General features: G+C 46.8%; 1 protein-coding gene and 1 long non-coding RNA gene across 2 annotated transcripts; one reads left to right on the top strand and one right to left on the bottom strand.

The window, feature by feature from the left end:
* The first annotated feature begins 30,346 nt into the window (after positions 1-30,346).
* Positions 30,347-37,015, top strand: LOC115547923 (uncharacterized). Its single transcript, XR_003977445.1, has 3 exons — positions 30,347-30,891; positions 31,314-32,517; positions 36,396-37,015. It is a non-coding gene; the product is annotated as an uncharacterized LOC115547923 (long non-coding RNA).
* A 21,007-nt stretch (positions 37,016-58,022) lies between these two features.
* Positions 58,023-61,372, bottom strand: LOC115546728 (uncharacterized). The gene is made up of 9 exons (XM_030360434.1): positions 60,566-61,372; positions 59,841-60,472; positions 59,687-59,758; positions 59,421-59,555; positions 59,190-59,252; positions 58,924-59,043; positions 58,689-58,763; positions 58,327-58,467; positions 58,023-58,028 (listed from the first exon to the last, which is right to left on the bottom strand). Exons 2-9 carry the CDS (start codon positions 60,042-60,044, stop codon positions 58,023-58,025), a joined length of 816 nt encoding a protein of 271 aa, XP_030216294.1. The 5' UTR covers positions 60,045-60,472; positions 60,566-61,372.
* Between the last annotated feature and the right edge of the window lie 10,717 nt (positions 61,373-72,089).

The following is a 72,089-nucleotide window of genomic DNA, read 5'->3' on the forward strand; positions in this document are numbered from 1 at the left end:
TAATTAAATGTTGTGTGGGTGTGGTTGGTTGCTGGGGTAAAGATTTTACCAATTTTCTTCGATTTAGAATTGCTTTTAAGTTACAATTTAGCATGTCAGCAAATTTTTCCGCTCTTTGGCAGTGCAGTTGTCTAATTATGCAATTTTTTTGAGCAAAATCTAGGTTTATATTGTACTTTCATTCAGGCAATTAGAGCAACACAAAATAACGGTTTCTACAATAATTTTATTTAAAATAACTAATTTTGATTTAATAATAAGTAGGGCTGTCCCCTGAAAGTCGATGATTCGAATCATCAGTCGGGAAACCCTGCAGTCGACTCAGAGAATCTGAGTCGACTGCAGGGTTTCCCGCATCTGAGAGTATAGTAAAAAAAATAGGAATAATTGGAAAAGTTGAATGAATATGAAAAAGCTGACGTGGTGAGCTGATGTCGTCAAACATATGAACATTTTGATATTTGAATGGTTTCTGTAGCTTAAAATATGAAGGAGAAGAATGTTAAAAAACGGGTGAAAAGTGAATGAATTAGTTACGATGTCTTATACAGTGGAAGGTCCGCCGGCCGGTTTCAATGGGGCAAATGGTGGAATATGCCGGTTTGAAACTAAAACGGCGATACAGAAAAAAGTTTAATAGCTACCGAAATTTCGTGAACATGCCTAGATAGATATGAATCTCTAGATTCGGTAGTTTCAAATAAGTATCCACTTAAAGTCTTTAAGTTCAATGAGTGTATATCCAGTATAAAAAGCTAATCGTCTGCACCATTTACGCTCTGTTCCTTAAATAAATCAGGCACTTCAGAGCAAGCCAGGAAGCAAGGTCAGTGAGCTTTCTGTGCTCACCTTCAGGAGAGAATGTATGCAGGGCCTGGCTAACATGGTAAAGAAAGTGCAGGAGAAAAGCCCCCTGAAATTCCCAGTGGTCAGGAACATCGCCTGCTTGGATCCCACAAAGATGAACACAGATCCAGAGTGGTGCATCAGAAAGATGAAAAATATAGTCCAAACATTCCTGCAGGACAAGCAGTTGGCTGGAGGCATTTCAGCTGGTACGAAAAATATGATCTATGAACAATAGAAGTTGATACGTAACTGTATTTCCTATAATATTGTCCCAGGCTTTTATTTACCTAAACGACTGAGGGAAGCAGTCCTTTATTCAAAGCAGGTTCAAAGAGACATGCCTTTATTTATAATTCCCTGTGTTTGATAAGTAGATTTGCTTATATTTTAGTACCACACGAGGCTAACAGGCATCAGGAGTTACCAGTATCCACTGTTGTTTTTCGCCCCCACTTGGCCTGTACTTAGGACCAGCCTTTATTTGTTTTTGTCGACCACGTCACCGGCCATTATTTGAGGAAATATGATATTCTAAATTACCAAGGCTGTATGTTCATTGTCTCAATGTGCATGACCTTTTAATTTGCATGTATTGTTTCGTAAACATTGTGAAACTGAAATAACTCTTTCTGAAGAAATCTACAATACACTATTTACCTTTTTATGTGCACAGATGCTGTGAGAAATGTATTTGTCAAATAAATGATGAAGCAGTTTACCGGAATGAAATTTAATGACCTATGAATAATAACTTTTTTTACTTCTCTCTTTTCCTTGTCAATTCTGTAGGTGATGTGATCGTCCAACAGTTTGAGAGCTTTCTTTCTGTTGAGGGTAGAGATGAGAGATTCCTCTCCTTTCAGCCACTGAAGCAGCGAGTTGATGTGTTCCTGCACTCAGTAGTTAAGTCCTACCCGGAGCTTTTAATTTTCTCTCAGAGCCTGCTACTTTTGTTCCATGGACAAGCCACGGTAGAGAGAGGATTCTCAATAAACAAGCATGTTGAAACCTGCAACATCCAAGAAGAGTCGATGGAAGCTCTGCGCTTGATCTGTGACAAGGTCAGTGTCTGTGGGGGGGTTCTGCAGGTACCTATCACAAAGGAACTCCTGGCTTCTGCAGCCTCCGCAAGGTCCAAATATAGGAATCACCTGGAACAAGAACGGAAGAAGAGAGAGACTGCCACGCAGGGACTCAAGAGGAAAGCAGTCGTGGATGAGCTGGAAGAGCTGAAAAATAAAAAGAAAGTCCTAACAGAGGTTTGCGAATCCCTGCAAAAGGATGCGGATCAGCTGGCAGAGCAGGCAGAGGGAAAGTCTGGATCGCTAATGGCTCAGCTGATAACAAAGTCAAACACCCTCAGGAGAAGGCACAAGGAAAAACGCACTGAGCTGGTTGAAACTGAAAAGTTGTTGGGAAACAAAGCAACTGAATTGAGGCACATGCCTTGAATCCTATTTTTAAGGAGTGAGCACTCCCACAGCTCAGTTCAATGTTTAATGTTCAATTCAATGTTCAATTTTCAATGTTCAGTTCAATGTTTACACTTCTGAGTTCTATAAATAAATGGTGCCTTTTGGCTTAGTACCTCCAATTTATTCTTTTGAGCTTTATTCCCTCCCGTCCTATCTGAATTCTGTTGTGTTGATACAGTGCTACATAGAAGTTCTGGCAATCTCAAACTCAATTGTGTTTCTGATGTAACAGGTTACAGCTCCTAGTGGCGCTGGGGTCTTGAAAAATATTAGAAGGGTCTTGAAAAAGGTCTTGAAAAGTATTGAATTTAATCTCAGGATTGCTGCATAAACCCTGATTACAGACAGCGGTTCAGAAACTGGAAGAGAGGTGAACGGCAAACTTATGCTGAACTTGGTAGGGATCTTGTTGCGTTTTTTACGCGCTGGCTTCACTCAGTCAATGTGACTACTTTTGAGGGATTGTGCGAATTAATCACACTGGAACAATTTAAGAATATCATCCCTGAGCGGCTGACTACGTTTATCAATGAGCACACCGTTTCAACAGTTTCTGAGGCTGCAGTGCTCGCTGATGAGTTTGAATTAACGCATAAAAGTAGAGTCAGTGACTATTTTCGTAACAGTACTCGAGAAGAACCTCGGTCACACTGGTCTAGTGGTAATGCAAATGCTCGGTATGAGGGTAAACAAGATCCAAAACGATTTAATGTCAATCAATGCAGATATTGCATGGAGATGGGACACTGGAAACAGGATTGTCCCGCATTAAGAGATAAAAATGAGGGAAAGTCGACATTTCTACTGGCCGCGCTTGAAGCGAGACGTGGCAGGGTGCATAAAGACGTGTCATACGTGTCAGGTAACTGGAAAGCCGAACAAGTCCATTAAACCCGCTCCGTTGCATCCAATTCCAGCAGTGGGCCAGCCTTTCGAGCGTGTAGGGAAAAACGGTCTGTCTAGTTACTGGACCAGATAAAATGAGACGGAGAGGTAATAAAGTCTGTCAGCACGAGGACCTTGGATTTATTAAGTAAAGTGGCAACGGTTATACAGAGTCATAAGCGTGAGAAATCGAATATGTCTAAGTCCCTAATCAGCGCTGATGGTTCGTCCGGAGCTTCGCCTCCGTGGAAGGTCTGCTTCAGAAGAAGGTGAAGAGTCCCTGTGTGATACAGTCTTATACTGTATCTTCCTCCTGATGAGGTGTGTGCGTTTGAGGTGTGTGTGGTTCTGTGTGTTTTTGCTTGGCCTTTGCTCCCAGGCCCTGCTGTGTATGCCTCCTAACGGGGGAGAGCTCCTCGTGTCTTGGGTGTGATAAATTAAACCGGGGGGTGCCCCCCCCGAAATGTGGCTTCTCAGGCCCTGGTGTGGTCTGGGGTATCTCTTGGTTCCTCCTGACAGGGAAGAGCTCTCAAAATGTCTCCTGTGTGGTAAATTAAGCCGGGGGGTGCCCCCCCCGAAATGTGGCTTCTCAGGCCCTGGTGTGGTCTGGGGTATCTCTTGGTTCCTCCTAACAGGGAAGAGCTCTCAAAATGTCTCCTGTGTGGTAAATTAAACCGGGGGGTGCCCCCCGAACTGTCTCGTGTGTGATAATTTAATGTGGCTCTCCCGTTCTTGAGGATGACTGGTGCATTGTCTGAGTGTCCACCATCTGCCAGCCTGGGAAATGGGGCCTTCGGCTCCGGCCTTGACCTGACTATATTCTCATGTATGTGTTATGTGTTAAAAGTTGACTATATTGTAAGGTGACTGCCATGTGATGTGCTCATTAAGCTAGGGTAGGAGTTAGCTATATTTATAATGTACATGTGATGTACTCAGCAGGTTATTTTGCCCAACATATCCCCCTCAAGTCGTCGCAAGACGACTTTTACTCATTAGGGGTACGAGGGATAGGACTCCAGCGCGGGACTACCATCATAACACCATTAGAAATAACAAAAAGAAGGCAAAATGATTATAAAAACAAACAACCATGAACATGGGACTAAAACAACTCGCTGGACCGGGTGTATGGGGAACCACGTGGGAGAAACGCCACCCATGCGTCAGACATGGGCATGCCATACACACCCCACCTAGGGGGTGGCATCCACCCCGGCCCTACATTGCGAGCAGACAATACCAACAATACTAGCAGCAGATAATACACAAAACATACCACAAACATATAATAATACAAAAACAAATACCAAAAACAACAACCAACAACAAAGCTGGGCACATAACAAAACCAACCGTAAACAATAACGATATAAACAAAATGCAACAATCACACAAACACTACACAATAACAATCACAGGGAAAAAAATGTAACCATGAAACGTGACCCTAAATAATAATAATAATATCAGAAAGACATGAGGTACACAACGAATGGCAATCCCCCTCAACCCATACCTAGATGACCACACACTAAGGATGTGAGGAGGAGTTAACTGGTCGTGTAACAATAAGCAATCACACGCATGGGGTATCCAGGGTAGGCCCGGGGCACGGGAACAACTAAAACCATGGAATAGTCCTGAGCGTCATCACGGGCAGGTGGTCGCAAGGCGCCACCTGAGCATTAGACCCTTTTATTCCACTGCGCTCAGGACCTCATCTGATAAACGGGCAATCAAGGCCCCTGGAATCTCGCCCGTGTGTATCCCCGAGCTCCATCTAGTGGGACAGCGATATAAACAACAACATTTACGTTCCCGGCGTCGGTTGCGTAGACGCGGGCATAGATATGGGAGCGGCTAAAAACAGTGAAGCGTACAGAAGCGAATACAGCCAGGGGCGCCCTCAAGCCTTAAGGGAACGGGCCGCAGCCCCTGGTACCGGAACGCAGATCCCTGGTCTGGGTGTCGTGGGTGCTTCAGGTGGGAGGGGGTGATGCCGTTGGCGGAGACGGGAATGGGGCAGCCCACCTGGAGAGGTTACTAGCACGTCACAGGCGGGGGGGGGGGGGGGGGGGGCGTCGTGGTGGGGTATCAGCATACGGTGGTGGAAACAGGACGCCGGGGCCGTGCACCCGGAGAGGCCACTAGCACTCACGGGTAGATGTCCGGCTCGGCGGGAACCCAGTCGATGGCGGGGGTTGGGAGTGTGTAGGGGAGCTCGTACTCAAAGTCAAAGGTTGCAGGGCGAGGGAGGCCATACTCACAGTCAAAATCTACAGGCGCTATCTGGTCGTCCAGGGGAAACTGGCCCGGGAAATCCAGCAGGGGCATGAGGGGGGCTGCATCAGAGTAGGGAGGGGGCTGTTGCTTCTCCTTTTCGAGGGCTGTGGTGATGAGGCGCGAGCAGAGGGTGCGGGCGCAGGGGATGCAGCAACACCCACAGCAGACCACAATCCCGACAAAGCAAGCCAGGGATGACAGGACGGCCATGAGAAGGCCCTTCCACTTGCCGAACACGTCAGCCATCCATTTCTCCATGGGGTTGTCGACCCCAGAGTCCTCTGCCATCTGGACGGAAAGAGCTCGAAGGCCGGCCAGGGCCCTTGTCACTGACCCGTCAGGGGCCGTGTTGTTGGGAATGAAGGTGCAGCACTGAGCCCCAAACATCGAACAGACCCCCCCTTTCTCGGCTAACAACATGTCCAGGGCTAGACGGTTTTGATACGCCATTAGAGAGGTGGCGGCCAGTTGTGAGGCCAGTCCTTCTACCGCGTCGCGAGTCAGGTTGGATAGGCGCTGGACGTTGTAGTGAATGTAATTAATGCGATCTACGTTTTTGTTGGGGGTGATTGGAAATATGGCAGAGAGAAGGGGTATGTTCTCGAAACCCGCGGCTATCTGGTCTGCTAACTTAAACTGGTTCGGAACGCCCCGGGGAATGCCTATGCTATCCATGTACGTGGGGGTGTTCTTGGTTAGGTCAAAGTGGTCGGTGAGAGCGGAGTCGCGGCGGTGTCGAGAGGTAGTTTGGTTATCGGGCCTGGGCGAACCCCGGGTAAAGAGCGTGACGGGCATAAGTAGGCGCACTATAATGCAGATTCCGGACCATTGTGCCGGGAGTGTAAGTCTAAGGGTGAATTTGTCACAGGACCAGAATAGGTCTTGGCGTCCTAGGCCCGGTTCGGTCATGTTGGGCCAAAGCGTAACGTTCGTGATGGAGTGGCACCACGATGGTGGTACCACCCCAACATTTACCGCTCCGACCCTGGTGATGCAAGAGTGGGTGTACTCCCCAGGGGAGTACACCGGGGGAATCGAGTCGTTAAGGCCGGGTGGAAACAGAGAGCTAAGGAGGCCGCAGCCGGCCGGTTTGGGGGTAACAAACAGAGCTAACATGCAGTGAGAACCGATGGGGTCGCTGGTAAAATCGAACAGTACTGGGGTCGAGATTAGATGGGGGCGAGCTGACGCACAGGCTACGCAGTCGGACAGCCCCTGGAATCGGATTGTAGCAGTAATCCAGCTAAGCCATGCATTATCGTCAGCGTAGCCGGTCGCGAGCGCGATAGAATCGTGGGTGGGGAGTCGCCCCACGGAATCTAAATCAAAAATCGTGACCGGGCCGTCGCGAGTCATTATGGGTCGGACGGGGGGTTTAGGAGTTGTCCCGACGGCCCTGGAGGCTGATGCGGTGGGTGTGGCGGGGGCCACTCTGAAATTTATTTTCAACAAGGCCCGCGTGTCCGGGCCGGAATGGGATACCCCGAACACGAGATAGGCAGAGTCAGTGTCCACACCGCACACCCGAGTCGACCCGAATTTGGGTTTACCCCATCCTTGGTACGGGTTGCTGGTAATGTTTTTGAGGGTTAGGGTGATTCTGCCGTTGCCTCCCGAGAGGAAGCCATTCGCCTGTAGTGCGGCCGTCGCGCCAGGCCTGTGGAGAGTCTTAGAGCGGTTAGTCACATAGTACCCCTGGTGCTTCCCTGTCATCCATAGTACACTCCCCCACCTACTACACCAGCCCTGGCGTATGCTGCTGTCCGTGGACAGCATTACCCCGTTGCCCTGGACTCCCGATAAGGAACCCTTGGGTGCATCGCAGATGTATGCATCGTACTCTTTCCAGGCCGCGGGTCCGCCTCTGCAGGAAACGACGTCGCATAGGAGGAAGGTATAGGCGGCGCTGGAACCGTAAGTATAGTTTAAGGATAGCCCACCGTGTCGGCTGAGGCAGGGGTCGTTGGGGGACTTGGCGGCATGCAGGGGTGTCTGTCTCTTGTGGCGGTGTGGACCCTGGGTTGGGGGTCCTGATGAGGGTTGTATCGTCGTAGACGGGGGCTTGATGGTGGGGGACCTCCCCGGGATGGCCGTATGGAAGTCCACTCCCCACAGGATGAAGAAACCCATCATGGCCCCGGTTATTCCTACCATGCCGATGATGCAACGTCTATTGGTCCGGGCCTCCTGCGGCGTCAGTGGTGGCCTCATGGTGCAGCCGGGCGAGGTCGCGTTGAACGGTAGCCAGGGTGCGGTCATGTGGGTTGTCGGCCTTGCGGGTGGTAGACAGATGGTGCCAGCGGGCGCCGCTCCTTCCTGAAAGGGAGACAGAGAAGGGGGTGGCCAGAAGTACCTTATAGGGGCCTTCCCACCGTGGCTGAAGGCACTGTCTCTTGTGGACCCTGACCCAGACCCAATCCCCGGGATTAACGAGGACGGGGTTGGGATCTGCGGGGGTCGGGAGGGAGGTGACCTGTGTGTACAAAGCTCGGGAGGCGAGAGTCAGGGCCTGTACATATTCTAAAAGGGCTTCGTCATAATGGTCTAGTACCGGGCCCCTGGGGGGAGAATGTGGCCCGGGCATGGGCCTACCTGTCACTAACTCGAAGGGGCTAAGCCCGGACCGGGAGCTAGGATGGGAGCGCACACTGAACAACGCCAATGGGGGAGCCTCTATCCAGTTCATCTTTTTCTTAGAGGCGTAGCCCGCTAGCTCTTCCTGCAGCAATTGTTGCTGCTGGGGACCCGTGTCCCCAGGATGAACTGCCTTCGCGATCACGCTTTTGAGAGTCCGGTTTGCCCTTTCCACCAGTCCCTGGCTCTGAGGATGGTAGACGGAGCCAAACCGGTGTGCTATTCCTAACGCGGCCTCTACCTCTTGCAATTTGGCGTTAGAGAAATGGGACCCGTTGTCAGAGCAGAGTAGCTTGGGGTAGCCCCAACGGGGAATGATGTCATTTAGCAAAATCTTGACCACGGACGCGCTGTCTTCACGTTTGGTGGGGAAGGCCTCTACCCATTTGGTAAATCTATCGACGATCACCAGGAGGTAGCGTTTCCCCTGGGCGCGGTTGTCCAGCCCCATGTCGGTATAGTCTATGTAGAGTTCTTGGAATGGTAGTTGGGGAACCGGGAAGACTCCTCTAGGGGGTTTGTGGGTTGGGCGTGGGTTGTGTATTTGACAAGCGTGACAGTCTTTGATCACTTCCTGGATGCTGGCTCTCATTTCGGGGTGCCACCAGTCTCGCCGGATTGTCTCCATTGTCGCGGTGATGCCCTGGTGGGTGCGGGAGTGGTGTGACCGAGCCATGAGAGAGAGAGCTCGGGAGCTGAGGGCCGGTTTGCCATCTGAGTAGCGATAGATTTCGGATTCGTCCTGAGTGCATCCTCGTGCGATCCAACAGCTCTTCTCATAAGGACCGGCGTGTTCTTGCATCTCGCCAAGGTATATCAGGAAGTCGCTCATGCTCCTCGGGTATGGCTCCCCGTCTAGGGGGTCCAGCAGGGAAAGAACTAGCGGCGGTGTGTAGCCCCCCGCCTTCTTGGCGGCGGCATCGGCGGCGTTGTTACCGCGGGTGATCAGGGAGTCTCCTTTTGTGTGGCCCTGGCACTTGATGATGGCCACAGATTCTGGTAGCTGGATGGCGAGGAGTAGGCGGACGACGAGGTCCCTGTGCTTCAGGGGCGCCCCTGTAGAGGTCAGCATACCCCGCCTTTCTGCTTGGGTAGCGTTCAGATGGCAGAGCTCGTACACGTAGTTGCTGTCGGTGTAAATGTCGAGGCGTAGGCCCTTCGCGGCTTCGAGGGCTACGACCATGGCCGTGAGTTCAGCCCTTTGGGCCGAGGGATACTCCGGGAGTATCCCCGAGTGTCTGGTGTGACAGACCCCTGTCGGCCCCTGTTCCACCACCGCCCAAGAGGCGATGTTGGTCCCCAGGGCATCCTTGTAGCAGCAGCCGTCGGTGTACCACACTGTTTTGGGTGTTTCTAGGGGTGACCCTTGGAGGTCTGGTCGTGCTCGGAGTTCCGACAGGATGCGAGGCGTGCAGTTGTGGGGGGTGCCGTCCGTGTTTGCGGGATACTCTCCGGTCATATTCACTCCTTTCGTTGAGTAGCTCACCGAGGGATCTGTCAGGGCCTCGGTCAACCGGATCTGGGTGATGGCGGCCGACAGGGTGGAGAGTGAGCTCTCCACCGCAGCCTTAACTCCGTGGGTGGTGTGCACCACCGTGGGGTTGTTCATGGTGAGGAACTGTGTCTTTCGTAGGGCGATGGCGATGGCCATGAGATGTCTGGCGCAGTGAGGGAGTCCTAGGGCCGGAGTGGGTAGGGCCGAGCTGTGGTAGAGGAGGATCCTTCGGGTGCCGGCCTTTGCCTGCCAGAGGGTGGCCGCTACATTTCCGTTCCTCTGTGTGACGTCCAGATGGAAGGGGGTCGTATAGTCGGGGGCTTGGAGGGCGGCGGCTGAGTGGAGGGCCTGCTTCAGCTGATGGAAGGCGGTGTCTTTTCCTGGGTCCCATTCCAGCGGGGCCCGTAGGTGTCGGGCCCCGGCTGTGGTGACCATCTGGCGGAGTTCGGACGTTCGCTCTGTGAAGTCCGGGAGGTACTGGCGGCTGTAATTGCACAGGCCCAGGAAGGCCAACATTTGCTGAACCGTGGCGGGTTTTGGGTAATTCAGGATGGTTTCTCGGGTGTCCTGGGTCATGTCTCTGGTATCTCCTCCGACCAACCTCCCCAGGAATTTCACCTTGGGCCGGACAGCCTGTAGTTTGGGGCGCTTGACCTTGTACCCTGCTTTCCCTAGGGTCTCGAGCAGGGTCTTGGTAGCGTCCACACAGGCTTGTCTGGTAGGCGCAGCGAGCAGGATGTCGTCTACATATTGGACCATAACCACTCCGTCGGGAAGTACGGTGTCCTTGAGGTCCTTCCGCACACAGTCATTGAATATGGTGGGGGTCGATCGGTACCCCTGCGGCATTCGGGTGTAGGTGAGTTTTTCTCCCCTCCAGGTGAAAGAGAAGATGTCTTGTGAGTCTTTGTTCAGGGGGATGCAGAAGAAGGCGTTGGCCAGGTCTATTGCAGAGAACCAGAGGTGGTCGGGGCTAACTACGTGGAGCGCCACATGCGGGTTTGGCACCCTCTCGGGGGGTCCTTCCGTGGCGTCGTTTACTAGACGGAGATCATGGGCCATCCTCCACGTGAGTCCGTCCGCCTTTTTCACTGGGAGAATCGGGGTGTTCCAAAGGGACTGAGAGGGTCGGAGCACTCCTGCCTCTTTGAGGCCCTGAATGGTGGCCGTGATCCCTGCTTCTGCCTCGGGTCTGACCTTGTACTGGGGCTGGTGAATCGGGGATTGATCGGGTTTGATAGGTATTTGGATGTTGTGCTGGGGGGTAAACCCCATGTCGTAGGCGCCGGTGGCCCAGAGCTTCTGAGGGAGGTTGTCTAGCATGATTTTTACGTCGGGGTCTTCGGCTTCCAGGGGGCTGGGGGTGTCGACATCCTCGGGGGTGAGCGGTCGTTCGCGCTCCACTCGTTCTGCCACCCCCCAGGAGGCCGTCTGGGGGAAGGAGACTCGGATCAAGCCTCTGTCAGGGGCTAGGTGTATGTGTGGGTTATCGGTGGGGACCCACTCTCGTACTTGAGTCGCCTGGCAGACCATGGGCCCCAGCTTCATGGCCGTGTGGTGCTTGGCTACTGCCAGGGTCACGTGTGGTCGGGACTCGGGTTTGAGACGGTACCAGTATTCTTGATCCGGGGTGAGAAGGGTGGGGGCCGCCACCCCCTCAGGTCCGATGTACATTGCTTCATAGAGGCACTTCTGGCCGGTTCCCTCCATTGTGCGTCTCCATTGTTCGTCGTAGCTCTCGTCTGGGTCACGAAGGACATTGAGGGTCGTGTGGAGGGGGTCGTGCGGTGGGTAGAAGTCCCCCTGTTGATGGATCCAGGGGGCCCACTCTCGATACGTTTCTTCTAGGGGCTTAAGTCCGTCCGGGGTAGTCATGTTCCGGATCCAATATACATCTGACGGGGGGCTCAGGGGCGGGGGTTCATGCACCAGCATCATCTGGAGGGGTTGGTCGGCTTCCGTCGTCATTGTAGTTCCTTCGGGGGAACAGCTGATGAGGCAGTTGATCTTGCTCAGGATGTCTCTACCCATGAGGTTGGTGGGACACTTGGGGGCATATAGGAGGGAGTGGTAGAAGGTTTGCCCCAGGATGGTGAGCGGCAAGGGGGTGGTGAAGGGGTTGGTCTTTTCTATTCCCGAGAACCCCATGGTAGTCAGGGTTCGAGTGGAGAGGGGCGGGATTTCATGGTTCAGGTCCCCGATGGTGGATACTGTGGCTCCTGTGTCGACCATGAAACGAATCGGTGTCTGGTTTACGAGTCCGTCCACCATTGGGGCTCCCGTTCCCAGGTTCACCACCTGAGTCCCTCTCGAGGCTCTCGGGTCTCGTCAATATTGGCCGTTGTATCCCGGGTCCTCCCAGAGAGGGTACATCGGGGTTCCGGGGTTTGAGGCATGCGTCGATCCATTTCCAGGGTTGCCGTAGGGCGGACCGGGTTGCGGTTGACGATCATGTTGGTCGTGTTGCATCCCTGGCTGTCCCTGCTGGGGGCACTCCTTCGCCCAGTGTCCCATGAGCCCACAAATGAAGCAGAGGTAGGACCGAGGGTTTGTATTTGGGGTCCGGCCCCTTCCTTTCCATCTGAGTCCGCCTCTATATCTGGACTGTTGGTTCTGGTACATCCCGGGTCCCGTCTGCGTTGCTGGGTTCGAGGGTGGGTGTGTGGGATATGGGGACGATGGGTACGGGTACGGGTACGGGTACGGCGGGGGTTGGGGCACCCACGCTTGAGTGGGAGGGGCTTGCATCTGGGTCTGAGGGGGTCCGCTGGGCTGTACCAAGGGGTTGGGGGTAGGCGGCGGGGGTTGGGGCACCCACGCTTGAGCGGGAGGGGCTTGCATCTGGGTCTGAGGGGGTCCGCTGGGCTGTACCAAGGGGTTGGGGGTAGGCGGCGGGGCCGGAGGTGTGGCCACTTCGAGGGGCATGATCTCGGAGGCGTGGTCTTTGTTGGGCTCCTTCTTGTCCCGGTTGTGTTCCTGGGTTGCTTTCTTCACGTCCATGCGCAAGAGTCATTTCTTCAGGTCGCGGTCTTCTTTGACGTCCTCGTCCTCCCGGTCTTGCTCCAGGTTCACGTGGTGTGTAACGGCCTCCTCCCAGTCCATGGTGTTCATTCTTCCGAGTCCAATCACTGTTTTGAGGCCTTCGCGGGTCTTGGTGCAGAGACCCGTCTCAACCGCGATCCGGAACATGGCTTCGGTGGCGTCTGAGGCTCCTGGTCGGGTTCCAAATCCGTCTTTCCATCGTTCAGTGGCTCTTGTAAGGTATTCGCCCGCTGATTCACTGGGTTTTCTTTTCAGGCCGGTCATGCATGCTGCTGAGTTCTGAGGGGGGTAGAGGCCCCTCAGGGCCTCCCACCATATGGGGCGGAAGGGGTCGAAGGAGGAGTCGTCCGGCTCTCTGGTGGTTCTGGCCGCGGTTTCCACGTCGTTGACGGCTCGGGGTCCTTCTCCTCTCATGAGGACCGCTCGGATGTCCCCCATGGTGAGCCGGTCAGCTGTGGTCAGTCGCTCGAGGTTTCTGATCCACTTGCCTGCCCCCTGTTTAATTGGGGGAAGGTCTTCCACTACTCCCTTGAGGTCGCGGTGGGTCCAGGGAACGTACATTGCTCGTCCTGCAGGGGTGTCCATTAGCGGGTACATCAATTCTGGGCCCTCATCCAGGTCGCGGTTCGTCCGGCGGCTGAGGGCTTGGCTCCGTTGTATCGGGGGGCCAGCTTGTGGAGTGCTGGTGATGGCCGTGGTCGTGATCGGGGTTTCGGTACTTCGGGCTTGTGATCTGCCCGGGCCAATTGTCCCGCGGATTGCGCCTCTTCCCCACCTCTGGTCTCTGCCTTCGTCCCTTTCCCGCAGCCGTCGAGACAGAAGCTGGACTTCTGTGTCGATGCTGTGGGTCATTCTTTCCATCGCTTCTTGTTTCCATTTTATTCCCGGTGGGTCCCATTCCAAGGTGTCTGCGTCATCATCATCTGTTTCCTCGTGTCTTGCGTGTCTCCCTTGGGGAATTCCGGAGTGTCTTCTCATTTCTTCTGTTGCTCCTGCCACTTCTGCTTCTTCTTCTTTAGACGATAGGTTGATCAGGAAGGAGGCCAGGTCCAATACGCTGGCGCCAGGGGCGCAGATCCGTGTCCGTATCCTTTCTGCTGTCGGCTGGGCTCGCTCTGGTGGTGGTAGCCTGGTTTCGGGGGCCTGGGCTTGGCTGTAGCTTGAGGAGGGGGGTGTCCAGTTCTCGGCGCCGGGTGGTTCTTGCCCCAATGGCCCGGCTCTTCCTGGTATCATCGGGCATGGGGAGGAAGCTGTCGTCGGCTTCAGGCTTTTCTCGCTTTGTGGGTGGTTTCTCTTTGTGAAGTAGACCCCTTCTTTGGCTCGTTCCGGTTCCAGGGGGGGGGGGGTTTTGCCAGGTCACCGTGACCGGGGACTGAGGTGTGGCGTGGGTTATTTCGATAACTGGGTACATGAGATGGGGGGGCGCAGGGACCTGGGGAGGACCCATCTCGGTGCCACTTACTCCATCTGCGGGTACCTGGGTGGGCAGGGGCGGGAAATCGGTCGGGGCATAGGGGAGGGAGTGGTTGTACGGAGGTGGGCGGGCCTGCACATCGGCCTTCGGTAGGGAGGGATAAAGCGGAGCTGTCAGGCTTGGTTGGGGAGGGGTTAGATAGACTGGGGCTATCAGGTTCGGTTGGGGAGGGGTTAGATAGACTGGGGCTATCAGGTTCGGTTGGGGAGGGGTTACTTGGTCCGCTAGGAAGGGATTCCTGGCGGAGGGGGCTGGTTTTAGGGTGTGGGGCGGGAGGCAAGAGGCCAATGCATTTAATACTAAGATTCTCTTTTGTTTTATCCGGTCTTGGGCTCCGAGTGCATCTGTTCGTCCCGCCTTGGTTCCAGCGTTGTCGCGGCGGACCTTTGCCTGCTCATACTGGCTGCCAATGTGCGCGTGTATGGCGGCCCGGCCGGTCTGGTCGAGGGGTCCCATTCGGATCACGCCCTCTTTCTGCCAGGTTTTAATGTAGGCATCACATCGTTCCTCCCATTTCTTCCGGTCTTGGCCTTTCAATATTTTTCCCGGTTCAGCGTTGAGGCACAACCAGCCCAGCGCTCTGGTTCGTTGCTCGTCCGACATGGTGGGCGTGTTCGCCGTTTCTTCTTACAGCAGCCTGGTGTGGGGGTGGTCGGGGTCGTGGACGCCTTTGCACTGAAGGCCGGGTGCGGGGAGGTTTGTCTTTTTATCTTTATTAGTAACTGGGATAATTCTTCTAGCAGGGGGTGATCGAGAGTCGGGGTTGGATTGGTATTGATGCTGTCCAGTAGGGGGCGGTATAGTTGGGGAAGGGCAGGGTTGGAGTGGTCCAGTAGGGGGCGCTGTAGTTGGGGAAGGGTAAGGTTGGAGTGGTCCAGTAGGGGGCGCTGTAGTTGGGGAAGGGTAAGGTTGGAGTGGTCCAGCAGGGGGCGCTGTAGTTGGGGAAGGGTAAGGTTGGAGTGGTCCAGCAGGGGGCGCTGTAGTTGGGGAAGGGTAAGGTTGGAGTGGTCCAGTAGGGGGCGCTGTAGTTGGGGAAGGGTAAGGTTGGAGTGGTCCAGTAGGGGGCGCTGTAGTTGGGGAAGGGTAAGGTTGGAGTGGTCCAGTAGGGGGCGCTGTAGTTGGGGAAGGGTAAGGTTGGAGTGGTCCAGTAGGAGGCGCTGTAGTTGGGGAAGGGTAAGGTTGGAGTGGTCCAGTAGGGGGCGCTGTAGTTGGGGAAGGGTAAGGTTGGAGTGGTCCAGTAGGAGGCGCTGTAGTTGGGGAAGGGTAAGGTTGGAGTGGTCCAGTAGGGGGCGCTGTAATTGGGGAAGGGTAAGGTTGGAGTGGTCGAGTAGGGGGCGCTGTAGTTGGGGAAGGGTAAGGTTGGAGTGGTCCAGTAGGGGGCGCTGTAGTTGGGGAAGGGTAAGGTTGGAGTGGCCCAACTTTTGGCGGAGGGGGAGGTGTGGCTTGGGACTGAGTGAGAGAACTCAGAAAATGGCGGCCGTGATGCTATAACTCTGTGTGGCCTGTCTAACACACGAGAGCGGATGAGAGACTAGGGGGTAACTTTTGTCACTCTTGGAGGAGGAGAACGAGAAAAAGGAGGAAAAAACAGGGGGGAGGGAAGCAAAAAACAACAACAGGGCCTAAAGACGTTATTCAATACATCCAGATATTCTTCATAGCCAATAATCGTTATCTATCTTTATTGATTAATCTGCTTCAACAGACTAAACCGTCAACCAACGCGGAAAAGAGATGTTGTTTAGTATCGTAGTTTATCAATGCGACAGGTCCGGCAGTAATTCAAAGAAACACGGAGAAAAAAGAGATATAATTTATCCTTGTCACTTGTCTAGGTCTAGTTTTAACGGTTCAAACAGTAAATTGAAGCGACACAGTAAAAAAGGTTATTTATCATTGTCAATTTATCTATTTCCACAGGTTACGCCATAGAGCAACGTAATACGTCAGAGAGACATTATTCATTATTATTAATCTATCTATTCTTACTTTTACCCGTTTTATCGGGCAAAGATAGAGCGGACCACGCATACACACTCACTGATTCACTCACAGATTCCCTCTTTCTCGCAGACGCACACAGAAACATATCGACAGACTTCTCATTCTGTGTCCCGCACCCACAATCATCAGACACGGCAAAATAGCGTTGAGCATAGCAAAGCAAGCAAGCGTTACACACATAGCCGGGTTATCATTAATTGATTTATTTCCATATTTTAGCCGGCCCACAAATACGCTCGCTCTCTTTCTTTCTCTCTCTCTGGGCCTCTTACACACACACACACACACACACACACACACACACACACACACAGCCACTCCGTCTCTCTCTTACTCGCGCATACACACACTGTTTCTCTTTGCAAAGGGACTTTAACCCTGATAAAGGACTCCAACCTTCTCACCACATAGAATTATTTAATACACAAACGCCGGTGGGGATACTAAACCCTCTTTAACACGCCGGTGGGGATACTAAACCCTCTTCAAAACGCCGGTGGGGATACTAAACCCTCTTTAACACGCCGGTGGGGATACTAAACCCTCTTCAAAACGCCGGTGGGGATACTAAACCCTCTTTAACACGCCGGTGGGGATCACAACTCTCTTAAAATGCCGGTGGGGATACTAAACCCTCTTTAACACGCCGGTGGGGATACTAAACCCTCTTCAAAACGCCGGTGGGGATACTAAACCCTCTTTAACACGCCGGTGGGGATCACACACACCCATTACTTGGCCATCGGTAGTCTTGTATCACTATGCCCGATTCTTATAGGCCCTATGGTCTCGAGGGTATTCTTTCACCATGCAACGAGCCGATATTCGATGTGTCACGCATTCAGGGTCAATCGGGTTTTTATGGGGAAATGCTGGGGTGCAGTTCTATTCGTCCCCACGAGATATCCCGTAGCGAACCGTTCTCACAGTCTCACCTCCTAATGTGGTTCCTATATAACTATGCAGAGTTTGGATTTTATCAACAGGTTCTGCCTACCTTTTGTTGGGCGCGCGCGAGGTGAGACTGCAGGAATCGGTCCGGTGCTCCGGGGTCCCGAGGTCGTGCCGCTCTCCGTCTCTCGTTTCCCAGTTGCGGTCCAATTTAGAAAAAATCACGTCGTGGGTCACCAAATTGTAGGGAAAAACGGTCTGTCTAGTTACTGGACCAGATAAAATGAGACGGAGAGGTAATAAAGTCTGTCAGCACGAGGACCTTGGATTTATTAAGTAAAGTGGCAACGGTTATACAGAGTCATAAGCGTGAGAAATCGAATATGTCTAAGTCCCTAATCAGCGCTGATGGTTCGTCCGGAGCTTCGCCTCCGTGGAAGGTCTGCTTCAGAAGAAGGTGAAGAGTCCCTGTGTGATACAGTCTTATACTGTATCTTCCTCCTGATGAGGTGTGTGCGTTTGAGGTGTGTGTGGTTCTGTGTGTTTTTGCTTGGCCTTTGCTCCCAGGCCCTGCTGTGTATGCCTCCTAACGGGGGAGAGCTCCTCGTGTCTTGGGTGTGATAAATTAAACCGGGGGGTGCCCCCCCCGAAATGTGGCTTCTCAGGCCCTGGTGTGGTCTGGGGTATCTCTTGGTTCCTCCTGACAGGGAAGAGCTCTCAAAATGTCTCCTGTGTGGTAAATTAAGCCGGGGGGTGCCCCCCCCGAAATGTGGCTTCTCAGGCCCTGGTGTGGTCTGGGGTATCTCTTGGTTCCTCCTAACAGGGAAGAGCTCTCAAAATGTCTCCTGTGTGGTAAATTAAACCGGGGGGTGCCCCCCGAACTGTCTCGTGTGTGATAATTTAATGTGGCTCTCCCGTTCTTGAGGATGACTGGTGCATTGTCTGAGTGTCCACCATCTGCCAGCCTGGGAAATGGGGCCTTCGGCTCCGGCCTTGACCTGACTATATTCTCATGTATGTGTTATGTGTTAAAAGTTGACTATATTGTAAGGTGACTGCCATGTGATGTGCTCATTAAGCTAGGGTAGGAGTTAGCTATATTTATAATGTACATGTGATGTACTCAGCAGGTTATTTTGCCCAACAAGCGCTTGTTGATCGATTGTGTGGGTCCCTTGCCGGCATCCAAGTCTGGTGCGGTTCACATGTTGACAGTGATGTGTCAGACCACGAGATATCCCGCTGCATACCAGTTGAGAAGCATCAACACGAAGTCAATTGTAAAAGCTCTCTCGCAATTTATTTCAGTGTTTGGTATCCCTAAAGTTATACAATCGGATAGAGGTAGCGACTTTACGTCCAAGATGTTTGCAGAAGTTTTAAAACATCTTCGAATAAAACACAGTTTGAGCAGTGCGTACCACCCTCAGAGCCAGGGAGCTCTTGAGCGGTTTCATCTCACACTAAAATCGTTGTTGCATGGGTACTGTTCGGAGCTCCAGCGCGACTGGGAGGATGGCCTTCCATGGTTACTGTTGGCTGCTCGGGAAGTGTTGCAAGACAGTCTTGGGTTTAGTCCAAACGAATTGGTATTCGCGCATAAAGTACGTGGGCCGCTCTCAGTGTTAAAAGATGGCTTGCAGGAGTCTGAGCCTCCGGTCAATCTTATTGATTATATAGATGGCTTTCGTCGCAGATTGTTTTTAGCGTGGCAGTGTGCTGCGAAAAATCTGTGTAAATCACAAGCGCGGATGAAGAAAGTGTTTGACCGAAAAGCGGAGCCTAGGCTCTTTAGTCCAGGCGACCAGGTTTTAGCCCTGTTGCCAATACCTGGCTCACCGTTTCGTGCGCGATTTACCGGTCCGCATGTAGTTGTTCGTCAAGTGGCAGAGCTTGATTATTTAATTGCTACACCAAACCGGAGAAAATCAACTCAGCTCTGACATGTCAATTTATTAAAACGGTATTACACTCAGTCACCCAGGGTGGAGGTGTCTGTTGAAAAGGTTAATGCTGTTGTTCTAGCTGTTGCCGGTGGCGTGGTTTCAGACTCTCCTCCGGTGGCAGAGGAGGTGGAGGATGAAGGCGGCCCCGATGACAGTATTTTGTTACCACGGTTAAAAAAAATTCTGAGATGCTTCAAAATCTGGATGGCCTGGTAGGTCATATGCCTGATAGCCAGAGGGAGGTATTAAAGTCTTTGATTTTTTCCTTTTCTTCTTTGTTCTCCGATACTCCGACATGTACGGATCTGATTGAGCACGACATTGAGGTGGGAGACGCTGTGCCCATTAAACAACGGTTTTATCGTGTTCCATTAGTCAGGGCAAAAATCTTGGAGGGGGAGGTCCAGTATTTGCTGGAAAATGGCCTGGCTAAACCTTCTTATTCTAGCTGGGGTTCACCATGCCTGTTGGTGGCTAAACCAGACTCAACCTTCAGATTTTGCACCGATTACCGCAAGGTAAATCAAGTGACTAAGGCCGACTCTTTCCTCTGCCTCGAATAGAGGATTGTGTGGACCGCGTGGGGTCTGCTAGATCTTCTAAAAGGTTACTATCAAATACCGTTAACACCGCGTGCGCAGGAGATAGCGGCCTTCGTTACACCATCAGGTCTCTACTCCTATAACGTCATGTCATTTGGTTTAAGAAATGCCCCTTCAAGTTTTCAGAGGCTTATGAATCAGGTTATCTCTGGCCTTGAGGGTTGTGCTGTATACCTAGACAACGTGGTTATTTATAGTGATACGTGGGAGTCTCATTTGTTGCGTCTGTCTGCTTTGTTCGCAAGGTTTGTCAAAGCTAATTTGACAGTAAATTTGGCAAAGTGCGAGTTTGCAAGGGCCACTGTGGTCTATTTGGGGAAGGTAGTAGGGCAGGGAGAAGTGCGGTGTTGGGAAAAATAACCTGCTGAGTACATCACATGTACATTACAAATATAGCTAACTCCTACCCTGGCCTGATGAGCACATCACATGGCAGTCACATTACAATATAGTCAACTTTTAACACATAACACAAACATGATAATATAGTCAGGTCAAGGCCAGAGCCAGGGCCCCATTTCCCAAGCAGGCAAATGGTAGACACTCCGACAATGCACCAGTCATCCTCAAGAACGGGAGAGCCACATTAAATTATCACACAGGAGACATTATGACTCTGTATAACCGTTGCCACTTATCTTAATAAATCCAAGGTCCTCGTGCCGACAGACTTTATTACCTCTCCGTCTCATTTTATCTGGTCCAGTAACTAGACAGACCGTTTTTCCCCTCAGCGGCCAGTACGAGACAAAGTGACAGCCATTGATGGGTTTCCTCGTCCTTCAACAAAAAAGGAATTGATGAGATTCCTGGGCATGATTGGCTATTATCTGAGTTTTTGTGTAAACTTTTCAGTGGTGGCGTCCCTCACCAACTTGTTGAAAGGCAAGACTCAATTCAATTGGACACCTGAGTGTCAACAGGCATTCGACAATGCTAAACTGTTACTGAGCACTGCACCTGTCCTGGCGGCTCCTCGGCTTGACCGTCCCTTTAAAATCCAGGTGGACGCAAGCCAGGTGGGGGCGGGCGCTGTGCTGTTGCAGGTCGATGACCAAGGATTTGACCGTCCAGTTTGTTACTTTTCCAAAAAGTTCAACAAACACCAGTTCAATTACTCAACCATTGAGAAAGAAGCATTGGCATTGGTGTGGGCGCTTCTACATTTTGATGTGTATGTGGGGGGGTGGTGCCCAACCAGGGGTCGTCTTCTCTGATCACAATCCCTTGACTTTTTTACATTCATTGCAGAACCCAAATAAACGCTTGATGGGTTGGGCTTTGTTTTTACAACCGTATCATTTGCAAATTTACCATATTCGAGGTGTGGAGAATGTAATGGCCGATGCGCTGTCTCGTGCGCTGTAAAGTTGTTTTGCCTGTCATTTCTCTTTTTCCCAATAGCTGTCCTCATCTTGAACTGGACAGGAGGTGGAGAGTGGTGATGGTGTGCAGAGACCCAGTGTGAGGTTGTATGGGGTTGCAGAGTGTAGCCTATTTGACAGATCGGTTGAGGATGGTGAATAAAGTGTTATTGTCCCATTTGATGTTTTTGGGGGGTTTTATTTGAATGGTTTTGGGTGTATACTAAAATGACAGAATCCCATCTCGGTGGGCTTCTGTTTTAAGGGGGGGGATATGATACAATGTCTTGCTTTTTAAAAAATGTATGATGACTATATGCTCTGTAAGGTGACCTTGGGTGTCTTGAAAGGCGCCTCTAAATTAAATGTATTATTATTATTATTATTATTATATGTGACGGCCCAGTTAACCCCGCCCACGGGCAGATTGGATTATTGGTGTTCTCCTTGTCTCTGCTCAGGTGCGTGTGATTGGCTGTGTTTAGTAGAATACTCCTATACTGATCCACACCACATCTTGAGTTCTTCCATTACACTGACTTACACCACACCTTATATATAAGGTTAATGATCTGGCAGCCGTTGGCAGCCGTTGTTGTCTAGTTGTTTAATAAATGTCCTTATTATGATTGAAATTTGCGTGGTCTCCCCTTCTATGTGGCGTACCTAGAGCCAGTACGTTACAGCCTGTTTACAATTCCCAAATCAGTGGTGTTCCGTAAATTTCATATTCAAACCACACTGGGTGAGTCAATAGAACTCCCTCAAGATCACTTGGCCAAGTACATTTGGTATCAATGATAATGTGTCATTCAATTTGATATCTCATTCAACTTAAATTGGAGTGGATAAAAGTGTGATTAATCGCGAGTTGACTGACCAAACAATGCGATTAAAACTTGTAATCTTTGTCCAGCCGTAATAAACACATTATTGATGGAGATGGTTTCCCCTATTTTGTCCTTTAATCGTATTCCTTTGCAAAGATTGACAATGAATGGTTTAACAAATACCTTCATGAATGACGTGTGTGTGTGTGTTACAGTTGTGTTGTGACGCTATAATCAACGTAGCAGACTAGTTGACGACTACTGCCGCACAGCCTGGTGTGAGGTTTGTCCCATTTCGCTTTCCGTACATCCAGCTGTTTTCGATTTGCGTTTCTTTCTCAAGTACGTACGGTAACATAGCAACTATGCACGGCTCATCAGTAAATCAGCGTAAGAGGGAACAGGAACTGGGGGGGAACCAAATCGGATGCTACACCGGCTGTGTTTCACAACGGCAGGAGGAAGGCAGTCACTGGATTCCTCCGAATGCGGCGATGGCGACTCCATTGTCGGGGTCGAGCATCCCGGCGACTCCAAAAGGTCATCCGTCTCGATGGCTCCCTCGATGCAGCGCGTGGCGGGCGAGCCACCCCAGATCTCATGGCAAAGCTCATAAAAAAGCATCACCACACGCCCTTGGCCACTTCGACGCCCTGTGTTCACTGCCCCTCGGTATTTCGAAAGGATGTTCTTGAGTTTGCTCGTGAGCTGCGTTTTCGTAATGGCCATGGCATCGTGAGGGAAGTCTTCAGTTGCCTCCTTGGGATACTGGTCCCGCAATGCCTTCAACAAGTCTGTATATTTGGACTGGCAGGACTCCTAGTCGACATTCTGTTGCAATTTAGTTACTTTATAATCTAATGTGAGCCGCAACAGCATCTCTCACTCATGGTCAGACCAGACAAATAACTCTTTGTGCGCATGCTCGCCTCTTGTTCTTATTTATTTTTCTTCTGGATTTTTGTAGCAGAAGCAGCGCCCCTTATGGGCCTTGTTACGTATTTTAAGAACCTAAGCTACCCACACATAGACCCTATGAAGCAGGACCAAACATAGACCGTAAATACTATACATAGCCACAAGGGGAGCAAGACCTTATTGAAGGCTGCTCCACCACAGAGGACATCACCTTTAGTTAGGTGAAGAAGCCGAAGCCATTACCTCACCCCGGCCACGCCCACTACATAGGACACGCCCACTTGACGTGCTCAAGCGGGTGATTCGAAGGAAACAGCCCCAGAATCTCTTGGCAGCCCATAGGATAGGGTTAATATACCTTAGGTCAGCTGGGAGTCACTCGGCACGTGTCCAGATATGCTTCAACCTCCTTTTGCTTCAGTCAGTTTACCATACCGAATTACTTTACCAATTAAAGTAACTGTTAAAAGCTATCCTTTGGATTTGATCACTTTCCTTGAAGAACTCTGCAGCCTGGAATGTTTACTACAGAATTTCTACAGATCTACCCGGTTTCGCTTTACGCCTCGTTTCCACATACGTACATTCTCGCATGCAATCCAACTGTCTCAGACCGAAAGTCCATTCATTCCTATGTGATTCTCCGTAATGTCCGTTTTTCTCTCAGAGACTCCTCCCCTCCGTAAAATCTCTGTCCAGTATGTCCGTAATATATGTTCAAAAAATGTAACTTTCGCCGTTGTTTTACGGAGATACCGTATGAAAGTTTTGCTAGCTCGCTTGCTTTTGATTTTCAGTTTGAGTGAATAAAAAGACAAATTGTGAGTATTTCTATTTTTGGATCCTCTATACTTCATCATTTTCATATGAAATGGTTATAGCCTATTAGATCAGTTTAATATATCATGTTTTACATAAGTAACAGTCAGATATCTGTTTGATCATTCGCTTCAATGAGTTTAATATAAAATAGTCAGATTTTTTTTTGGTATATTGATTGTATTATTTGTATAGGCCTAATTTATGGCTATGGATACCCCTAATTATATAATTATAGTCTACTGCTGTGATTTCCCTCAATAATTTTAGTGCTCATTTTTATTTTTGTTAAATAGACTTTGCGATGACACCAACACGAGTGAGAGTGCTTGCCATCGCTTATCTGTATTGGCGCAATCGCCAGAGATGGCAGAAACGCAGGGCATCCTGCTGGACAAGGCAGTTTTTGGCCAAGCTCTTGGAGTTTGGCGCTTATCACCGACTGGTCCAGGAGCTGCGACTCAGGGATGGAGATGCTTTCAAGAACTTCTTCCGACTGCCCAAGCTGCTGTTCGATTCTGTTCTATCCGTCGTGGGTCCAAAAATCGCTCGGCAGGATGCCACCTACCGCCAGGCGATCTACTCTGCGGAGCGCCTGGCAATCTGTTTGAGGTAAGCTTATTGATAGGACTATAATTTTGATACAAGGTGCATTTTGAACAGATAACATGAACATGTTAGTCAAAATAAAAAGCTTGCATGTTTTATGTTCGAAATACTTTATATTATTTTATTAAAGAGATATAGGCTACACACTAATATAGCCTACACACACACATACACACATACAGTAATGCCATCAGATGTTGACATTAGTATTTGGTGATATATACGTACAGAAAACAGCACAATTTACAGCTTGTTAAGAGCAAGATGTGTGTGGCATGTCTAAGCATTGATTACATTGTAATCAAAATCGCTGCAGCCTTTAATAGTAATTTACCTGTAATGTAACATTATTTTTGTCTTTCTGATTTTAGATACCTGGCAACAGGGGACTCTTACAAGTCCTTGGGGTACAGCTTTCGGGTTGGTGTTTCCACAATCTCATGCATCGTGCCAGAGGTCGCAAATGCGATCAGGGACGGCTTTGTGAGAACTCACATGCAGATGCCAAAAGAGGAGGAATGGAGAGCCATCGCAGAGTAGTTCGAGAAGGAGTGGGACTTTCCCAACTGCATTGGTGCAATAGATGGGAAACACGTCACGATCCGGGCTCCACCCTGCTCAGGTTCCATGTACCACAATTATAATGGGACCTTCTCGATTGTGTTGCTGGCAGTAGTGGATGCAAACTACTGTTTCAGGATGGTGGACGTCGGTGCCTATGGGAAAGGGAGTGATGGCGGTACCCTGAGAGCATCTGCCTTCGGAAAAGCCCTTCAAGCAGGCACACTCCACATCCCAGCTGACAGAAGCCTTCCTGGTGCTCCCGAGCTTGGTGAGATGCCACACGTGTTTGTGGGGGACGAGGCCTTCCCTCTGTAGAAGCACATCATGAGGCCGTACCCTGGAAACAACCTGACAAGGCAGAAGTGGTTGTTCAACTACCGTCTGTCTCGGGCTCGTCTGGTGGTCGAGTTTGCCTTTGGGATCCTTGCATCCAGGTTCTGCATGTACTACAGAGTGATGGGGCAAAATCCTGAGCATGTTAAAGCCTGTGTAAAGGCAACCTGCTGAGGTCAACAGAGGCCACACCTCCATCAAGTGACGAAGCAGTCCCCTTGGAAGGAGGCAGGCATCTTGGAACAAACAACTCCACCAAGGAAGTGATGCAGGAGAGGGAGAGGTTCATGACCTATTTCAACAGCGCTGCTGGCGAGGTTTCATGGCAGAATAATATAGTTTGATACCATCGTCTTCATAAAAAAAAGGCCCTTCTAAGGGCCACTCACATCAATAAAGAGCAAACTTTGCATACTCTATCCCTAAAACCCATATGAATTTGTACAGTATACCCTTCTGAACACACATCTTCACTGTGTTATGAATAAATATTTGCATAGGTTATGATAGGATATTTTTTTCAGGCTGATAAAGTAAATTTGTTGTTTGTCATATAATCTTGTCATATAGTTTGCTCTATGAGTACTTGTAACATTGTTGTATTTACTTTAAAGTGAAAATAACCAAATCATAAACAATCTTAATTCATAAAGTCATTTTATTTAATTAAAAAAAATAGAACTGTAACATTTTAAATGAAAAGAACAGGAGTCACAAGGTCACAGGAGTTTGTTCTGAAAAAGCCAAATGACAAAAAGACAGAACAGCCAGGTTATAGTGACAGGTCAATCAAGTCAGGGAAATATTTGCAATAACAATTAACAGGTATATTGTAACCATTGCCCACTTACATTGAAACTCTGCCTCATACATCAGGCGATGTATCTGGAGCTTTAAGAGTGCCTTCTTGCTAAGCTCCAGCCGCAGTGATGGCAGGAGGCTTAGCAGGAAATGGTGGTCCTCATCCACGACAGGAATAGTAGGGAGACTGGGGTCAGCTGTTCTCTCCAGGGCGAGCATCAGGTTTCGCTCAAAGGCTAAGTTGGGTGCCTCTGCCCTTCCAGCCCACTTCTTCCGAGGTATAAAACTCTTTTTCCTATTCGGCATATTGAACGGCCTAATGCGCCTCCTTTTTGAAAAGTCGGACTAACGGACCTTCGGACCAATGGGTTTCGTTTTCGGAACATTGAACCGTCGGAATAGTGGAATGTCGATCTCATGGGAAATATTTCGGAACAGTGAGACGTCGGAATTACGGGCAGGCCCCCCCTATAGTCCCATCTTGAATTTAATAGACCATTCTCGTTGCTTCGAGGAAGTCTGGTGGTGTCCGTATATAATAAATAAATAGGCCTATGTTTATTTATTTATTACACGGCTCTTCTCAATGCTGTGGAACGCTCTGTTCACTTGCATGGGCCATTCCGACTTCCGGTGGTGAATTATCTTTTACTTCAGGGCTTAAAGTATTTTTTAAAGTTGTTAAATAAACTAACATCATTACACGGTTACATAAAATAACCTAATCAGCAAAGACAATGGTTTTATAGCCATCATTTAAACGGCATGCTGGTTTCAGCATCCATAGCAACCATCTACGGAGCCCCTCTGGTGACATCTGGGAAAATAAATAAATCTGTTTGCCCGATTTAGTGACCCGTTTTCCCTACTTAATCATCTGTTTTCCTGATTTAGTGATCTGTTTGCATGTCTTAATAATCTGTGGCCACAATTTAATAAATTGCGGGAACAAGATAATTAATTTGTGGCCACAATTTAATAATTCGTGGGAACAAGATAATTATTTTGTAGCTGTTAAAGTATTTCGGCATGGTAACTATGAAATAAAAGGGGGGGAATTGTATCCAACACGCGTGGAGGAAAATACCACAGAGCTATCTCCCGGCTCTCAACGGGGCTGCCATATGTTTCTGACCTCAAATCTGACTCCCGCGCTGGATTGTATCAAATAGGCGTGGCCTATGTGACGTAGGCGTGGCATGTGTGACGTATTGGCTCCGCCCTCCTCACCTGTCTAAAGGTGCTGCCATCTGTGGCTGGAGTAGTTATTGCAGCTTGTGTGTTCAATCTTGCTTCCTAGTGGCTATGTAGGGGTAATGCAGCTTGTGTGTTCGATCCTGCTTCCTAGTGGCTATGTGGGGGCAGCTTATGTGCTTAAAATACATAACAGAAACCATATGAGAGAAGAAATGACTACATACGCCAAAAAATGAGACAGATGGCCAGACTATTGATAACGGCAAAAGCTATAACAACTTTGAAGAGCACCGAAGACCTTGTTATGCCCTGTAACTTTCCGCATGTGATACAGGCAGTTAGATCTGTTGCTGGTTACGATGTCGGAAGCAACTCGTATAAAATCCCATCATTGGCTTTGAAATTGGGACGCAGTTTAGCCAAAGTTGCAGGCATTGTGCAATGCAATGCCATCATTGCAAATCGCCCAGCCGTTGCAGAGTCTGCAAAGCAATTTGCCACTCTACATCAGAGAAAGAGGACAGAGTCCATTTCTGCTGCCCCATTCGGAAACCTTCAACAAGCCTAACGGAATAAACCAGAGGTTTACCCTTTAAAGAGGATGTGTCGGTGCTGCACAAGTTTCTTGCGACTGAGCGTGTTAAGCGTATGAAGGACCTTGAGGAAGAACCCAACAGCAAAAGCTTTGGAAATCTTGCTAAAGTGACTTTGACGCAGGTAGTACTATTTAACAGAAGGCGGGAAGGTGAAGTTTAAAAATGGAGCTTCAGACTTTCACATCCAGGTATCTTACAGAGCTGAATCCAGACATTGTGAGGGGCCTTACTGACTTTGAGAGGAAGCTTGCAAAGCACTTTGAGAGAGTTGAGGTAAAAGGTCAAGAAAGGTTCCAGTGCTTCTAACCACTGACATGATCGCTGCTATGGACCTCCTCATGAAAAGCAGGAAAGAGTGTCAAGTCCACAAAGAAAATGTTTGCACAGCCAGCTGTCCTTTCCCATTACAGAGGCTTTGACTGCTTTCGTAAGTATGCAAAGCAATGTGGGGCAAAGAACCCAGAGGCACTCACCTCAACAAGATTGTGATAACAAGTGGCCACTTTGTAAACACTACTAAATCTGAAAGAAAAAGAAATGGATCAACTTGCCACCTTTCTAGGACATAACATCCGTGTCCATAGAGAATTCTATCGGCTTCCAGAGAGTACCCTTCAGCTCGCAAAAGTCAGCAAACTCTTGATATCAATCGAAAAAGGCAGACTGCCTTACCTGCTGGGGAAAGGGCTTGATGACATTGAGGTAGATTCCTGAAAGTAACATTTTATTTGAAATATAGCTTTTAACCACTTCAAATATAACTATTATAAGTGTTCTTAGTCCTTAATTTAAATAATTTGCCTGAACTGTTTTTTACCCAACCAGATGAAGTAGAAATTAGTGATGATTCCAGCGAAGAAACATACATCCTTGCAAAGGTATCCTGACTTGTATATATGTGGTAATATCTTTAAATTATGTCACATAAATTAACATTTCTTGGGGGATTATCGAAATGATCCTCTATCTGTTTAAAGTAGTAAGTAATTCTACATTCATGATTTTGCATTCAGCTTATGTTTACATCTAAAAATCTAAATTAATATATAATGTAGAATTGCATTTTGCCTGACACTGAGGTTGTTTACAGTGAATAATACAAGCAAGCAAACGTATTGTCAGAAAGCTCATAGAATAACATCAATCATTATTACTTTGCAAAGGCTCAAGAACTGAGACTGCTAGGGACCAGACACTTCTGAGGCACACTCCTGAATCAACCACCCTGGACAACATGGAGGGCACTTCCGAAGTCAACCACCCTGGACAACATGGAGGGCACTTCCAAGTCAACCACCCTGGACAACATGGAGGTCACTCCTGAGTCAACCACCTTGGATAACGTAAACATGAGCAACACACAACCAAGACATGGTAAAATAGTCTCATCCCAAGCTTCTTCAAAGTGCTCCAAAAGAAAGCAAGGTTAGTAAGCATTTTGTATTCATTACTTTATTAGAAAAATGTATTGATAACATCCTATAACTAATAACTAGAATCCTTTGTATCATATGTGTATTAGCAGAGCCATTGTTCCATCAGTTGTATTTTGTTCCATTTAGGAAAGCTGTGAAGGTGAGAAGCAAGTGGACAGGTGAGGAAGTGAAAGCTGTTGAGCGGCATTTGCTTAACTTCATGACAAGCTGCAGAATACCTGGTAAAAAGGACTGTGACTCCTGCCTCCAGGCAGAGCCAGTAGCTCTGAAAGACAGAGACTGGGTTGCCATCAAGTACTACGTACAGAAAAGAAACGTAATAGTCACTCTCACGTCATTTCTAAGGCTCCTTGGTCTTGTCTATCTCCTGCACCTCTGTTGGGTTCATCCAGAAGTATGACATCTGAGTCCTGTAGGAAGTTTAGGTCAAACGTGTTGACTTCTGGTTCTGTTTCTGGGACTGAATATATATTGCGTCCAGCATTTCCTGTGACCTCTGATGTTGTTGCTTCTTCATCTTTGCTATGATCATGATTCTTAGTGTACAGATACAGTCTCAAGAGCTTGACTTTGTTTTTCTCACACAAGTCATCCACGGTGCAATTTTGATTTACTTCGCCTTGTGAGAAATCAAGAATGCTGCGATGATCACTTTCCAGCATTAGTGACTTGCAGAAATCGTTTGGAAAGAAAAGGGATTCTGCCAATAGTTGAATTTCGCTGACTTTAGTGTATCCGTCTACACTGACATGTCTGGTTCCACCTCCCTTCACAGCCCTCACTTGTTTGAATTCATTTTCGATATTGTTGAAGTTCATCCATCCAATTTCAACCCTCTTTAATGGTCTTTTTGCATTTTTAGATCCCTGCATTTTCTCAGAAGTCCCCATAATTTTGACTCCCCTGCTATCCGTGGCAGAAGACTTTGCCCTTACTCTGGTGACTGTTGCGACAGAAGGCAACAGTTGCCAATCCGTCCCCATATTGTGGAATGTATTTTGCGAGATCCTCTTCACTCATCAGTGGAATAACTGAAAAATCAATCTGCAAAAATATATTTAAGTACAATTATTGTGTGTGACAGACACATTTTCCCAATTTAACTACTTCCCCCCCCCCCCCCATTAATGACACATTTTAAAGCTAAATGATTTAACTATTTAACCACAGGAGAAAGACTTAGATAAAAAAAAGAAGCATGTTAAGGTTGATAAAAAATTAAAACTTCAAGTCTCCAACTACAAGTGTTATTTTGCACAAGCAAAAGAAAAAGCACACATTGATAATGATTTATTTTAATATGTTTCTTTTTTTTGTAATGAACTAGTTAAGTAAACAAGTTCTGCATTATAGATAGAAACACATCAGATAACCAACCCTCCCGACCATATCACAATACAATAGGCCTAGATTAAAATGGAATACAATCAGGCAGTATAAGGGGCAGCTGTGACTGGAACTCTTGTAACATTCTACATGGACCAATTATCAGAGCATTCCACCCCTTCTTTATAGGTCCATGGCTGTTTCCCAATGTGAAGGCTGCAGCCTTGCTAGGACGCGTCCTTGCTAGTCGCGTCCTATGGAGATGAGACTAGTGCTAGCTCGAGTGCTTCCTAGCGTCTGTAACGTTCAGACTTTGGAATGACTGGCTAGTGTGGAAGCGCTTCCGCTGTGTAAACACATGTGCACTTCTGAATAAAACATGGAAGCAATGAAGCTGATCAATATTTATTTGCTGTGGTGTGAGCTGGAGGAGGACTTCGAACGACTTTATTGGCGGAGGGTTGAACGAAGGAGACGATTGCTCTATTCTCGGAGTCTGCCATCAGAATGTCGAGGTATGTGAGCTTTGAATGTCAGAATTGTATTAAATTGTATTGCATTGAATTGTTGCATTGAGAATAGTGCTGCTTTTCATGTGTTTTTGTTGGGGCAACGCATATTCTATTTGAACATGGTTGTCTAGCTGATGGTTTTTCAAAATCAGAGTTTATGCTTCATAAGTTTGCGGAAATCTTTTCTGACAGCTAGCCCCGTCAAGTGTCACACGTTTAAATCCCTCTGTGAACGCCCCCTTGCCTCTCTTTGGGCAGGATGAGTTAGAATCATACAACTATTATTACCAGTGGGGTGGCGGAAGGCTATTGAAATATATGAAAATCCTATTCTTATGACAAACATCTCAAAGAATACTACATGTATGAAAGAATATATATATATATTATTTACCTATCTATCTATATTTACTCTGTTGTTGCAGGCCATGCATTACTGCCAAAACAAAGCCACCGTGCCAGTGCTGCAGCGCTTCTTCCAGGGAGAGGACACCCGCCCTGATTTCAGGCTTAGCCGGGAGGCTATCTAGGTCCTCCAAACGGAGCGACAGCACGGTTGGGGGCCCACCATGGAGAACCTGGTCTTTTTGTTTTGGATAGCCCCTGGCGCAGCCTATCGGATTCTGTCCAGAGCTTTTGGCATACCAATGTCATCTGTCCATCGAATGGTGCACAGAATTGCGGAGGAGGTTGTAGCTGTCCGGGGCAGTTTCATCAAGCTGCCATCAAATTATGAGGAGGTCAAGGCCATGGGGGAAGGGTACCCTGCTTTCGCTAAAGCAGCTGGGGCCAGGGGCGTTTCTAGGTTTCTGAAACATCCGGGGCTTAGCCCAAGAGGGAATAGGACAGTGCGCGTGCGGCAAATTTTGTTGTATACTTTATTGCGCATGCATTTTTTTTCATAATGCTTTACCTAAATAAACAAAATAGGCAGGTAATTATAGCTTTGAATAGCTACCTGACTGCTGCTTATCCCCAGACATCTAAAGTTCCATCAAGTTATTTCAGAGTCAAATTAATACAAGTGAGACAGACCTTACATTACCTATATCAGGTGTGTCAAACTCATTTTCACAAAGGGCCACTCTATGATGAAATGATAATCATACTAAGGGCCGACATGGAGTTTGCTGACATGCTTTCTTTTTATTTAGCCCCGAATAAAACAGCCTAGTGACGCCACTAGCTGGGGCCATCGACGGGTCCCACATCCAAATTAAATGTCCTTGCGGCCCTGATGGTCAAGACTTCGTGAACAGGAAGCTGTATCCATCCATGGTGCTGCAGGCAGTCTGTAACCATCAGGGTCGCTTCATTGACACCTTCGTGGGCTTCCCAGGAAGCGTGCATGAAGCACGCATCCTGCGAAATAGTTCAATTTACCTGGCTGGCAATTACCCTCCACCAGGCCATTTCATCTTGGGTGATGGTGGTTATCCATGCCTTACACAGCCGATAGCCCTTATCACACCATATAAGCGGCCACTCAGAGGCATGGCAGAGCAACGGTTTAACACTCATCACTCTCGGGACCGCTCAATTGTTGAGCGTGCCTTTGGGATGATGAAAACCCGCTTCAGGTGCATCTTTTTAGAGGCACTTAAAGTACATAGTGAGTTTGTTCCAAAGGTATATGTAATTCCATAATTATCCATATGTGTCTGTTTAACTTTCTTATTAGGGGTCCAAGCCAACAGGTTGGATCCCTATTGTTTTTGTAAGGATTTTTATTATTAGGGGTCCAAGCCAACAGGTTGGATCCCTATTGTTTTTGTAAGGATTATTATTATTATTATTATTTCGTACGCCTTAGAAGTGGGCCCACAGCCCAAACCGTAAATGGTGCCGACACGCCAATTGCATGACTAGATCCAGAATCGGCACCGCTACTCAGATAACAAAATCCAGACACGCCGGTCCCTAGGTGGCGCTATACCAAGGAATACGCGTTTGGGGCTATAACTCCCACATCGAACCTCCCACAGTCCAAAAACTTGTACACAGAGATGCACTGGAGTCTGCTGCATCTTTTGACATAGGCCACGCCCATTTGCGTCTAGAATTTTTTTTCGCAAAATCGCGAAAACCGCAAAACTGTTTTTTCGCTACTCCTCCCACATTTCTTGACCAATCGACACCAAACTTTGCACACGGCATCTTCAGACGCACACGCAAAGAATTGATAGACAGTTTTTTGATCCGACCTTCGACGACGAAACGGTATCGTTTTTAATATTTGTTTATTAGCTAAATTAGACGTGAAAAATCCAAAATCCAAAAAAATCCAAAATTACACATCGGATCGAGTCAAAATTTAACACACATGTTAGCGCCACCCTTAACGACGTTCGAATAAAAATTCGGAAAATTACGCCCTAAGGGGGCGCTATAAACGAGGAAATTGTATATCTTCTAATTGGCCCAAGGAATGTTCTTCAAACACAAGGGAAACCATCGAGGGGCAAACCCGAGTCTATATAGAAAATATGGCCAAGAATTATTATTATTATTTCCCTCTAGAAGTGGGCCCACAGCCCAAACCGTAAATGGTGCCGACACGCCAATTGCATGACTAGAACATTACGCAGCATGACTAGAACATTACGCAGACCACAAAAATACAGACACGCCGGCCACTAGGTGGCGCTATACCAAGGGAAAACGCGTTTGGGGCTATAACTCCCACACCGAACCTCCCACAGTCCAAAAACTTGTACACACATATTCACTGGAGTCTGCTGCAACTTTTGGCATAGGCCACGCCCATTTGCGTCTATAATTTTTTTTCGCAAAATCGCGAAAACCGCAAAACTGTATTTTCCCTACTCCTCCCACATTTCTTGACCAATCGACACCAAACTTTGCACACGGCATCTTCAAACGCACACGCATAGAATTGATAGACACTTTTTTGATCGGACCTTCGACGACGAAACGGTAGCGTTTTGAATATTGGTTTATGAGCTAAATTAGACGTGGAAAATCAAAAATCCAAAGAAATCCAAAATTAGACATCGGAACGAGTCCAAATTTTACAGACATGTTGGTGCTAACCTTAATGACGTTCGATAAAAATTTCGGAAAATTTCGCCATTAGGGGGCGCAATAAACGAGGAAATTGTATATCTTCTAATTGGCCAAAGGAATGTTCTTCAAACTAAAGGGAAACCATCAAGGGGCAAACCCGAGTCTATATAGAAAATATGGCCAAGAATTATTAATATGGGCGGGAGTTATTTGGCAAAGGAAAATTGTCTTTGGAAAATTTCGCCACAGGGCGGCGCCAAAAAACGACGACATTGTCTATCTCCTATTTGGCCAATGGAATGTTCTGAAAACGCGTTTCAGGCTATAACTCCCACACCGAAGCTCCCACAGTCAAAACCCTTATATCCACATGTTGTTCACGGTAGCGTTTTGAATACTTGCTTCGCGTTGTGCCGGCGAAATGCACATTTCTTATAGCGTTGTGCCGGCGAAATGCACACTTCTTGGACCCCTGCATAACTGCTTGCAGTTCTAGTTATTAGGGGTCCAAGCCAACAGGTTGGATCCCTATTGTTTTTGTAAGGATTTTTCCTATTATTATTCCCCCGTAAAAGTGGGAATACAGCCCAAACCGTAAATGTTGCACACACGCCAATTGCATGACTAGATCCAGGTCCGTGAGGACTACGCAGACGACAAAATCCAGACACGCCGGCCCCTAGGTGGCGCTATACCAAGGAATACGCGTTTGGGGCTATAACTCCCACACCGAACCTCCCACAGTCAAAAACTTGTACGCACATATTCACTGGAGTCTGCTGCATCTTTTGGCATAGGCCACGCCCATTTGCGTCAATAATTTTTTTTCGCAAAATCGCGAAAACCGCAAAACTGTTTTTTCCCTACTCCTCCCACATTTCTCGACCAATCAACACCAAACTTTGCACACGACATCTTCAGACGCACACGAAAAGAAAAACTCAAACACTTTTTGATCCGACCTTAGATTACGAAACGGTAGCATTTTGAATATTTGTTTATTAGCTACGTTTTACGTTGAAAATCAAAAATCCAGAAAAATACCAAAATTAGACATCGGATCAAGTCCAAATTTTACACACATGTCGGTGTTACCCTTAGTGACGTTCGAAAAAGATTTCGGAAAGTTTCGCCATTAGGGGGCGCAATAAACGAGGAAATTGTATATCTTCTACAAAATTTCGCCGCGAAAACGCTACACTGACTTCTCGCTACTCCTACCACAGTCAAATCCTTTGTATCCACAGGTTCAGGGTAGCGTTTTGAACACATGCTTCACTTTGTGCCGGCGAAACGCACATTTCTTGTCGCGTTGTGCCGGCGAAATGCACACTTCTTGGACCCCTGCATAACTGCTTGCAGTTCTAGTTATTATTATTTCCCTCTAGAAGTGGGCCCACAGCCCAAACCGTAAATGGTGCCGACACGCCAATTGCATGACTAGATCCAGGTCCGTGAACATTACGCAGACGACAAAATCCAGACACGCCGGTCACTAGGTGGCGCTATACCAAGGAATACGCGTTTGGGGCTATAACTCCCACACCAAACCTCCCAGAGTCAAAAACTTGAACGCACTTATTCACTGGAGTCTGCTGCATCTTTTGGCATAGGCCACGCCCATTTGCGTCCATAATTTTTTTCCGCAAAATCGCGAAAACCGCAAAACTGTATTTTCGCTACTCCTCCCACATTTCTTGACCAATCAACACCAAACTTTGCACACGGCATCTTCAGACGCACACGCAAAGAAATGATAGACAGTTTTTTGATCCGACCTTCGACGACGAAACGGTAGCGTTTTGAATATTGGTTTATTAGCTAAATTAGACGTGGAATAGCAAAAATCCAAAAAAATCCAAAATGAGACTTCGGATCGAGTCCAAATTTTACACACATGTTGGTGCTAACCTTATTGTCGTTCGATAAAAATTTCGGAAAAATTCGCCATTAGGGGGCGCAATAAACGAGGAAATTGTATATCTTCTAATTGGCCAAAGGAATGTTCTTCAAACTCAAGGGAAACCATCAAGGGGCAAACCCGAGTCTATATAGAAAATATGGCCAAAAATTATTAATGTGGGCGGGAGTTATTTGGCAAAGGAAAATTGTCTTTGGAAAATTTCGCCACAGGGCGGCGCCAAAAAACGACGACATTGTCTGTCTCCTATTTGGCCAATGTTCTGAAAACGCGTTTTAGGCTATAACTCCCACACTGAAGCTCCCACAGTCAAAACCTTTATATCCACATGTTGTTCACGGTAGCGTTTTGAATACTTGCTTCGCGTTGTGCCGGCGAAACTCACATTTCTTGTCGCGTTGTGCCGGCGAAATGCACACTTCTTGGACCCCTGCATAACTGCTTGCAGTTCTAGTTGTACATTATAATTGTAAAAAAACTTTTATGGATTAACCTAATTATAACACATGAATTTACATTAACATTCCTGTTTGTCTCTCTAAACCTTTTACTTGTGCAGGTGGTGACTGCGTATGCAGTTGGTGTGGGCGATGACCTCCCAGTGGAGGATGGGGCCATGGAGGGAGATGACCCTCCTGCTGAAGGAGAATGTGGCACGGAGTCACAGAGTGGAGCTCCTTGGCGTGCGGCCCTGGCCAATTATGCAGGGGAAAAAAGACAAAGAAAGTGTTGATAAACATGTATTTATTTGTATAGATAATATCTGATCTCATACATACATCCATTACATCCATACCATCCTTCATTCATTCACCCCTCTCAACCAAACGCTCAAGGAGAGAAGAAACGGTCAAACCGCTCCCTTGACTCCACCTCTCTCCTCTCATCCGCCTGCCGCTGATATAGAATATCCTCCGTCACCAGAAGCAGGAAGGGATCCTCCCTCCCTCATCTCCCTGCTCCGGCCCCTGCTGCGCCCACTGCAACTGCCCCCGATGTGATGACTCGTAGCAAAATGCGTTGTCCCAATTTTTGATACATTATTATTTCAACTATAGGTTATATTTACAGAAGAAAATTGTAATAAAATGGCGGGCGAAGAGGAAGAACTGTGCGAGCAAATACGATTATATAAGCATTTATATGATACTTCTTCACTATTACATTCCAACAAGATTGCTTTGGAGAATGCATGGAGGGAGGTTGCAAGTGCAATGGGAAAATCTGTTGTGAAAGTGAAAACGGACTGGAAAGCTGTCCGGGACAAATACGGAAGAGCGCATAAAAAGTGGGAGGTAGCGTGCAGTAGTGGTGCAGGGCAAATAACGTTCGGCTATCCAAAAGTCGTGACCCAACTTAGCTGGTTGAGCGAGTTCATCAGGCACATGTTAACAGAGTCTAATTTTCCGGTATGTAGGCATAATCAACGTGTGTGTGTGTGTGGAGAGAAAGAGAGAGACTATGTTTTCAATGTATTTTGAAATGGTAGGCTATTCACTTGGTCAGGATGTTTGAAAACAGGTGTCTTTCTGTAGGCAGGCGAGGGAGACGATGATGAGGAGGAGGAGGAAAGGCCTAATTTGCAGGTTTATCAGGCAGATCAGGCACCTCCATCAACCCTCAACCCCGCCTCATCCCTATCCCAATTTCAACTTCTATCTAACCTTCTAACCTATTCCTCTTCCACATCTCACCCTCCCACCACTCTGATGACTTCTACCTCTTCCCTTCTTCCACCCCACCCTCCCAACGCGACACGAGTGGCTTCTGCTACCTCTTCCCCACTATCTGACCCTACCACCACTCTGATGGCTTCTACCTCTACCTCTTCCCTTCTTCCACCCCACCCTCCCACCACCCCGACTGCAGTGGCTTCGACAGTTTCTCAGTCAGTTACCCCACCATCTCATCCCCCTACCCCGACATCATCAGCCTCCTGTGGAGGTAAAAGAAAGAGAAAAAGCGTCTGGCCGAATATGGATCCATGCGAGACTGCCCTCCTCGATAGGCTGCAGGAAATTCGGCAGGAAAGAGAGGAGATGGAGAAGGCGAGAGAAAGGGTGGAAGAGAGGGAGAGAGAGAATGAGAGAGAGAGGGAGAGAGAGAGGATGAGGGAACGTGATAAGAATGACATTCACGTCTCTTACTAATTACCTGTGCCAATTAATGCAAACCCTTCCACAAGGGCAAAGTGCTATTTGATGCGCGACAAACAGCTGAGGCATGATTATGAGCCATTTTAATGATCTTCTTGTCACCCGATATTCGTTCTATTACTGGCCTTATTTGTTTTAGTGTTTGAATTAATTACGTAATGTTTTGTGTTCATGTTCTGTGTGAAACATAAGTGTTCATGTTCTGTGTGAAACATAAGTTCAGTAGCCTCTTTGAGTGAATGAAATTTGAAAGCATGAGTGAATGAAAAACGTGTGCGTGTATGGTGGGTCAAGTTTCTGTATTTGATAAATATACCCCTTTTCTCTAATGTTTCCTACCATATAATTTCTGTGGACATTATGCGCTATAGCTTTGGCTATAGGCCTACACTTAAATAATTAATTCATCTGTCAAGGCAGTAGCTCGTTGTATAAAAATTTTATATGGATATGAATTAATGAGTTTGACGTAAACCAAATTAGTTAACTTGTGTAATGTGATAACTAATAAATCAAAAGTCATGCTTCCAAGTGACCAATGTATATACATTTATTGGTCAGTGCGCATACCCAATCGTAGCACATTGTACTGGGGGGGAAACACGGCAGCATCTGACAAAAAATAATCTGCCAGCAGCTCCCTGACAGGAACCGCTCTCTGAGATGGTCTGGCTCTGCCGACCGAACACCGTGGTCCGTCGACCATATTCCGGTCCCCCTCAACATGCTGCCTCCACTCTCCAGGCTGGACCTCTCCGGTGTCAGCGGTCGTATCCACAAAGGAGGCGGGCATGTATCTGGCTCGTTCGGTGGATGCCAGGAAGTTGTGTAGAGCCAGGCACGCCTTCACAATCTTCACCGCCTTTTCAGGTTGGCAGTCAATTGGACGGCCAAAAATTCCGAAGCGCGCAGCCAATATGCCAAAGGCATTCTCCACTACGCGTCTCGCCCTGGCCTGTCGGTAGTTGAAGATGCGCTTCCTATCCTGCAGGTTAGTACCTAATGAGAAGACAAATAAGTGTCATGCAGGAACACGGAACAGATGACTTGGCTGGCTCCAACTTTACACGGCTTTTGAATAGTAATGGTAAACTGTGCCATTGCGCGCACTGCGTGCCTGCCTGGGTAGGCTATGCATTTTTTTTCGTTAGACAAATTCATGTATAATTAATTAATGTAATTAAAACAATAAATATGTAAATCTATAAACGAGCTAACACACCAGAAGCCAGCCATACAAGAGCTGTGAGCGAATCTTTCTCTGGACATGCAGATTGCTTTAAAGTAGCCTGGGGTGTTTTATCCAAGAGACCTGCGTTTATTTCCATCAGCTACCAATTTGTTTTTAATTACCTGCACAGGTTGCATCAGATTATCCTGTGGAAAGGAACCTGGCCTACGATTATATGTTGTCGGGGTGCGAATTATAGGCTCACGGCAACTGAGTAGCCTACAGTGCCATAAGGTTAGATATATTGCACAGCAGGTAAACAGTGCCATTGCTTGTGCCCGGGCATGCATTTTTTTTAGTTTTTGTTTTTTCGTTAGACCGATGTATGATCATCCTTGACAATATTATATATAATATATAATAATCAGTAAACGAGATACAACTAAGCCAGCCAAGACCCGTGCGCGCTTTCTTTGTCATTGCTTCTGGGCCTTATTCAAAGGCTTACTGTGTTTATTTCCAACAGCTATCAAATATTTGTATTCTCACCTGGATAGGGACGCATCAGGTTCACCTGTAGGGGAAAGGCCTCATCCCCCAGGAAAAAAAAAAGGACTGGGCGTTGTGGTGCCTGGTAGGACAGCAGGGGCGGGTAGATTGAGGTCGCCCTCTGCCAGTCTGGATCCAAAGGCACTGCGACCCAAGACACCTCCATCGCTCTCACGCCCGTATGCGCCAACATCTACATAAATAAACCTATAGTTGGCATCAGCAGCAGCCATAAGGGCAATTGAAAAAAAAAAACTTTGTAATTATGGAAGTCACTTCCCGATCGTACTGGAGCTCTGACTCTGACATGCTTCTCGTCAATCACCCCGACTGTTACGACCGGCTCAAGGCCACAACACATAGACGGACACCATACTAAGTATGATGCAAAAAGGTGTTTATTTACAACCAAGAAGAAGTACAACACAAACAAAGGCTGGGATCCTGTCAGGAAGTTGAGAGCGAGAGCCGGAGGGAGGATCCACTTTTATAGGCTGCACCCACAGCTTCAAGCAGGTGCCCGCAATCACCACTCAGGAGGCTGTAACTTAAAGAGACATGGCAGACACGTACATCGGGACAGACAAATAAATATTGACACGTAACACCCCCTCCCTTAAGATGACAGCCATGCTGTCAGCATTAACATTCTAGGGCAAATAGCAATAGCAAACAGGATGATCGATACCAGAAGAATCTTCCTGCAGCAGGACAGCACCAGCACCAGTCCCACTCGCATCAACCTCCAAATTAAACGGCACTTCGAAGTTAGGAGATACTGGTGACCAGATTCTGACTTGGGTAACGGCAACTCAAATGGCTCCCCCATCACAGGGATGGGATGAAGTGGAGCCTGTGGAATCACTTGGTTTGGTTTCCCAACCACCTGACATGTATGACACGAGTGGCACTGTCTTGAAACATCTCTTTTTAAACCAGGCCAAAAGAAATGTTTCAATATACGATAGTAAGTTTTAGCTACCCCTAGATGACCAGACAAAACACTATCATGAGCTAAGCTCAATATCTGTGCACGGTAACCAGCAGGGACAACAATCTGATATACAGTATTACACCCACTATCATCAGCTGAAAGAGCCCACTTACACATGAGAATACCATCTTCCCAGTAGTAAACCACTTGAGAGGCACCAATCTCATCTTTAGGCAATGCTGCTGCTACACTCTTAGTCAAGGAAGGATCGGCCTTCTGAGCCTCTATCAGCTGCTCCCTGCCAACCTTTAACTGAGTCTCAGACTCATCAGCCAAGGTGACAGGGTGGAACAATGTAACCTCAATAGTCTCACCTACAATGGAATCAGTGGACTGCTTAGCTACAGTTGACTCAGAAGTGGCAGAGGGACCAGCAGACACAATCTCGACAGTTTCTTCACAAGGAATAATAAACGTATCTGAAAGGTCTACCACCTCCTCAACCTTCCTTGACTGAGCGCGAGTCCCAACACAAACAGGAAACACTTTTGGCATCGGAGATAACGGATCACCTTGGTTAACACCCCTAGAGCCAACTGGGTTGTTAACAACAATGGGCTTAGGGAACACCTCCCCACCAGCCAAATCATTACCCAGAATCATGTCCACACCTTCTAAAGGAAGATCAGGGCGAATTGCCACCGTCACAAGGCCTGTAACCAAGCCAGACTGTAAATAAACATCATGCAATGGGGCTTCAAACCAAGCCAGTCCACACCCCCGCACTAAAGCATTTTCACCGGTAGAGGTTTCTTCAGAGAGGGGCAGTACTCCCTCCACCAACAAAGATTGAGCGGCTGCTGTATCTCTTATGATACAAATCGGGACCAATGTCTCTGATTCCGAGGTGGCCACTAACCCCTTCATCCGGAAAGGTGCAAAAAGATCAGGCTCAATGCTGCCTTCACTGGGCTCTAGGGTTGTGCCAAATAATCGTCATGACGATGCATCGCGATTCTAATTTTCACGATCTACTGCATCGATTGTTGACGCCAAGAATCGATTATTATTTAAAAAAAATGAATAATTAAAAAAGATTATTATTTATTTTTTTATATAGTTTTATAAAGCCTATTCACTTTTTGTGGCATCAGTTTGTCCCCTTATGTTTATGAAATGATATTGTTGTTATAATGGCAGCTACTTCCAAAAGGGGAAATGTTTTCATTTCATTGGTTTAAAGGACCACTGAGGCCATGTAAACGGCACTGATTATCCTAATTTTTTATTTTAAGTTTTATAGATCTTTAGCACTTCTTGTCAGTGTATCCAGTAATAGTCGTTTCAATAAATACAGCTATGTATGAATTGAGTTGCTTTGAGTTATCAATTGAACACACTATCCAGATCATACACAGCCAGTCAGCCACTGGTAATGGCTTAATTTTTTTTTAACAGTGTTCAGTGAAAATTCGCAATGCATCGCAATGCATCACAATAATTCAAGTATCGCGATGCATCGTGATAGAATCGCATCGTGGCATGTGAATCGTGATACGAATCGAATCGTGACTTCTTTGGCAATACCCACCCCTACTGGGCTCACTCCTACCTTTCCCCAACCCAGGCCTATTTTCAGTAAGCGGACTGAGACCATCTTTGGCACCAGGCAGACAGGATACAGAAGCTAGCAATGTCACTGGCTTAGCCTGCTGTATCCTACTAAGAGCATAAAAGTCAGCTATTACATGACCAGGCTTTTTACAAAAGAAACCACCTCTCAGAATTTCCAGAGCCAGAACTAGCAGGTTTGGTAGAAAAACCTGAGGAACCAGTACCGTCACTGCCAGCTGTAAAGCGAAGAGGACGAGGAGACGCATGGTTCCTAGCTTCACGAGGGTTATCATTAAAGACGGCTTTGTGAGCGAGGACATAGCACAGCGGCATCCCCAATTCTTGCTACACGCTGCTCACTAAGATAGGTGGCAACTGCTTCAGGAACACAGTTTTTGAATTCTTCCAAAAGTACCAACTCACGAAGTTGCTCTTTAGTCTCAGCTTTTTGAGATGCACACCACCTATTAAACAGAATTTCCTTCTCCCTGGCAAATTCTACAAAGGTCTGCTTGTCAACCCTACGACTACCTCTGAATCGCTGCCTATAGGCCTCTGGGACCAGCTCATAGGCCCGCAAGATTGCTTTAACAATTTCGTAGTCAGCGCATTGTTCAAGTGCTAATGAAGAGTAGACCTCCTGTGCTTTACATGTTAAGACACACTGCAGCAACAATGTCCATACAGCTTTAGGCCATTCAAACGTGGTGGCTACACGCTCAAAATGGGGAAAGTATCTTTCCACCTCTTTCTCAGAGCAATGAGGAACTGTTCTTCCCAACATCAAACCGAGCAGAAGCAGAAGATGTATGAGACCTAGCACTCTGAGACTGCATCTCAAATGACCTCATCTCCAATTCTTTCCTCATGTACCAGCTGCAACCTCGCCATTTCGAACTTCCTCCCCTCTTTATCTTTTGCCTCAATTTCTAACTGCTTTATCTTGAATTGCAACTCCAACTCTTGCAAATGAACAGATTGAACATCCTGAGTTTGCAACTTTACAACCTCTGACTTACTGTGTGACAAACAGGGAAAACAGCCACTGCCTCCAAAGGTCCTCCGCTATGTCCTGCCACTGACCGCGGGAAGGAAAGGCCATGAACTCCCCCTGAAGGGCGTCCCAGATGGCAGAACACATCTCCTCCACGATGCCCGACGCAGTGCTGGTGCCCATCTTATAGCTGGCCGAAAGAGCTTGCAGGCCGATACCGGTTGCCAGGTACCTCAATGTAACCGCAAGCCTCTGGGAAGCCCCGATCGGGTTCAAGTGGTTTTGGTGAGAGTCGGGAAGATATCGGATGACTTGCGAAAGGAGATCATTAAACTTTGGCGCCGACATCCGAAAATACTGGAAATGCCTCTCCTCTTCCAGGCTTCGCATTGGAAGCACCAAAGAAACAAATTCCCCATCCTGATCTCGTGTGGTATTTAAAGGGCGCACATACCACCGCCTATCTCTGAACTTCCTGCGTTGCCGCCGCCGACGTAAAAGGGGCAATGAAATGCACTCTTCTTCCGTAGCCTTTTTGATCGGAATGTCACCCGTGAAAACACCGGTGACTCTGCTGCCACCCGTGGCGTGAGTGGTGTATTGCATGTCATGCATTGCCCGTGACGTTTGCGTATGCAGTGTCGACTTTGAAAGGAAGCGCGTCGCTCGCGTTGACTATGTAACGGCCCTAAGGCAAACCAGCGCCATGTCCCTGCTGTGGGCCTGCCATCCTCTGTGCCTTGACCTGAGGCAGGGCACTTGCAATCCTGACAATAAAAATATAATCAACAACTAGGCTCCTAGCAATCTAATATTTCCCTGTTATACCTATAACTATGGCACAGCAAGAAGGCACTTAATGTCAAAACAATATTGCTTTCATCTTACTCCTCACCTTATATTTCGTTTTAAGGTTATCCCACTTTTTGGACTGCAGTGGGGTCACCCGTCCTGTCAACTCCATTTGTTCGATAAAAGTGCTATGAACACACAAGTCAATCATATAAATTACAATTATATACGTTCACTACACTCCTGAGAGCTGTGTTGTCTGGAGCCTTGTGCTCCTGGTAGGGTCCCTCATGGCAGAGTGGTCTCAGGTGAGGGGCCAGACTAAGAATGGTTCAAAGAACTCCAATGAATAACGTAAAAAGAGGAGATGTGACCCGGCCCGGAGGAAGCCCGGGGCCCCCGTCTGGAGCCAGGCCCAGACGGAGGGCTCGATGGCGAGCGCCTGGTGGCCGGGTTTGCCACGGAGCCCGGTCGGGCACAGCCCGAACAAACTACGTGGCACCCCCCCTCTCTTCATCCCATGGGCCCACCACCTGTGGGAAGACCCGTTGGGGTCGGGTGCGCAGCCACATGGGTGGCAGCGAAGGTCAAGGATCTCGACGGACCAGACCCGGGCGGCAGAAGCTGGCTCTGGGGACGTGGAACGTCACCTCGCTGTGGGGAAAGGAACCGGAGCTTGTGAGGGAGGTGGAGCGCTATCAGTTAGATCTGGTGGGGCTTACCTCCACGCACAGTCTCAGCTCTGGTACCGTACTCCTGGATAAGGGTTGGACTCTATTCTTCTCCGGAGTTGCCGAGGGCGTGAGGCGCCAGGCGGGTGTGGGGATACTCATAAATCCCCGGCTGAGCGCCGCGGTGTTGGAGTTTACCCCGGTAGACGAGAGGGTCGCCTCCCTGCGCCTAAGGGTTGTAGGGGGGAAAACTCTGACTGTTGTTTGTGCGTATGCACCAAACAGCAGCTCAGAGTACTCGGCCTTCTTGGAGACCCTGAATGGAGTCCTGTATGGGGCTCCAGTAGGGGACTCCGTAGTTCTGCTGGGAGACTTCAACGCCCACGTGGGCAACGATGGAGACACCTGGAGAGGCGTGGTGGGGAGGAACGGCCTCCCTGATCTAAACCCGAGCGGTCGTTTGTTATTGGACTTCTGTACTAGTCATGGATTATCCATAACAAACACCATGTTCGAACATAAGGGTGCTCATAAGTGTACCTGGTACCAGAGTACCCTAGGCCGAAGATCGATGATCGATTTCGTGATCGTGTCATCTGATCTGAGGCCGCATGTTTTGGGAAATTTCCGGATAGACCTGGTAAGCCCAAAAGAGTAGTGCGGGTGAACTGGGAACGTCTGGAGGAGGCCCCCGTCCTAGGTATCTTCAACTCACACCTCCGGCTGAGCTTTTCTGGCATTCCTGTGGAGGTTGGGGGCATTGAGCCAGAGTGGGCGGTGTTCAAAGCCTCCATTGCTGAAGCTGCGGTGGCTAGCTGTGGCCTCAGGGTCTTAGGCTCCTCAAGGGGCGGTAACCCTCGGACACCGTGGTGGACACCGGTGGTCAGGGAAGCCGTCCGACTGAAGAAGGAGGCCTTCCGGGATATGATATCCTGGAGGACTCCTGACTCGGTTGCAAGGTACCGACAGGCTCGAAGGGCTGCAGCGGCTGCCGTGTCGGAGGCTAAGCAGCGGTTGTGGGAGATGTTCGGAGAGGCCATGGAGAAGGACTTTCGGTCGGCACCAAAGTGTTTCTGGAAGACTATCCGGCACCTCAGGAGGGGGAAACGCCTGTTCAAAAAGGGGGACCAGAGAGTGTGTGCCAATTACCGGGGTATCACACTTCTCAGCCTCCCTGGTAAAGTCTACTCCAAGGTGCTGGAAAGGAGGGTTCGGCCGATCGTCGAACCTCAGATTGAAGAGGAACAATGCGGTTTTCGCCCCGGACGTGGAACTACGGACCAGCTCTTCACTCTCGCAAGGATCCTGGAGGGGGCCTGGGAGTATGCCCTTCCGGTCTACATGTGTTTTGTGGATCTGGAGAAGGCGTATGACCGGGTCCCCCGGGAGAAACTGTGGGAGGTGCTGCGGGAGTATGGGGTAAGGGGGTCTATCCTCAGGGCCATCCAATCTTTGTACTCCCAAAGCGAGAGCTGTGTTCGTGTTCTCGGAAGTCAGTTTCGTTCTCAGTGAGTGCTGGTCTCCGCCAGGGCTGCGCCTTGTCACCAATCCTGTTTGTGATATACATGGACAGGATATTGAGGCGTAGTCGTGGTGGGGAGGGGTTGCAGTTCGGTGGTCTGAGGATCTCGTCACTGCTTTTTGCAGATGATGTGGTCCTCATTGGATCATCGGCCTGTGACCTTCAGCACTCACTGGATCGGCTGGCGGCCGAGTGTGAAGCGGCTGGGATGAGGATCAGCACCGCTAAATCTGAGGCCATGACTCTTAGCAGGAAACCGGTGGATTGATTACTCCGGGTAGGAAATGAGTCCTTAGCCCAAGTGAAGGAGTTCAAGTACCTCGGGGTCTTGTTCGCGAGTGAGGGTACTATGGAGCGTGAGATTGGCCGGAGAATCGGAGCAGCGGGGGCGGTATTGCGTTCCCTTTACCGCACCGTTGTAACGAAAAGAGAGCTGAGCCGCAAGGCAAAGCTCTCGATCTACCGGTCGATCTTCGTTCCTATCCTCACCTATGGTCATGAGGGCTGGGTGATGACCGAAAGGACGAGATCGCGGGTACAAGCGGCCGAGATGAGTTTTCTCAAAAGGGTGGCTGGCGTCTCCCTTAGGGATAGGGTGAGAAGTTCAGCCATCCGTGAGGAACTCGGATTAGAGCCGCTGCTCCTTTACTTAGAAAGGAGTCAGCTGAGGTGGTTCGGGCGTCTGGTAAGGATGCCCACTGGGCGCCTTCCTTGGGAGGTGTTTCAGGCACGTCCAGTGGGGAGGAGACCTCGGGGAAGACCCAGGACTAGGTGGAGAGATTATATCTCAACACTGGCCTGGGAACGCCTCGGGATCCCCCCGTCAGAGCTGGTCAATGTGGCCCGGGAAAGGGAAGTCTGGGGCCCCCTACTTGAGCTGCTCCCCCCCGCGACCCGACCCCGGATAAGCGGATGACGATGAGGAGGAGGACTTCTGAGTCGAAGAATACACTAAACGTGCCCTTCCCTAAAATATAAGTGTTACATCTAGCCCATTGCAGCATTGAAACCTCATCTACCTGAGCTTTTAAAGAGAGTAAATCCGCTGATGTAGGATGTCTTCAAACTACTTACTGTTATTTTTCCTTGGTAGTCATTTATTTATTTGTTTCAATATTTTATTTGCAGAGCTACATCACCGCCAGGGCGCATCAACAGCTGTGACTGGGCCACTGGCGGACAGCGCTCAGTCTGGAGCAGGGCCAAGACCAGGACCCGAAGAGAACTTTGTTCTACACCTTTTTCCCTCTGTTCCACCTCCACCCCTCATCCCCTCTCAGCCTTCTCCCCCTCCAACCTTCACCCCCTCTGTCTTCTCCCCCTCCAACCTTCACCCCCTCTGTCTTCTCCCCCTCCACCCTTTACTCCCTCTCAGCCTTCTTCCCCTCCACCCCCTCTCAGCCTTCTCCCCCTCCACCCCCTCTCAGCCTTCTCCCCCTCCACCCCCTCTCAGCCTTCTCCCCCTCCACCCCCTCTCAGCCTTCTCCTCCTCCACCCCCTCTCAGCCTTCTCCCCCTCCACCCTTCACCCCCTCTCACCCTGCGTTCACACCAAAAGATGCAAAAAGTTGCCGCGCAGCACGATCCCATTCAAAGTGAATGTAGAGACGCGTTGCTGCTTTGCTGCCGCAGCACTTGCTGCCGAGAAAACCGGCAGCAAAATTTGATTTGCGGCATGGCAAAATCTGATTTGCAGCGCGGCACGGGCGGCGGGCGCGTTCACGTATTTTGCGGCGCGTCAAATGCTGCTCGAGTTGAACTATTTAAACTTTTCGGCAGCAAACGCGTGATGACAGCCAATCAGCGTTCAACAGCGTTGCCCCTGAGGCGTTGCCACTGAGTGACATGCCGTAACAGCCAATCAGTGTTACTCCCTTGGAGTGACCTAGAGTTCACTACCGTTACATTTATTTAGTAACTCGAAAAAACCCACAAATCAGCATTTTGTGGTGTAGTTGTGTTTACAGTTAAACTATGAGTATGCTAAAGGGCTAGAATAACAACCCCAAACAAAACCCAGTTGGGTGCCAGGCAGCACCAGCCTTCCAGGCTCCGAATGGTCTCATGAACCCATAAACGACGGGCCTTCTGACGTCTCTCCCTCTTCCACAACAGGTAAAGACATGCAATGCTCGTAATGTCGGCCATGGTTGTGAATGAATTCAGAAGCACCACGGGCAAAACCTTTGCTGCGCCGCAAAACCTTTGCTGCGCAACAAAACTTGATTTGCTGCGCCGCAAAACTTCGGCGACAACGCGTTCGGGCAGCAAATGCATCTTTTGGTGTGAACGCAGGGTCAGCCTTCTCCCCCTCCACCCCCTCTCAGCCTTCTCCCCCTCCACCCTTCTCCCCCTCCACCCTTCTCCCCCTCTACCCTTCACCCCCTCTACCCTTCACCCCCTCTCAGCCTTCTCTCCCACTGGTGAAAGGTTCGATTTACTCTCTTCTTCATGCCTAATAACCTGGCTATAACAAATGCACACACAAACAAAATGTAATTGAATATTGTCAAGATGTCTTGAAATGTTTTAATATTCATATACATATATATTCATTAATTAGTATGTCCTGTAAGTTAGAGCAAAGTAAAACGGCAAAACTTTGTAAATACACAAGTTCAACCTGCACATGGGGTTAGTTTTCAGCGTGCATATGCCGCCATAAGTTGATTGAGATGGATAACAGTGTAGTTTTATTTTAAACCGTTTAACTGGTAGAAGTCAACTACCCAAAAATACCCTTAATACTTCGGTGTCTAATTCGTTTTGTACTTTTTTTTTCTTTAGAATGGCACAAACACAGGACACAGGAGGAGTTGCAAATGTAAGTATGTTCTGCTTTCTTCCTCTTGGTGTTCTAGTAAAATACAATGGGAAAACATTTAAGGTTCACAATCGATATATTTATCATTCTACAACACAGTGTTACATGAGGATTATATAAGAAAACGCAAATCGTAGTCCTTAGATGTTTCAAAAGACAAAAATAATTGTGTAGTGAAGGGCTGTCCCCGACTAAGAATTTAACAATTCAAATCTGATTCGTCATGTCTTTCCTATTGTCAACTGATTGTCAAATCATGACGATTTTTTATCACACAATCAAGGCCTCTACTCATCAGCAGTAATATTTCTGATAATGCGCTGGCTGTCTAATTGTTTTTATATGGGGAGGGCAGCCTTCAGCAGGCTTTCAGGCTGAGACAGCCCAACAATCAGTTGATTGTATCAGTTTCCCCAATATAAATTTTACAGTGGGGCTGCCCCTCTGTGATTTTTGCACCCCAGCTGATTGATTGGATTGTTTAAGAGAAAATAGGAGAGGAGCAGTGCAGAGAGCTCTTTTATCTAAGTGCGCTGTAGTCGCCTCTACATATTTACACAAATCAACACACCTAAAAAGGCAAAGATACAATAAATAGATGAGTCGTCACCAGCACTTGCAACAAGTAAGCTACAGCTGTTAATTATACTAGCAATTAAATGCTAGTGAACCTCTTTAAAATAAAGTCACTGAAATGGTGAACATAAGCATAAGCAGAGTGCTGGGCTTCTCCTAGCTGGTTGTAGTTTTAGCTGTAAATATTTATCACTAGGCTGGATGTAGCCAACTGTGATGTATGGCTTATCTGATGTTTTTTTACCTGGGCGTGTCGCAGAACACAAACACTCTTATGTTAATCTGTGCAGCTGTTAATCTGTACCGTTTTTCCGATAAATCAAACAAGAGGCGCATTAGGCCAACGGTTCAATATGCCGAATAGGCCTACATATAAAGAGCTTTATACCTCTCTCTCTCTCACTAAGCACCAAAATACAACCTAGGCCTACATATCACGTTCACGATGAATATTGGAGGGCAAAGTGACAAAAGAGAGAGAGAGAGCACGAGCGAAGTATAAAACTTTTTATATGTAGGCCTAATGCGCCTCCTTTTTGAAAAGTCGGACAAACGGCCCTTCGGACCAATGGGTTCCGTTTTCGTCGGCATAGTGGCATGTCGATCTAACGGGAAATATTTCGGACCATTGAGACGTCGGAACAATGAGGTGTCGGAATTACGGGCAGGCCCCGTTGCCATAGCATTGCTCTATAGTCGTTTCACACAGTGACCATCGGAACGCACAAAAATATTGTCTAGTTCGACACCGGCCTAAGTGCACACAAACACTTGAATTGCTTTTCAGATGCACTATAGCATGACAAACTAACATGCAAAACATGTTTTACAAGCAAATTGGAGGCAAAAAGTGTTATGTCAGAATCAAGGTCATCCTTTAAAGGGGACTAAAGGCGCGCTCACTCTGCTCGTGATAACGAGACGGCTAGCCAGTGATGACGCTCACACTTACGCGTGTTCCCGACAGCGACTGTTCATGTGCAATTGGGAAACAGCCGGTTCGGAATCTAAAAGTTCTTCACAGCAGGGGTTTTTTATCCAGTGAAAACCAGTCAGAACTGAACAGAACTTAGTAGGATCAGTTTCAAGTTTGCATGCCTTTATTTCCTCAAGGCCGAGAAGCACATGCAGTATTGTCACTGTATGGAAGGCAACACTTCCCCTTATCTAGAGCTGGTTTACCAGTACACAACGTTTAAAACTGAGCAAAGACATGCCAACAGACGTTATAACGTAAATAGTAAAGTATGTGATATGATGGTTGATTATTTTATAGTGAGTAAAACGTTCATGTTCCGCCATTTCTGGTACGTCTCCTACGCTCGCTGAGCCTCCTCCCTCCCGAGCACGGCTCTGGCAGCAGAGGTGGCACGCCTCTTGGTAAAGGGGGCCATCACTGTCGTTCCCCCCCACGAGTCTCACCTAGGGTTTTATTCCCGCTACTTCCTGGTTTCCAAGAAGTCAGGGGAAAAGAGACCTATTCTGGATCTTCGCTTGTTCAACAGAGTCGTTGCCACGAGGAAGTTCAGAATGCTCACTGTCGGAGCGTTGTTCCGGTGTGTGAGAGGGCGATTGGTTCACATCCCTGGATCTCAAGGATGCTTACTTCCACGTCCCTGTTCGGCAGGCGCACAGGAAGTTTCTCCGCTTTGCCTTTATGGGGATGGCGTACGAGTACCAGTGTCTGCCGTTCGGCTATTCCCTAGCTCCGCGCACCTTCTCGAAGTGTGTGGAGACGGTGTTGGAACCGCTCAGGCGTCAGGGAAAGAGGATTCTCTTCTACCTAGACGACGTGCTTATTCTGAGCAACTCAGAAGAGGCCGCGAGAAGGGACACCATGTTGGTGATAAACCATCTCTCCTTCCTGGGTTTTGCCATCAACTGGGTGAAGAGCTCCCCGCTCCCCAGCCGGCAGACTGCTTGGGGCTTTGCCTAGACTCAGCCACCATGACTGCGATGCTTTTGCCTCCTCGGCGAGACGCCATCCTGTCGGCGCTCTCCCGTTTTCGCGTTCGCAGAAACGTGACCGCACTGTCCACCATGCGCCTGTTAGGGCTGATGGCAGCTGCCCACCCCGTGGTCCCCCTGGGTCTGCTTTTTATGCGCAGACTCCAGTGACGGTTAGACCCCAGGCGACACAAGCTCAAGGTGCTCCTCGTTCCCCGTCCTACGTAGTGGTCTTCACGGACGCCTCGTTGACGGGTTGGGGAGGAACGTGCCTCTCTCACTTGGTCAGAGACGTGTGGCGCACGCCCCCTACAGCACACATAAATGTGTTGGAGCTCGACGCTGTGAGGAAAGTGCTGTTGCATTTCTTTCACCTGGTGCGCGGCCGCCACGTTCTGATCAGGACAGACAGTGTGTCGGCGGCGGCGTACATCAACAGACAGGGGGGAGTCCGCTCCCCTGCTCTCCATCGAAAGGCGGTCGAGCTCTGGCTTTGGGCTCATCAGAATCTCCTCAGTCTGAGAGCCCTGTGTAACCAGCATCAGCTCTAACCCTCGATGGTAAAGACTGGGAGATACAGATGTAATTATCAGTGCATTAATTAACTTGTGGGCCAGAAAATCAGAAGTCTAGTTCGCTATAGGAGAAAGGGGTATTGGCAATATGCATTGAGTGACAGAGTAAAGGACTCACACAATCAACAAGTACGTTTTAGAAAGCTATATTGTGTAGATTAAAAGAAGTAAAATAAAAAAAAACTAGAACTGCAAGCAGTTATGCAGGGGTCCAAGAAGTGTGCATTTCGCCGGCACAACGCGACAAGAAATGTGCATTTCGCCGGCACAACACGAAGCATGTGTTCAAAACGCTACCGCGAACCTGTGGATACAAAGGTTTCGACTGTGGGAGGTTCGGTGTGGGAGTTATAGCCCCAAACGCCTTGTCCGCTACCGTTTCGATTGGTTTGCTTTACCAGAGCCCCGTTGGCCAGCATATTTCCAGGTCCATTCAGACAGCGTCTTGGATGGACCTGGAATACAGACACACTGTTTCCGCCTCTCACGACGTGGACGAGGGGTTGGGTTTTGAGAGGCACATTTTTTTGAAAAAATCCAAAAAATCCAAATGGTATTTTAAAGATTGAATAAAAAGGTAACCTAAATCCATGGCTAACATACTACAATGAGGGTACATCATATATCTGTGGATTAATACTTACGTAATGTTATCAATGGTTTGTTAATGCGTATTTAACACTATTTAATGTTGAGTAATGATTGGTTAGGCATTAAGTATACTTAGTTAACTATACTTACTATAGCATTAACTAAGCATAACAGTTAGTTGTACTTAGTTGATACTTATCTTAGCATTAACTAAGTAAAACTAACTGTAATGCTTAGTAAATGCTAAGATAAGTATTAACTAAGCATTACAGTTAGTTTCACTTGGTTGATGCTTAGATTAGCATTAACTAAGGATAACAGTTAGTTTGACTTAGTTAATACTTATCAAGCATTACGCAAGTATTTAGAAATGGTTAGTTAGCTATGAGTTATTAACTAAGCATTAACAAATAGTTTATCAATGTACCCTTATTGTAAATTGTAAGTTGTAGATGAATAGGGAAAAAATGCTGAAAAGGGACAAAATATCTATGGCTTTTATTAGAGGGGCAAATAAAAAAAATAAAAAAATAAAAATGGGGAGAAAATTTAAAGTAAAAATCCAAAAGTTAAAAATGGATAATATTTGTTATTTATTAGAAAAAATAGAAAAGACAAAGACAAAACATTTAAAACATTGGGTAGTGCTAAAAAAACCCCCATAACTATGGCTTTGTTTAGGGGGGCAAATCCATAAAAAAAAATGGGGAGAAAATGCGTTATTTATTAGAAAAAAAAATAAAAAAATATATAGAATATTTAATATTTATTATTTATTTGAAAAAATAGAAAAGACAAAGACAAAACATTTAAAACATTGGGTAGTGCTAAAAAAAAACCCCATATCTATGGCTTTGTTTAGAGGGGCAAATCCATAAAAAAAAATGGGGAGAAAATTCATTATTTGTTAGAAAAAATAGAAAATTGAAAATATACATTTAATATTTATTATTTATTTGAAAAAATAGAAAAGACAGACAAAACATTCAAATGATTGGGTAGTGCTAAAACCTGCGAGCCAAACGAGCTAACCAGTTACAGAAGGAAATCTAAACAGAGGCACTCATGATCGGAGTAGTACGTGGACAGAATTCGCACTTTTATATCAGTGGGATTAATGTCACGAATGTATACGTGATCAATTGTTGTGTCGTTTTCTGTTGTTGACGAAGAGACAATTTGGGTGTAACCTTGCTGTTGCATGAAATTTTCTGCAGATTTAGAAACAAGGGCATTGTCGTTGAAGTCACCCATAATTACCTTTCCTCCTGAAAGTTGGTTAAAGTGTTGCATCACCAAAGCGAGATTTTGTTTGAATAAGGTGAGTTTATATGATGGCGGTTTGTACAGCACAATGTAATTGTAATTCAAAGGCTGAACATTAAACATGATGGCTTCCAAGTCACTGCATGGCATGTGTATAATGTTACAAGTGATGTGGTCTTTGTGGTAGTAGCCCACTCCACCGTGCCGTTTGTTTACCAAGTCTTGGAATTGGGTCATGTTATGGTAGGATTGGGACCGGAGTTTGTGATTAAAAGTCCAACCTGGCATTTCAATGGAATCAACTGAGGTGTTTTGTTCCAGCCATGTTTCTGTCACGCAAATGATGTCAGCACTCAAGATTCTCTGGTCATGTTTAAGGTCTTCCATGTGTTGACATAGACCTTGAATGTTGTGGAGGCATATTTTGAGGGTTGAAGTTATTTCTGCTGGTGGAGTTGCAATGAATGGTTCCATTTTTTGCAGGGAAATGTCGATGTCTGGTTTCGAATAGAAGGCTTTGGCTGCGTAGTCTTGAATGATAAGGTTTTCCTCACACGTTACTCGGCTTAATGCTACATATGCTTGGCCAGCTGCAAATATCCTTTTAAGGGACACTACAGCTCTTTCTAAAGTTAAACCTTGAACTTTGTGTATGGTACAGGCCCATGCTAGGCGTAACGGGAATTGGCGTCTAGATCCACCAGTCATTACTTTGTCTTCCACAGCATCTATGGGTGTTGCTTGTTGAAATTGAGGCTCAAAGCATATAGACCTACTCCTCAGTTTCCTGCCGATTGTGTCATTGTCAAAATTAACCAAAATGGTTTTGGGAAACTGAACGTTCCCTTCAAAGGTGATTTTGCAAACTGTACCGAATACACCATTGACCAATCCATCTGACAGATCTATATTTTTGATGAGCATTACGCGAGCTGATGGACCAACGATTAACGTTCTGCTTAAGCATGTCTGACTATCAATTTTTGGATTATTTTTTCTTGTTACTTGTCCTGTGGTAGGGTTTCTCTGAGTATCTTGAGCTTTAATTTGCACCAAATCCGTACACGTCTTGTGTAACATGGCGATGTTATGTGCTGTGCACTTCTGCACACATATTGATACTGATAATGCCCCTTATAAGTACGTTTTCTTTTCAGTTTTATTCGGATCATTAAATCTTGATTTTCTAGCCTAGGGAGAACCGAAGTGACTACATCGCTGTTTGATGGAACGCAAGTCACCGGCCCATGGACAGAATTCTGAGAACCTCGTGGCAATGCCACAAGTCGCATAAAGGGAATATTCAATGCGCACAGGTGTTGTTCTAATGAGTTCAGTGTGCCTAATTCGTCAGGAATTGGATCCAATGCCATATTGTTAACAGCGCTCTCCTGGGGAACCTTACCACTGAGTATCTTGGAGTTGCAACTGAAACATATCCACAATTTCCCAGCAACTGTCTGTTTTAGTGTGCATGGCGTTAAACATGCGTTATCACATTGATGGAGATATGTTGTAGTAATGCATTGTTTTGCAATTGCTGACACAGTTGAAGCCTTGGATTCATATGAAGTTAGGTCACATAATCGAACTTGCTTACGGAACAATAATCTGTGACATACACAACAAACATGTTCTGGTCCATGTTTGACCTCTTCTTGGAAGAGCTCAATTACAAAGTCAATATTGTGTTTTAAGAGGGTTAGATTAAGTTTCTTTTGACAGTTGCTTTCAATTAAAGAGGGGTTATAAGCCGGATCTTCTCTGTATTTGATGACAATTCTTTGTTTCAACTGGTTACGATAGGCAGGATTATTAGCATATTTTTCGATACCGCTGTTTATTACTTGTTGTTTGAATGGTTCATTATTAGCATATTTTTGGATACTGCTGTTTTTTAATTGTTCTTTGAACAGTTCATTATTAGCATATCTTTTGATACTGCTGTTTTTTACTTTTGCTTGATACTGTTCATCACAATTATATCTTTGTCGTGTTTTTAGCTTTTGAACTTGCCTATATTCTGTGTCTATAGCATACGTTTTCCTTTTCCTTAGATCTTTTACTTTATCACTACATTTTTTACGTGGTGAAATGAGGTCTGCATTGGACATTTTGTGCGACATTTCACAGAAGCTAGTTAAACAAAAGCATGATAGAGAGGTTTTTTCTTTGACACGGCCTTTCTTTGAAAGGCCTTGTGATGTGACTCGCAGCCACTCAATACTGACGAAAGAGAACGAAAGAAACAATTACCGTCACCTTCAATGGATGTTGTTCGGCATGGTTCAGGCTGTGCCATATCGAAGGTTTGTACAGCAATATCTTGATCTAAACTTGGTACGATATTCAGTTTGTGGCAGATCCTGTTTTTTTCCCTTAATGTCAATCCCGTAAACATTATATTGGGGCTATCCGTTACAGAAATTAAACAGACATCTGATGCACCCTCTGTGTGAATTGGAGGATCACTGTCAATGTTTACAGTTGTGTCACATGTAGAAGTGTTTGCTACAGGCTGCACAGTTTCAAGGGAAAAAGACGCGTTTACTGCAAGGGAATTTCTATCTGTTACCGAAAGGACACAGAGATCAGAGTCACTGTCAGTGTCCAAAGTACCGTCATGTGCCGAAGTGCTGGCTTCAGGCTTTGCAGTTAAAGCAGTAAATGGTGAGTTTACCTCAACAGCTTTCACACCAGTGACTTCAAACACCTTGTTTGGGATATCAAAAGCATGTGGATGATTTTGGTATAAGGAATTGACAAGGTTCTCAATATGGTGAAATAACTCATACACAGTAGCATAGTGCGCTACTATGCTGGTTCCATCCGGTGCAACCGAACCCCAAGTACTACGAGAATGAGGATCGAAAACTGCAAAAGCAGTTTCGACCTTGAAAACGGCACACACACTTCCTTGGATGTTGAGCAAGCATGTGTCTGTCTGCAGCAGTGTCTTCTGAATAGCCTCTTCTAAAGGCATGGCTATGTTTTGCAAAGAAGCGTCATAATCATCCTTTTGATCAAGACTTCCAGCGAGTGTATCAAAATATTCCAAACTAAATAATTTATTGTTTAATTTGCAGTGTCTGGGTAACTCGGAAATGAAAATATGCCCACTGGTTTTGGCTGAACTGATTTCCTTATTTTCTAGCATAGATGTGTACACACACTAAGCCATTGCCTAGTTTTAGAATATGATGAATGTTCTTTTTTTTCCATTTGAGAACGCTATGGGTGGTGTGGGTCATAATCGCCGCTATGCCATTTGTAGCACACTGCTTACCTGCATTTTCCCCGAATATGTGGCTGCTCTGGTCAAACGATCCTTGAAGACACCCAGGGTTGTCATAAGTCACATGACTTGATGTAGCAGCTCCGGCAGGTGCAAAATCACAGGGTGCCTAAAAACACATCAGTAGTTCAATCAAAAAGGAGTGTAACCAATAGTTTATATCGAAATTAACAAGGAATTCATAAAAAAGGCTAGGAATCAATCAGCTGTAGTTCATGGCTGTGTATAATGGGAAAACGGAATTGTACATGATATGAACATTACTTTAACTAATTTCCCAGATCTAATAAATGGCAGGAAAACTCACAAGGAACAGGGAATAACATGTTAAAAATAAGTACCTTCTGATTGCCAAGTGTTACATGAGGATCTTCAAGCTGGCCATTGTCCTCAGGCGGGCTCTGCTGAAATGACAATTCAGTGTTTTTAAAAGCATGTTGGTTCCCAAGTAATTTGAAAATGTACATAGTATAGGCAAATTAGTCAGAACTGCACACTTACACCATATCAATGTTTTAAAAGAATAAACACATCAAAACAAAATGGGTCTCTTAAGCTGTGGCTTTTCCCGTTGGTATACAATTTTTCCACTAGTAATTACATACCTGCTGACTGCTCGCAGTGACCTCAGGTGCTGGTTCAAACGGCTCGTGGTCCTCAATGTGTGTCATCTGCAATCACAAACATTACGAATGTTAAAAAATTGAGGTTTACCCCTACATGCAAACTCATTAGCCATAGAAAAGGGGACATTTAGTGTATTGTGGTGAACAGAATTAAGGACAAAGAAAACTTATTTCAGTTCAGTTTAAATAATTAAAATGAGCACAACAAGTTCATCAGCCAACTTTCTTGACATTTCCAATTCATAGTGTGTAGATATTACCAAGAACATGTTAAAAACAGTTCAACTATGTTGATTGTAATTATGAAGTAAAAATGTAGATGTTTCTAGATACTGATCCTGGAACAGATTGCTTATTTGCAAATCATTTTTTATATTATTGTCATTACCTTGGTTGAACATCCCAAGAAGCTGGTCTCATTGGCTGTTGGTTTATCAGCCTGGGCCATCACAACTTTTGGCCCCCAAGGTGTTGGCTCCTCTTGTTTTCTCTGTCCAGAGACAACCCGAGCAGTTGGCTGGTTCACCTTCTACAATGAGGTAAGGGAGCAAAATTATCATGAGAGATACAATTGTATGAAAATTGAAAAGTGGGCAGTTCAAAGAACTTACTGCTAATGTAGTTTATTTAAAACAGTAACAAACATAGTGTTGTGCACGCCTGTATTTTGTGGCGCTACATACAAATTTAACAACAAAACCCAAACATTAAATTATTACAAGATGCTCTCTTTTTCCCCCATTCCCTTACCTCACAAAACTCTGTTTGAAGAAACGGCCACTCATCAACACACAGAGTCTTGTCATCCCCCTCCGGTTGAGCAAACTGCAAAGACATAGTAAGAATTATATGTACATTACAATTGAGAAATGGAAACCCAAAACTACACTTTCTTAAAGGGAACTTAGAGAAAATATCAAAAAAATAGAGAACCGCACTCTATTCACTGAATGTGTTTAATCATTACATGTTGTATGCAAATTACCTTGCTCGAATGCACAAAGACGCTGCCCTCCAGAGTGGCTGGTACAGCAGCTTCTGGCACAGGTCGAGGGGGAGGTACCAGCTTCGCAGGTTTGGCAATCCTTGCTGGAGTTTGAAGTGCCTGGAAAATAATTGTAAATCATTGGCAAAACAATACCTACACAGAGAATGTTGGACTATCTCTTGTGTTAAAGGCGAAATCAGAAAATAGTTGTTCCTGTGTTTCAACCAAAAAACAAGTACATATTTCACTGAGAAATTACCAACCTCAAGGCGGGCCTTCTTTCCTTTGGAGACCACAGCCGTGGTTCCATGTGCCACCTTCCGTTTCTATCATAATGGAAGAGAACGGAAATGATAACAGTTAATGAAATATAACACTTTTATTATCAATGCAACTATCTGTACCATACAATGTAAAGCTTGTCATATAGGATTACAGGCGCTATTAATATGTATGCACTCACAAACGGTTAATATTAAAATCACACAAATTACCTTTGAGCGATTCCCCATGGGGACGTCAAGGTTGGATGGAACAATGCGATCCATTGCAGCCAACTTGTCAGTGCTAAACCGGATAGGGTTTAGCACGACAAAGCACTCCCTCAGGACCAGAGGAGGCACACAAACCTAGAAATAAAAAACAGAATTGAGCCATTGACCATTTGCCTTGTCTTATAGGAATAGCATTTAAATGAAACAACAAATGTACGCATCATTACGGTTTGATTTCCTTTCAACTATCATACCAATGTACAAACCTCATGAGGAAGGATCCGCACGGAAGACTGATCCCAGTCCTCAGGCGCATCCCAGGACTCAGGTTGGCTGCGCTATAAACACATAGGGAGAATTAGTATTCAATAAATGTGGCCTAACTAAAACTAAAGCTCTTCAAAATTGTATAACTTTTACCTTTCCGCGACGTCCGACGACAGTTTCCTTGAAGGGGTCAAGGGGACGTGGACGTGAAACCTCTCCCTTCACAACCACGGTGGTAGCAAAGGGTCTCACAGTCGGGGGTGACTTGGGAGGAGACACAGGCGGTGGTGTAACAGGCAGAGGTGACTGTAGCTGCCGAAAGGAGAAGTGCCACAGAAGCTTCGCGAGAAGCGGCATCCCCAGATCGTCACTCAGGTGGATCTATTATAATGAGAAGCACGGGTTATTATTGAAATAAACTGCTTTTGCCATATAAAAATGACATTACATGAATTTCTCACGTGCCAAGTTATAACACGACTTACCCCATCACGACTCCACAAGGCACGTGAGTCCAGCGGAAAGCGGTCAGCTGTGACGCAGTACTCTACACCTGCAGAAGAAAACAAATATTAAACCATAAACTATATACATATTTTACACGTGGTACCAAGAGGTGGTGTTGATACACTAAAAGCTTTCCTACAAAGATATTCTATGCTGACATTATCTCTTAATCATTTTTACATACCGTTCTTTACTGCAACGCGACGAAACTCCTCTCGAAGGAATTGTTGCGGTGCCAATTCACTCGCCAGCCGGGGAGGGAAATCGAGCACAAACACCTGATCCGCACAAAAGTTTTGGATTACACACTATACAATTCTGTTAAATAGTCTGCCTTGAAAATACACTTTATTTTGTAACACAAAAACTACCTTAGGCCATCGACTGCGGGCAGCTCTCAGAAGTCCATGGAAGGCAACTCCAGCCGCTTCGATGCCGGGCGTCGCCGTGAGGTTGTTGCTTGGAGCCAGCAAGCAAACGATGTCGGGGGTTCTGGGGATGTCTGCGTTCAGCAACTCAGTGCGGAGCTCAGCGGCAGACGCCCCAGGCGTAGACAGGAACCCAAACGAAAGGCAACCGTCTGGCATCCTCACGTAACGGTCAACCAACGCACGCAGATGCGAGTCGCCGACAAACAGCACAAACTATAAATAAGGACAAATAAAAAGTTGTCATTCCACTCCAAACATATTCCACAGCTAAATTATATATTATTTTCTGAAAGGTCTTTGACAAGTTTACCTGCTTAGCTGGAGACTCAGGAGGGAGATCCAATCGATGGAACTTCCCAGTGAGGGCAGAGACAGGCCAAGGCTTGACACGGTGACGTGCTCCAGTACCAAGCACTAATAAAGAGACAAATTCAACGCAAAACTAAAATGAATAACTTATCTCGAGCTGTTGATCTAAAAGTCAAACATCACACATTCATGCAATAGAATTCTGAGGAATATAAATGAGTTGAAAACATGCATCATTGTATCTTTACGACTACATACCAGGCACGAAGCCTCTGGCCGGAGTCGTCGCCATGGAAAGAATCCTCTTCCACTTCATCTTGGCTAGAGACGAAGCGCGCGAGGCACGAGGCATCTAATGATTTCACAATAAGAAAAATAGAATGTTTCAAAACAGGTACAAGATTTCCCTTTACAAATATACATCAAGAAAACCCCACCCTGTACAGAGATCTATTTATGTAATTATAACCATGTGTTTTCATATGAAATGAACATTAAACAGAACAGATAGGTGCAATAAATACACACATGCACAAGGTGTTCATGTGAAATCAATATATGGGCTAAAGCACAGCATTTAAAACACATTGCATATGGTGGACAGAGGTAGAATTTATACTGTTGGGCGGATGTGTGCGTGTAAAAAGGAAATGTAACACGACATTTCAGCATTTAAAACACATTGCATTGTGTGGCAGATACAATCCAAATTTTCCTAATCACAGCCAACTTATAAAGCTTTCATCCAAGGACAAATTTAAAGCCAAATATTTGCATAGAATGACATAGGCAGTACAGAAACCATTTTCCCAAAAAAATCTATTAATAGACAACTAAAATGCTAATTAAGTCAAAACCCAACCAGTAAGTAATATAATATAACCAGCACCTCACCTTGAGTTGAACGGCGGACGATCTCCTGTTTCTCCTTTCAACACATAACAACAGACCTACCTTGCTTAGACAATCTGAAAATCAGTATACAGACACACACACACACCTAGACAGACAGACAGACAGACAGACAGACACACACCTAGACAGACAGACACACACACCTAGACAGACACAGACACACACACACCTAGACAGACACAGACAGACAGACACACACACACACACCAAGACAGACACACACACACACACACACACACACACACACACACACACCTAGACAGACACACACACACACACACACCTAGACAGACACACACACACACACACACCTAGACAGACACACACACACACCTAGACAGACACACACACACACACCTAGACAGACAGACAGACAGACAGACACACACCTAGACAGACAGACACAGACACACCTAGACAGACACACACACACACACACCTAGACAGACACACACACACACACACACCTAGACAGACACACACACACACACACCTAGACAGACACACACACACACACCTAGACAGACACACACACACACACCTAGACAGACACACACACACACACCTAGACAGACACACACACCTAGACAGACACACACACCTAGACAGACACACACACCTAGACAAACACACACACACACACACCTAGACAGCCACACACACACCTAGACAGCCACACACACCTAGACAGACACACACAGCCACACACAAACCTAGACAGACACACACACACACACACACCTAGACAGACACACACACACACCTAGACAGACCACACACACCTAGACAGACCACACACACACACCTAGACAGACACACACACACACACACACACACACACACACACACACACCTAGACAGACACACACACACACACACCTAGACAGACAGACAGACAGACACACACACCTAGACAGACACACACACCTAGACAGACAGACAGACAGACAGACACACACACCTAGACACACACACACACACCTAGACAGACAGACAGACACACACACCTAGACAGACACACACACACACACACCTAGACAGACACACACACACACACACCTAGACAGACACACACACCTAGACAAACACACACACACCTAGACAAACACACACACACCTAGACAGCCACACACACACACACACACCTAGACAGACACACACACACCTAGACAGACACACACACACACACACACACACACCTAGACAGACCACACACACCTAGACAGACCACACACACACACACCTAGACACACACACACACACACACACACCTAGACAGACACACACACACACACACACCTAGACAGACACACACACACACACACACACACCTAGACAGACACACACACACACACACACCTAGACAGACACACACACACACCTAGACAGACACACACACACACACCTAGACAGACAGACAGACAGACAGACACACACCTAGACAGACAGACACAGACACACCTAGACAGACACACACACACACACACCTAGACAGACACACACACACACACACACCTAGACAGACACACACACACACACACCTAGACAGACACACACACACACACCTAGACAGACACACACACACACACCTAGACAGACACACACACACACACCTAGACAGACACACACACCTAGACAGACACACACACCTAGACAGACACACACACCTAGACAAACACACACACACACACACCTAGACAGCCACACACACACCTAGACAGCCACACACACCTAGACAGACACACACAGCCACACACAAACCTAGACAGACACACACACACACACACACCTAGACAGACACACACACACACCTAGACAGACCACACACACCTAGACAGACCACACACACACACCTAGACAGACACACACACACACACACACACACACACACACACACACACCTAGACAGACACACACACACACACACCTAGACAGACAGACAGACAGACACACACACCTAGACAGACACACACACCTAGACAGACAGACAGACAGACAGACACACACACCTAGACACACACACACACACCTAGACAGACAGACAGACACACACACCTAGACAAACACACACACACCTAGACAAACACACACACACCTAGACAGCCACACACACACACACACACCTAGACAGACACACACACACCTAGACAGACACACACACACACACACACACACACACACACCTAGACAGACCACACACACCTAGACAGACCACACACACACACACCTAGACACACACACACACACACACACCTAGACAGACACACACACACACACACCTAGACAGACACACACACACCTAGACAGACACACACACACACACCTAGACAGACACACACACACACACCTAGACAGACCACACACACCTAGACAGACCACACACACACACCTAGACAGACCACACACACACACCTAGACAGACACACACACACACACACACACACACACACACACACACACACCTAGACAGACACACACACACACACACACCTAGACAGACAGACAGACAGACAGACACACACACCTAGACAGACAGACAGACAGACAGACAGACACACACACCTAGACAGACACACACACCTAGACAGACAGACAGACAGACAGACACACACACCTAGACACACACACACACACACACACCTAGACAGACAGACAGACACACACACCTAGACAGACACACACACACACACCTAGACAGACACACACACACACACACACACACCTAGACAGACACACACACCTAGACAAACACACACACACCTAGACAAACACACACACACCTAGACAGACACACACACACACACACACACACACCTAGACAGACCACACACACCTAGACAGACCACACACACACACACCTAGACACACACACACACACACACCTAGACAGACACACACACACACCTAGACACACACACACACACACACCTAGACAGACACACACACACACCTAGACAGACACACACACACACCTAGACACAGACAGACAGACAGACAGACAGACACACCTAGACACACACACACACACACACCTAGACAGACAGACAGACAGACACACACACCTAGACAGACAGACAGACCACACACCCACCTAGACAGACACACACACACCCACCTAGACAGACACACACACACACACACACCCACCTAGACAGACACACACACACACACACACACACACACACCTAGACAGACACACACACACACCTAGACAGACACACACACACACACACACCTAGACAGACACACACACACACACACCTAGATAGACACACACACACACACACACACACACACCTAGACAGACACACACACACACACACACACCTAGACAGACACACACACCTAGACAAACACACACACACCTAGACAGCCACACACACACCTAGACAGACACACACACCTAGACAGACACACACACACACACACACACACACCTAGACAGCCACACAGCCACACACACACACACACACACACACACACACACACACACACACACCCTAACCATTTTTCAAAAAAATCTTTTGATGGACAACTAAAATGCAAATACAGTCAAAACCCAGCCTTAGCAATATAACCAGCACCTCACCTTGAGTTGAACGGCGGACGATCTTTCAACACATGACCAACAGCACAGCATTTAAAACACATTGCATATGGTGGAGTTTAGACTGTTGGGCGGATGTGTGCGTGTAAAAAGTGAATGTAACACGACATTTCAGCATTTAAAACACATTGCACAGATACAATCCAAATTGAAAGCCAAATATTTGCATAGACGTGATCCCCTGTAGTATCGCGACATGCTAATTTAGCCGCTACCAAAACAACTACAACGAGGCAGAACTAAGAAACCAAACCGTTTGTAAATCCGTCAAGATTTCAGCGAGATAAGAGTATTAACCTTCAAGAAAGCTACCAAAACAACTACAACGAGGCAGAACTAAGAAACCAAACAGTTTGTAAATCCGTCAAGATTTCAGCGAGATAAGAGTATTAGCGTTCCAGAAAGCTCTTCTGTGGTAAGATGGCTGGCGGCCTAGACGCCGCCGTAGTCCACAAAGCGCCCCACACAAACTATTACAGGGGGCTTTAATATTTTCATGTGTGCGTGTAAAAAGTGAATGTAACACGACATTTCAGCATTTAAAACACATTGCACAGATACAATCCAAATTGAAAGCCAAATATTTGCATAGACGTGATCCCCTGTAGTATCGCGACATGCTAATTTAGCCGCTACCAAAACAACTACAACGAGGCAGAACTAAGAAACCAAACCGTTTGTAAATCCGTCAAGATTTCAGCGAGATAAGAGTATTAACCTTCAAGAAAGCTACCAAAACAACTACAACGAGGCAGAACTAAGAAACCAAACAGTTTGTAAATCCGTCAAGATTTCAGCGAGATAAGAGTATTAGCGTTCCAGAAAGCTCTTCTGTGGTAAGATGGCTGGCGGCCTAGACGCCGCCGTAGTCCACAAAGCGCCCCACACAAACTATTACAGGGGGCTTTAATATTTTCATGTGTGCGTGTAAAAAGTGAATGTAACACGACATTTCAGCATTTAAAACACATTGCACAGATACAATCCAAATTGAAAGCCAAATATTTGCATAGACGTGATCCCCTGTAGTATCGCGACATGCTAATTTAGCCGCTACCAAAACAACTACAACGAGGCAGAACTAAGAAACCAAACCGTTTGTAAATCCGTCAAGATTTCAGCGAGATAAGAGTATTAACCTTCAAGAAAGCTACCAAAACAACTACAACGAGGCAGAACTAAGAAACCAAACAGTTTGTAAATCCGTCAAGATTTCAGCGAGATAAGAGTATTAGCGTTCCAGAAAGCTCTTCTGTGGTAAGATGGCTGGCGGCCTAGACGCCGCCGTAGTCCACAAAGCGCCCCACACAAACTATTACAGGGGGCTTTAATATTTTCTCGTAAATCCTTTGCTTGCAATTACTGCATCAAAAGCAAACCTAATACTTTAAACATAATTATCCATTTCATAAGGATATATATCTATGGTCGTGGGTCCCATGCGCGACTTACAAGATGCATACAAAATGGCGGACAAGCATAATTATCCATTACACCAGGACTTACCTTGACAACGAACTTCTTTGGTTGAACCGCAAAGTTGAAAGACAGAACGTACTCAAATGAATCCGCTCACAATATTAATCCGTGGAAGGGAGAGGAAAAGGGTCTATCTGAACAAAGATGTCTCAAGAAGAGAAAATCCGGTCAGAGTGAGCCGTGCGCCGTTGCTGACGCGCTAGTCATTCCCTGAGTGTAACTCGCGAAGCACCATGGGAGTACACCACGCCCACACCTGAACCACGCCTGAACAGATAAGATAACAAAATGGCGTTTTATCAACACGGGTTTAATATTTTGTCGCAAACCGCCAGTCCCGGGGACGCATCTCATTTTCCCCATGAAAAACGATACATTGTGAACATTAAACAACTCGTGTTTAATCACAGTAACTGGCAAAAGAAACCTTCTTGTGAGCAGACCGGACAAGCGCTGTTTCAACCCTCTGCGCATCTACTCGGCGCAGACGTGATCCCCTGTAGTATCGCGACATGCAAATCTAGCCGCTACCACGTTATTTAAAAGAAGATGCTTTACCTCTGTCACCAAATCTTCACGTATTGAATTATCTGTTATAAAACTTAGTATCTACAACCCATCTAAGAGCGGTTATTATTGTGGCCATCTCGATTGAGTATACTGATAAAGTCACCCACTCTATATCTAGCTTTTTTTATTGTAACACTTGGTTCAAATCCTATTTCGTACACATGCAGCCATTTGGACCCCATTCTATGATAGCTGATAACCAAGGTACACACTGTAATACTATAATCAAGAGGACATACAGGCAGTTCAAATAAAAAGAGATAGAACTGTATTGATCTGGAAACGTCATAAATATGTAAGATTGCTCCATATAATACCATAGTAACATAGTAAACGTATGTAGGCCTAAAAAATTCAGTTCAATGTTATTGCTTAAGAAACAGATTCCTTCCAACTAACTATTTAAATGCAATCAATAATTGCATTTCGAATTCCTGTTTTCAAATATCAGTGTAAAAGCTATAAAATAGGCTATATAGGGACATTTTAAAAGTATAACATAGATGGAGGCCTATTATGTACATACTATTTTAAAATGGAAGAGGGGTTTTGCTTTCTATAATTAATAAAATAACCCTAACGCTACACTGAGCAAAAAATGCAGATTACCAACCAAAACAACTTAATTACATGAAGGCCTTCAGCCAACTCCCACACTGAGCAAAAAATGCAGATTACCAACCAAAACAACTTAATTACATGAAGGCCTTCAGCCAACTCCCAACTACAGAACACGCAGACTAACAGACATATTTACATTATGCCTATGTGTTTTAATTTGGTTGGAGATGCAAAAAGGAATCATACTTATATACTTATATCTGTGGATAAAACAGTGTTAAAACGGTGTGGGAGTTATAGCCTAAAACGGGTTTTCAGAACATTCCATTGGCCAAACGGGTTTTCAGAACATTCCATTGGCCAAATAGGAGTATACAATGTCGTCGTTTTTTGGCGCCGCCCTGTTGGCGAAATTTCCCAAAGACAATTTTCCTTTGCCAAATAACTCCCGCCCACATTAATAATTCTTGGCCATATTTTCTATATAGACTCGGGTTTGCCCCTTGATGGTTTCCCTTGAGTTTGAAGAACATTCCTTTGGCCAATTAAAAGATATACAATTTCCTCGTTTATTGCGCCCCCTGAGGGCGTAATTTTCCGAATTTTGTATCGAACGCCGGTAAGGTTAGCACCAACATGTGTGTAAAATTTGGACTCGTTCCGATGTCTAATTTTGGATTTCTTTGGATTATTGATTTTCCACGTCTAATTTAGCTCATAAACCAATATTCAAAATGCTACCGTTTCGTCGTCAAAGGTCGCATCAAAAAAGTGTTTCGTGCATTCTTTGCGTGTGCGTCTGAAGATGTCGTGTGCAAAGTTTTGTGTCAATTGGTCGGGAAATGTGGGAGGAGTAGCGAAAAAACAGTTTTGCGGTTTTCGCGATTTTGCGAAAAAAAATTCCAGACGCAAATGGGCGTGGCCTATGCCAAAAGATGCAGCAGACTCCAGTGAATATGTGGGTACAAGTTTTTGACTGTGGGAGGTTCGGTGTGGGAGTTATAGCCCCAAACGCGTTTTCCCTTGGTATAGCGCCACCTAGTGTTCGGCGTGTCTGGATTTTGTCGTCTGCTTAGAACTCAGGGACCTGGATCTAGTCATGCAATTGGCGTGTCGGCACCATTTACGGTTTGGGCTGTGGGCACACTTTTAGGATTAGCACGTCGGAATAATAATAACTAGAACTGCAGGCAGTTATGCAGGGGTCCAAGAAGTGTGCATTTCGCCGGCACAACGCGACAAGAAATGTGCGTTTCGCCGGCACAACGCGAAGCATGTGTTCAAAACGCTACCCTGAACCTGTGGATACAAAGGATTTGACTGTGGTAGGAGTAGCGAGAAGTCAGTGTAGCGTTTTCGCGGCGAAATTTTGCAGACGATATACAATTTCCTCGTTTATTGCGCCCCCTGATGGCGAATTTTTCCGAATTTTTTATCGAACGACATTAAGGTTAACACCAACATGTGTGTCAAATTTGGACTCGATCCGATGTGTAATTTTGGATTTCTTTGGATTTTTGATATTCCACGTCTAATTTAGCTAATAAACCAATATTCAAAACGCTACCGTTTCGTCGTCGAAAGTCGGATCAAAAAACTGTCTGAGGGTTTCTTTGCGTGTGCGTCTGAAGATGCCGTGTGCAAAGTTTGGTGTTGATTGGTCGAGAAATATGGGAGGAGTAGCGAAAAAACAGTTTTGCGGTTTTCGCGATTTAACGAAAAATATTCCTAGACGCAAATGGGCGTGGCCTAGGCCAAAAGATGCAGCAGACTCCAGTGCATCTGTGTGTACAAGTTTTTGGACTCTGGGAGGTTCGGTGTGGGAGTTATAGCCCCAAACGCGTATTCCTTGGTATAGCGCCACCTAGTGACCGGCGTGTCTGTATTTTGTCGTCTGCATAGTCCGAAGAGATCTGGATCTAGTCATGCAATTGGCGTGTCGGCACCATTTACGGTTTGGGCTGTGGTCCCACTTTTAGGGAGGTAAGTATAATAGGAAAAATCCTTACAAAAACAATAGGGATCCAACCTGTTGGCTTGGACCCCTAACTAGAACTGCAAGCAGTTATGCAGGGGTCCAAGAAGTGTGCATTTCGCCGGCACAGCGCGACAAGAAATGTGCGTTTTGCCGGCACAACGCGAAGCATGTGTTCAAAACGCTACCCTGCACCTGTGGATACAAAGGATTTGACTGTGGTAGGAGTAGCGAGAAGTCAGTGCAGCGTTTTCGCGGCGAAATTTTGTAGAAGATATACAATTTCCTCGTTTATTGCGCCCCCTAATGGCGAAATTTTCCGAATTTTTTGTCGAACGACAATGAGGCTAGCCCCGACATGTGTGTAAAATGTGGACTCGATCCGATGTCTAATTTTGTTTTTTTTTGGATTTTTGATTTTCCACGTCAAATTTAGCTAATAAACCAATATTCAAAACGCTACCGTTTCGTCGTCGAAGGTCAAATCAAAAAACTGTCTCAGGATTCCTTTGCGTGTGCGTCTGAAGATGTCGTGTGCAAAGTTTGGTGTCGATTGGTCAAGAAATGTGGGAGGAGTAGGGAAAAAACTGTTTTGCGGTTTTCGCGATTTTGCGAAAAAAAATTCTAGACGCAAATGGGCGTGGCCTATGCCAAAAGATGCAGCAGACTCCAGTGAATCTGTGCGTACAAGTTTTTGAATGTGGGCGATTCGGTGTGGGAGTTATAGCCCCAAACGCGTTTTCCCTTGGTATAGCGCCACCTAGTGTTCGGCGTGTCTGGATTTTGTCGTCTGCGTAGTCCGAAGAGATCTGGATCTAGTCATGCAATTCGCGTGTCGGCACCATTTACGGTTTGGGCTGTGGTCCCACTTTTAGGGGGGTAAGAATAACTAGAACTGCAAGCAGTTATGCAGGGGTCCAAGAAGTGTGCATTTCGCCGGCACAACGCGACAAGAAATGTGCGTTTCGCCGGCACAACGCGAAGCATGTGTTCAAAACGCTACCCTGAACCTGTGGATACAAAGGATTTGACTGTGGTAGGAGTAGCGAGAAGTCAGTGTAGCGTTTTTGCGGCGAAATTTTGTAGAAGATACACAATTTCCTCGTTTATTGCGCCCCCTAATGGCGAAATTTTCCGAATTTTTTATCAAACGACAGTAAGGTTAGCACCAACATGTGTGTACAATTTGGACTCGATCCGATGTCTGATTTTTTATTTTTTTGGATTTTGGATTTTCCACGTCTAATTTTGCTCATAAACTAATATTCAAAACGCTACCGTTTCGTTATCGAAGGACGGATCAAAAAAGTGTTTTCATGCATTCTTTGCGTGTGCGTGTGAAGATGTCGTGTGCAAAGTTTGGTGTCGATTGGTCAAGAAATGTGGGAGGAGTAGGGAAAAAACAGTTTTGCGGTTTTCGCGATTTTGCGAAAAAAAATTCTAGACGCAAATGGGCGTGGCCTATGCCAAAAGATGCAGCAGACTCCAGTGAACATGTGTGTACAAGGTTTTGAATGTGGGAGGTTCGGTGTGGGAGTTATAGCCCCAAACGCGTCTTTCCTTGGTATAGCGCCACCTAGTGGCCGGCGTGTCTGGATTTTGTTATCTGAGTAGCGGTGCCGGACCTGGATCTAGTCATGCAATTGGCGTGTCGGCACCATTTACGGTTTGGGCTGTGGGTCCACTTTTAGCGCGGGAAGTATAATAATAAAAATCCTTACAAAAACAATAGGGATCCAACCTGTTGGCTTGGACCCCTAATAATAATAGGAATAATAATCCTTACAAAAACAATAGGGATCCAACCTGTTGGCTTGGACCCCTAACTAGAACTGCAAGCAGTTATGCAGGGGTCCAAGAAGTGTGCATTTCGCCGGCACAACGCGACAAGAAATGTGCGTTTCGCCGGCACAACGCGAAGCATGTGTTAAAAACGCTACCCTGAACCTGTGGATACAAAGGATTTGACTGTGGTAGGAGTAGCGAGAAGTCAGTGTAGCGTTTTCGCGGCAAAATTTTGTAGAAGATATACAATTTCCTCGTTTATT

Source organism: Gadus morhua, chromosome 7 (genome assembly GCF_902167405.1).
Source record: "Gadus morhua chromosome 7, gadMor3.0, whole genome shotgun sequence".
Taxonomy (NCBI): Eukaryota; Metazoa; Chordata; class Actinopteri; order Gadiformes; family Gadidae; genus Gadus; species Gadus morhua.

Excerpts from the sequence above, each read along its gene's own strand:
- LOC115546728 (XM_030360434.1), bottom strand. The coding sequence starts at position 60,044 with ATGCCGCTTCTCGCGAAGCTTCTGTGGCACTTCTCCTTTCGGCAGCTA. Across the intron at positions 59,759-59,840 it reads TCGTCGGACGTCGCGGAAAG|CGCAGCCAACCTGAGTCCTG; the intron begins GTAAAAGTTATA and ends ATGTGTTTATAG. Across the intron at positions 59,253-59,420 it reads CCATGGGGAATCGCTCAAAG|AAACGGAAGGTGGCACATGG; the intron begins GTAATTTGTGTG and ends CCATTATGATAG.